The sequence below is a fragment of the Rhipicephalus microplus genome, chromosome 3 (assembly GCF_043290135.1).
Source record: "Rhipicephalus microplus isolate Deutch F79 chromosome 3, USDA_Rmic, whole genome shotgun sequence".
Classification (NCBI taxonomy): Eukaryota; Metazoa; Arthropoda; class Arachnida; order Ixodida; family Ixodidae; genus Rhipicephalus; species Rhipicephalus microplus.
Genome location: NC_134702.1, coordinates 95,214,199 through 95,286,287, shown reverse-complemented (window position 1 = coordinate 95,286,287; position 72,089 = coordinate 95,214,199). Strand labels below are relative to the sequence as shown.

The 72,089-nt window shown below is 45.3% G+C and overlaps 1 protein-coding gene and 1 long non-coding RNA gene across 2 annotated transcripts; both read right to left on the bottom strand.

Annotated features, from left to right (window-relative positions):
* Positions 1 to 17,944: 17,944 nt before the first annotated feature.
* On the bottom strand, positions 17,945 to 37,406 carry LOC142802876 (uncharacterized). The gene is made up of 7 exons (XM_075887950.1): positions 37,397 to 37,406; positions 34,337 to 34,482; positions 32,866 to 33,167; positions 25,811 to 25,999; positions 24,075 to 24,141; positions 20,501 to 20,590; positions 17,945 to 18,452 (listed from the first exon to the last, which is right to left on the bottom strand). Exons 1-7 carry the CDS (start codon positions 37,404 to 37,406, stop codon positions 18,258 to 18,260), a joined length of 999 nt encoding a protein of 332 aa, XP_075744065.1. The 3' UTR covers positions 17,945 to 18,257.
* Positions 37,407 to 37,480: 74 nt separating this feature from the next.
* Positions 37,481 to 57,534, bottom strand: LOC142803266 (uncharacterized). Its single transcript, XR_012894033.1, has 3 exons — positions 57,276 to 57,534; positions 38,979 to 39,159; positions 37,481 to 37,554 (listed from the first exon to the last, which is right to left on the bottom strand). It is a non-coding gene; the product is annotated as an uncharacterized LOC142803266 (long non-coding RNA).
* Between the last annotated feature and the right edge of the window lie 14,555 nt (positions 57,535 to 72,089).

Below are 72,089 nucleotides of genomic sequence, written 5' to 3'. Positions count from 1 at the left end.
TTGCAATATGTCATGCGAACGAATCTACCGCCAGAGCTTCACGACTATGAAATGTAAAGCATGACATTTATGACATACATATCGTGATTTTCATGTTATGACTAATCATGTTCTTCTTAGAGTCATGTTATGCCATAGCAAGTTTGGTATCGATACCATTATCGAAACGGCTAAGATAGCTTAAAGTCGTAGGCGGCTAGATAGATAGACAGATAGATAGACAGATAGATAGATAGATAGATAGATAGATAGATAGATAGATAGATAGATAGATAGATAGGCTGAATGTCGCCGAAGTTCGCAAAGAACTGCTTCGCATTTAAAAGCGTCCTTTTGGTCTATAGACCTTTTTGCTGTTTACAAACAGATGTGCGGTTAGAGAAAAAATGGCAGCATATCCACGGAGTCAATGATGGAGAGTGGGGCGAAGCATTCGTCCCTCCATGCGTCCGTCTGTGTGACCGTCCATGCGTCTGTTCGTGCGCCCGTCCGTGCGTTCGTTCATGCATCCCCCCCGCGTCCGTTCATGCGTCCATCCATGCATCTGTCTGTATGTCCGTTCGTCCATCTATTCAACACTCCAAGTCCCACCATCTCGCATCTTTTTATCATATATTCACCATATAGAAGCACCGCCATTCAGTGGGCATTCCAAGGACTAAACGAGAGGTGACACACGCACACTTTCTTACGGCTTGCGCTTCGGGTCTACTTCCCACCTTCAACCACCTTGAGTTCATGGTACATGCTAGTTCGCTGTATTCATGGCACTGTGGCCCAATGCTCGCTAAACCTTTCTAAAACCAAGTAGGTTACACCCAGTGAGTGTAACGTAGCAACCTTTTACTGTCAGATAGTGCTCAACGTACATGCCAGTGGCTGCTAATGTGAAATGAGAGACAGGAGGATTCAGCTTTTAATTTCTTACGGCTTGCGCTTCATATCTGCTTCCCCTCTTTAACCACCTCGAATTCATTCATGGTATATACTAGTTCATTGTATTCATGGCCCTGAGGCTCAACGCTCGCTAAACCTTTCTAAAACTAAGGAGGTTACACCCAGCGAGTATAATGTAGCAACCCTTTCTTGTCAGATAGTGCTCAATGTACATGCCAATGGCTGCTAAGAAGATCGCAGCGTGCACGTTGACTAAAAGCCGAATGCTCCTGTCTCTCATTCCCTATTAGCAGCCATTGGCATGTACATTGAGCACTATTTTTTGTATTGTTAAACAACGCACAGAAGAAATCTCCCACCGGCACCACCTTGGAGGTCAAATGTTATACCTATTTCGGGTATGTGCCACTGGTGGTTACGTGCTACGAGGGACGCACAAGCCACGCCATAAGGAGCTTCGCCCCTAAAAAGTAGGTAACGATTTAGAGTAAAGGGTACTCTACTATGGGAGAGCTTAAAGCCGTCCCACGGGCCTCAATGTTGGAAATCCCAAGAAGCTTTTAAAATGTTGAACGCTTGAGACGGATTGCTGGACGGCCTGTGGTTTCGGGCACTAGCATAGCCTGCCTAGGAGCGTTGACGGAGAACGAATGCTTTACAGAGGAGCCCACTAATTTCCAATACTTTTCCTTCCATTTGTCTGGCCGAATAATTCAAATACAATTTCTTCTAAACTACACACAACATTACAGGAAATAGTAATGAGCTTTGTGTGCCTGACCTTTTATCAGAACGTGGAAAAAAGTTTTTCCTTGCTCTGGCACAAATAAAAAAAAATATTGTTTTGTGTTTCAGTGTTGAAGAGTGATAGTTAAAGTAACCGGAAGTTTCTTGGAAAGCAAAGCGTTCTATGTTTAAAATGACTGAAAAGGTGAATAGTGTCTCTTTGTTGTATTACACGATAAAATTGCAAAAACAAAAAGTCTTCAGTCTTCGTTATCGCACTTTAAGGTTTTTAATAGTGCTTATTCTTCACATGATACATCGAAACTGGTGGATGTTGACTAAATATGCGTCAATTTACACCCTGGAACTGACAACTTGAAGGACATTTGCCTGTACGAGAGGATCCTGAGTGAGCAATTAGGCCTCGCTCGCAATGCCTTCTCTGTGCACATAGCATTGGCTGTTTCAAACTTTTCTAGAATGAGTGTACAGTTGCGAGGGGCCCATAACCATGATAGATTCTTTTATTGGTGACGTCGTAACGTAGCCTTGCGGGGCTATTCTTTCACTGGTAGTTGCGAATGTACGTGTCGCGACGGCTTTATGATGATGATGAAAAACGTTTATTATAAAAGAGAGAGGTACGGGGCCAAAGCATGACCCCGCTACATGGTCGGCGTCCTTAGTCCGTGACACCGCATGACGAGGCCCCTACTCGCGCCCGTCTCACCAGAGCCCGTTGAGACTCTAGTGATGAGCAGTTGAGGAGGGCAGTCTCCCATGCCTCTCGGGAAGGGGTAGGGGAAGGGGGTAGGTGGGGATTTTTCGGACAAGCCCATACCATGTGGGAGATATCACACGTCTCCCCACAGTGTGGGCACCACCCATTATGCTCTCCTATAGTAGAGTACCATGTACTACAAATCGTTAAACACTTTTTCTGAACACATACGCCATCTCATATGTATGTTCATGTGAATGAGGTCTGTTTTTTCGTCATCGCTATTGCATTGTTCAGAAGAAAACGTTAGGTTGAAATGTTATTGACGTCTGTGACAAATTTTTCTAAACAGCTCCTCACGCCATAGGCCGTATGTCCCTTGTCGTTGTCGTAAACCTCTCGTTTAGTTCTTGAATGTCCGCTGGATGGTGGTAGTTGTATATAATGAGTCTATGATAAAAAGATGCGAGATTTCGGTACTTCGAACCTTGACTAAATGGACGGATCTACGGATGGATGGACAGACAGACAGATAAACGCATGGACGCTTCGCCCCACTCATCATTGTTGACTCTGTGTATAAGCTGTAATGTTCGTGAGCTACCGAAGTACATGTTAAGCGTCCGTTATACGACACGAGCTTCTGCTTGTGTTGCTGAACGGACGCTAAAAAATGTCTCAATGTTCGCGCAGCTGCATAGAGGGCAGATGCTGTTGCCGATTATGATTATAGTATGCCCGCGCGCTTTGCGATTGGTGCGCCTTTCAACCAGCCACTCGCTACGCAAGTCACATGTTTTGATGCCTGGTGCTTTTCTACGCTTCGGCCACGCAATTTTCCACCCCGTTAAATACTCATCGCACTAGATGCCATTCGTATAGTATTTTTCTATTTTAAACGCGAAGCATTTCTTAGAGAACTTCAACGACTTTCAGCGTATCTATCTATCTAGCCGACTACGACTTTCAACTCTCCTCGCTGTTTCGATAATAGTATCTATACCAAAATGAGTATGGCATACAATGAGTGTACGACGATCATAAGAAACTAGTGATAAAGTGTTATATTTATGACATGAATAGATTCATGTTATGAATATTATTAGTACATGTTATATTTGTGTCAGTTATATTTACGTCATGAATATTATTATTTACATTTCATTTGAACGAAACCACCGCTACTCTTGCGGTGGTTTCGTTCATATTATATATTGCAAAAATGGCATCATATGACATGACTGCATGGCGAAAATAAGTAACAGACCCTAACGTGGAAATCATGACAAGCATGTCATGTAATTCATGACTACCCGCCATGCTATGGTGTGCTCGCGGTCGTCTCGCTAGCTTCACACATATTAAATTTGGTATTACGGCGCGTGCATGAACGACGAAGGTAAATATCATGACATGAGTGTCATTTAAAACTTGACTACATGCTGCGCGCATAAAGCGCTTGCGACCATTTCGATAGCTCCACATAACCCAAATTTGGTATCATGTGACGTGAATAGACGACGAAGCAAAATGACACGTTCAAACATGATAATCACGACATGCGTGTCATGTAAAACATGACGTGCTACGCTTACAGCGCACTCGCGGCCGCATCGCTTGTTCCATATATACCAAATTAGGTATCACGTGATGGTAATAGACGACGAAGCAAAATGACACGCCCATACATCATAATCATGACAGGCGTGTCATGTAAAACGTGTCTATGCTCATAGCGTGCTCGCGGCCGTTTCGCTACCTTCCCGTATACCAAATATGGTATTATGTGACATGAATGGACCACGACCACAAATGCTAGATGCAAACATTAAATCATGATCATTGTCCCTCATTAATTGTCCCTCAAATATTTGTTCCTCATTCCTGCTTTGCATATCATAGTTTCCACTGTACGTGAGATCTGTCAAATTTTTCAAAGAAGTTTCAAGCGCTGACATGGACCTGCAGTACAACGCCTGCTTGCCGCGGAGAAGTTTTACATTCTACTCCCACTCGAACGGAGCATATTTGTTATTTTCCTGCATCTATTTCAAACTTTCATTCTTGGGCAACGCTGGCAAGTTTTCCCCTCAGAACCTATGACTCCGACACCAAACTTTTACAGAAACTAGCTATTAAAGGTTATCGCTTTCAAACAGCAAATGTCTACTTACTTGTCATCAGTACCTGCAATGCGAGCCAGAAGGTACAGGCAGCCGTAGGTTGTTAGAAAAACCATGTGGAGGAGTTCCTTGTACCTGCGTTACAGCGACGTTGTTCATGAGATATTGCACTGCTGCATCAATGGTATACAATTTACCGCCTATTTTAGAAAATAAATAGTAGTACAAGTAACACTTGCAGTTCCCATTGCCCCTAGGGTTATTTTTTCCTTGAAGGTATTTTTCAAATAGCAGTTTTGCCTTTGTAGGGGGCTTGAGAGTAATTACAATCTTTTTCCAGCAGAAAAAGATGCCATTTGAAAATACAGGAGTAATATCTGTTAGTTGATTACAGAGGCTCTGAGCTCTTCTCTACAAAGTAGCTTCGTCGATTAGTTTTTACGTAATACTTGTTGGCAGGCTAAATTGGCGACTTATAGTTGTGTAACTGCGCAAATACGTCAAAATATAAAATAACTGTGATGTATGACGCAGAGTGGTCTTTTCAGATTCAAAGCTGCTCCGTAATGTAGTTAAATTATACTAGTGTTCATTTTCTATAGCTTTTTCAACTTATTTAAAATATATAACGAATTGCAGTTGCCAGAAAGTAATGGCACACGCAAGTACCACTTTGAAAAGCAATCAAAAACTTTAAAATTACAGTAAAAAAAATTTCGTCACTGTGTACAGCTCATGCAAAGCTACGTACACCAATGCAGTGCATTTGCACTGAAATCTCAGATATCCTTGCCCCAATCCTCATGCTTAAGGTTTGACACTCGAGTTACCTTGCGCCCCGCCGCGGTGGTCTAGTGGCTAAGGTACTCGGCTGCTGACCCGCAGGTCGCGGGTTCAAATCCCGGCTGCAGTGGCTGCATTTCCGATGGAGGCGGATATGTTGTAGGCCCGTGTGCTCAGATTTGGGTGCACGTTAAAAAAACCCCAGGTGGTAGAAATTTCCGGAGCCCTCCACTACGGCGTCTCTCATAATCATATGGTGGTTTTGGGACGTTAAACCCCACATATCAATCAATCAATCAATCAATCAATCAATCAATCAAGTTACCTTGTATTTTTTTTACTTTCTAGTCGCTTTTGGGTAAATTTATTTCATAGATGAAGGCAATATCCTTATGAAAAGTAATTGAAAATGAATCGAAATTAGAGAAATTACTTGCATGAAGTAATTTATTCATTTTACTATATTTATTATTTCAAAAATAGCATGGTAATAACATTTCTATCAAGTTTCTTGTTTGGCCGGAGAGTAAATTCACAGCAATCAGGCCGGTGTCTTTTTGGATCTTCACTTATTACGTCTTTACGGTTTTGTACCTACAATTTATGGCTTCATAGTTGCACTTACCCTTATTGTTTCAGGGCACAAAGGTATGTCTTGGGTATAATAATGAAAATGCTGCTTCTTTTATATGTCAGCCCAACAACGCCATTACAAGATCTCATAAAGGTGTCAGAAACAATGCATTCAGTTGCACAGTGCAGACCACGCGAAATTGCTTCCTACATTTAGATACTTGTACGCCTACTGCAGGTATTTCTAGCAGCCGCTCATTCTTAATTGAGTTACAAATGAGCAGCGAGCTCTTATCACCTACTTGCTTTAGGTAGTGCCACTGCCAATGGCACAAAAGAACACACAAGTTGCTTAATAAAGGGGATGAGAAAAGATTTGACAGCGTGTCTGTTTTTTTTGTTGAAGCCCTTATACATAAGAAACATCACAATTGAAGGCATACATTTACGTTGTTTTTTCTTTTTTTACAAGCATTCAAGGATCAATGCAGCTAGTGGCACAGCCATGCATTTCTTCAGGCAGGTTCAACCCATTTTATTTAAGTAGACTCGTGTGTTTACTTGTCTGCAAGATTTACACAAACGAGAGGTTTAATTCTTGCGACGTTTTCCTGGTCCCTTTACCCCGGCTACGTCATTGAATACGGATAATTTCTCATCTCACGAATTTGTATACCTTTAGTGTGTTTCTGGTTACGCGACAACCGTTAGTACATACGACGCAAGTGTCAGGTCATACCTGATGTTTGGTGTTTTCTTGAGGTGCTTCGCCGTCAACCGGAGCATTCGGGGCTGCAGCGAGGGATCCAGCACGTATTCACTGCGGGGACGATTAGTCAAAATATTATCCCATAGGAAAACTCCAGTTTCGTGTCTGCATTTCGTTCAATATTGTCTGCTATTCTGGCGATCATGCATGTGGCCCCGTCCGTCCGGGTCGTTCTTCGCTAAATATAACGTGTTTCGATGGCCGCTTGATGTTTTCTCAAAAATAAAAACAGACCTGTTTACGAACACATAATTTGCTGCTAGCAGCATACGATTCTTAGGTATAGTAATTCAATAAGTGCGCCTTGTGAATTGAGCACTAATTGCAGAAAAATAGAAAAACTCATTGTCCTCGACATCGTTGTCACGTTATCCAAGACTGTTTTCAAAGAACTGCTACACATAAAAATAGGTGTCAGCTCTTTCATAGCCATACACTCAGTCGAAGTGAACAATCTGAAAAGAAGCCATGCACCTTTACAATAAAAAAGTAAGCATTTATTACTGTCATTAAAAAAGCAAGGTAACTCTCTTTTAGGTGTCGCGATCACCTCTGTATTTGCTACGAGGTGGTGAAATGTTCTAGTTTCAGATTGAACCGTTCACGTTGTTATTACAGCTTCGCGGGGCACACTTACTACTGCTTGAACATGAAGACGTAGACGTATAGCAGGCCTAGCACTGACGACAGCACGCAACTTGGGAACGTGATCAGGGTCCAGTGCCACATCATCGTCGGCGTACTGCGATCGTGAACGAGTGTGACAAAACCACAATCTGCCACGTGCGAGGCAAGTATGCAGCTAACCTGTGCCATAAAAAAACAACGCACTATACCAAACGCGGCTTCTGAAAACGTCACATTTATTATGCAATATGTGTGGTGTATTGCGTATTGAAAGCCCTCGATGCGCAAAGCCCGTGTAAGACAGCGCAGTGGTTCATTGAAACGGCGTTTTGCAAACTGTGTAGTGAGCGTCGTAGCTAGGTCATACATTTTTCTACGCTATCTAATGCAGGAAAGTGTAGCACTGCGATCGTTCAACCACCAGCGGAATGTTTTTGTAGCATATGAATTTACCTGATTTTCGGGCTTCGAAAACACTTGCGACTTTGTTTTTTCTTACATTTTGGTTTTTTCTTCGGGATAAAATAATGGCTCGTAATGAACTTTCAGCGTTCGATAAAGGTGAAAATGCTGTAGATTTTGGGGGCATGGTAAAGAACCCCTGGCGGTCAAAATTTCCAGGGCCCTTCACTGCGGCGTCTTTCATAATCATATGGTGGTTCTTTAGACGTTAAACCCCACGTATCAATCAATGAACTTTCTGTGCTTATTCGAATCGATAAGCCTAAATGAAATGCTATCATCGCATTCGGTAAACATTCTCGAATCACGAATAAGAACCTGCCACTAAACCTCAATTTACTTACGGGGCTGCAACCTGCAGGCTTACAAAGAGGGTTCAGCTTAAATTGAGGACGGTGCAGTGAGCTATGGAAAGAAAAGTGGTAGGTGTAATTATAAAAGACAATAAGAGGGCAGAGAGGGTCAGGGAACAAACCGGGGTTAAGGATATCATAGTTCCTATCAAGAAGAAGAAATGAACATGAGCCGGGCGCGTAGCGCGTAGGAAGGATAACCTCTACTCATTAACGGTAACTGACTGAATTCCTAGAAAAGAAATCGCACGAAGCGGAGAGAGAAAGTTAGGTGGGCCGATGAGATTATGAGATTAAGATGTTTGTAGCTATAACGTAGCAGCGGAAAGCACAAGACAGGATCGTTAATTGGATCAAGGAAGAGGCCTCTGCCCTGCAGTGGGCGTAGTCGGGCTGAGGAAGAAGAAGAAGAAGAAGAAGAAGAAGAAGAAGAAGAAGAAGAAGAAGAAGAAGAAGAAGAAGAAGAAGAAGAAGAAGAAGAAGAAGAAGAAGAAAAAGAAAGAAAAAGAAGAAGAAAAAGAAAAGAAAAAGAAGAAGAAAAAGAAGAAGAAGCAGAAGAAGATGATGATGATGATGGAGATGATGATGGAGATGAAGATGATGATGGAGAAGATGGCGAAGATGGAGATGGTGACGAAGATGATGACGAAGATGATGAAGAAGAAGATGATGATGAAGGAGATGATGAAGATGATGATGAAGAAGATGATGAAGAAGATGATGAAGTTGATGAGGAAGATGGTGATGAAGAACATGAAGACGAAGACTTTTACTCCAGGATGATTGGCTCGCGTGCTGTGATCGTTCCCATACCAAGTACTCGAAATCGTTCAACAGACATTACGGCATGACTATGAAAGTTGATATACAGGAAATAGTTTTACATGCATGCATTTCATTGTGATACGTTTTATAAGGGCTTATTTACCTGATCATTTTAATGGCCTGCGCGTAATCATCCCTCAAATTCCCATATGCTGCACGCTTCCTCTTTCCAGAACATTACCATACACACTGGTGATGCTCAGATTGCATAATATACATCATAGCCACGCCGCGGTGGTCTAGTGGCTAAGGTACTCGGCTGCTGACCCGCAGGTCATGGGATCAAATCCCGGCTGCGGCGTCTGCATTGCCGATGGAGGCGGAAATGTTGTAGGCCTATGTACTGAGATTTGGACGCACGTTAAAAAATCCCAGGATGTGCAAATTTCCGGAGCCCTTTACTACGGCATCTCTCATAATCATATGGTGGTTTTGGGGCGTTTATCCCCACAAATCAATCATTCATATACCTATAATTCATGACACTGTTAGTTCCTCCAAGTTCATGCAGTATTTTTCGTTTCGGATTGAGGGTCCTAGGCGGCAAGCAACTCGAGCATGTTTGATGAGGATGTACTGTATAAATCCTAGCCTTCACATATCTGCACAAAGATACTTGCATGCTGAGGTGACTCTTAAGAACCGTTCACGCCGGATTCTAGAAACAGCTGGTCGAGGTGGGTGAGATAATCACCAGCATGGGACCCATAAGAAACGTTCGCTGAAGACATTCGTAGACCCTGGACATATAGCCACATGTTAACATGCCATCTATATACACTGATTCATGGTGTTCGAGCTAATTTGTGTATGAAGAGATTCATTGCTGCGTAACCGTTTCAGCAACTGAAAAACTATCTATAAGTTTTAGCCGCCTCCAAATAGACTAATATGGCTAATTATGGACGTGCTTTCAGTGTAACTGCGTGCGTATTCTTTTTCCCGTTGAGTTAAGTCAGCCAGAACATGCGCACTGATGAAGAACAGATGTTTAGATGTGCTTGACGTATTTTTGATAAGCGCAAACCTCATCGCGGACTGCCTTCGTATTTCACTAAACTTGCTGTGATTTAATTTTTGACACCGCTTGCTCATCGGTGAGCCTCGAGAGAGATTTCGACCTTCAATCCAGTTATATTACCCCTTACACCGAGCAGAACAGATCACGGAGTGTGCACAGAAGAGACCAAAAGATTGAATTTTTTAAAAGAGTGTTTGAGAAATAGTTAAAAAAAGATTGTAATGCGTACAGATATGTGAGATTCTCAAAAGTGACGCCGAAATCTCCAAATTGAGTGTTTATTCCACTTTACTTCACTTTATTACCTTAAAGACCCCCTAGAGGGGGTATTACATAAGGGGTGGGAAACATACAACAAATGTAATACATATGCAGGATGGGTACAAGTATTAACAGGGGTAACCAATACAGAAATAAAATAATACATGTGCAGGATCAGTATACATATTAACAGGCGTAACACCTTGCCAAAAAAAAAAGAAGACAAAGTGAGAACCAGTGGCACAAAAAGGAACAATGTAATGTATGCAAATTGAAAAGAGACGAGTGACATTTTGTGTAAATGTTGAAAGGCACATTATGGTGGCTAGATCAGTGGAAAGGCCATTCTAGTCGGAAGCTCCACGAAAAAATAAGGAGGCGGGAAATGTCGTGGTATGGGCGCAGGGCCGGCTGACATGAAAGGAATGAGTGGTGCGGTGAGATGTGCGGGCAGGAGGCAAGATATAGGGTGGGTGGCCGAGTTGACTGTGATAGAGCTTGTAGAACAAAATGAGGCTCGAAACTCGGCGACGAATGTCAAGGTTTGAAAGATTGGATTCTTGTTTAAGAGATGAAACACTCACGCTATATGAATACGAGAAATGAATGAATCTAGCTGCTCTATTCTGGAGTGATTCTAGTGCGTCGGTTAAGTATGCTTGATGAAGGCTCCAGATAGGCGTTTCGTATTCAAGTTGGGTGCAAATTAAAGATATATAAGCTTGTTACATTTCTCAAAATTTTCGTCGAATAATTTTGGAATTCCATATTTTGGAGCCTTTCCACATACCTCTAAAATCGATGTAAGCGATACTTCGCATCGGTGCGCCTCAAGGGCTTTTTTTACTTCTTTTTATGGCATAGGCTCATTGCTCCGTTCAAACTTTTCCCTTCCTCCACGACAAGCATTAGACTTTTATTCATTTCCTTAGAAGCGTAACGCTTCGATTCTTGAAGGCATCAACGACAGTAATGTGTGCCCCGCCGCGGTGGTCTAGTGGATAAGGTACTCGGCTGCTGACCCGCAGGTCACGGGTTCGAATCCCGGCTGTGGCAGCTGTATTTATGGCGGTGGAAATGTTGTAGGCCCGTGTGCTCAGATTTGGGTGCACGTTAAAGAACCCCAGGTTGTCGAAATTTCCGGAGCCTTCCACTACGGCGTCTCTCATAATCATATGGTGGTTTCGGGACGTTAAACCCCACATATTATTATATTAATCGACAGTAATGTGTTGGTATCCGGGCAACGTGTAAATTGTGGCACCATGAGATGACAAGTGACTTCTATAAAAGCTCAGGCAGCAATGTCAGTAGTGCTGATCACCCACAAGGCCGCGATCAAGAGGGCAAAACTTATTGCAAAACGGTGCATATAGAAGTGCGCATTTGACCGGCGCGCGCGCCTTTGAGCTAACCCGCATGCTAGTTCCCTCGTCATGGCCGGGACTTTCACGTACAACGCCACCACCAAAGTCTGTCACACATAGAAGTTTTGCTTGAAATAATTCACAGCTTTTAAAACACTACAGTAACTAAGAAACCGCAGCGTGAGCTAATAGCCAATAACTGGTAAGCTCAGAGTGCTTCCACCCTGAGCTTACCAGTTGTGCGCGTGCTTTATTACGATTTATCACGCAACACAAAAAAAACAGTATCTGATCGTTTTTTGAAAAAAAAAAGCAATTGACGAAGGGGATGAGCTAAATCCTCTCTCATTGCGTAAAATGTTATTAAAGTAATATTCTGTATTCTGTGGTTTTTCGAAGTGCTTCTTCACCGAATGTGGTCCACACCAAAAGATTAAAAGTAACTATTTGAAAAATTGGGGAATCCCTAAGCTTCGCCTTTAAGAGTTGAACGCGATAGCGATATCCGGCCCCGGGTGCACCGTTCAGCCGCTAAGCGCATACTTATCAATATATTTTGTTACACACACACACACACACACACACACACACACACACACACACACACACACACACACACACACACACGCACGCACGCACGCACGCACGCACGCATGCGCGCAAAGTGCGACATATCTATAGTAATGGTACAGGTTTTCGGTATATTTAACAGCACTTTTATAACTTTATGAAAATATTGTACAGTGATATATTCACATGGTTCTGTATTGTGAACTGCACCTAGGTGGGACACTTGCCTTCGTAAATGGTCACATTCTGTCGTCCGTTTAGCGTTAGTTATCTGGCAATTGTTCGAGTTGTTCTTCTGGAGACCTCTTCCGGCCAACCGAAACAAGCATCACCTTATGGTCGGTGAAATGGCAACTGCAGTACTTCACTTCTTTAATGGTGTCGTGAGAATAAAAGCTAGCATAAATCTATGCAAGTGTTGTGGTTTGTTGAAATGGCAGTTCCTTGAAGGGGCATAAAGAGTCTCACAATCCCTCCCAGATGGTAGCACATTATCTAGCGTTTGCTGTTTGCTTGATCAACGCCTCTGGAAAGGCATGATACGTTTTCCGCCAGATGGACATACTTGTCCGTTTTTAGAGCTGTTTGAAAATATTTGTGTGTTTTTAGTGGCGATGGCCGCACTATCCCGGCCTTTTTCGACGTAGTTTGATAGCCTCCCAAATGCGCCTGCAAATCGCCAAATGGGCTCGCTTTCGTCGTGACACCCGTCGAACAAAATGCGTTAAAGAGACTCCTTCTACTACATAACATTTATGCAGTGTCTTTTTTTTTTTCAAAGCAGCTGCAAGTAACATCGTGGCTTTGTGGTAGGACACCCGCTTGACACGCTAACGGCCCAGGTTCAATCCTGAATGGGACCTAAAATTTCATTATTTTATTTGCTTCTTTCTTCGTTTTTCACTTACAGACAATTTTTCGCTCACAACCCATGGTACCGACGCAGACGCCGGAATTTCTGCGACGCGAGCTTTCTAATGCGATCACGTTAATATGCTTCTCAGTAGCGTAAGCATACCGCCGCGGTTGTATATTGGCTCAGGTACTCGGTTGCCGACTCGCAGTTCACGGGATAAAATGCCAGCTGTGACGGCTGCGTTTCCGATGGAGTCGGTAATGCTGTAGGCCTGTCTCCTCTTATTGGGGTGCAGGTTAAAGAACCCGAGGGGCTCATAATTTCTGGAGCACTCCACTACAGCGTCTTTAATATTCGGATGGTGGTTTCGGAAAGTTAAAACCCCAAATATTAATCAATCAGTACAGTCTAAGTATAATCGTTATTTTATAAAAGCTTCAAAGCATGTTACTATCACACATTTACAATAACGTGAGTATTGGTGTATGGTCGTAAATATCACGTACTGCTCTTGGACCTCTTTGTCCAGGACCATGCTACATGACTCTTCATGTGCGTGGGAAAGACTCAAGGTTATTTTTATTGTGGCTCAAATATCTCGCCGTCATTCTAGGAAGAAAGAACAGCGTTGTTTCAACAGTGCAGAGAGGGTAAGGTACTTATATATCTCAAAAAATGCGGTATGGCTACAAAATGCTGCTTGTCTTACGAGCTCATCTTACAAGTTTATTAGCTCGCATGTTCTTGCATTCCTGCGAAAATCGTGTTGTTGTATAGGTATTCAAACCTCTAGCTTAAGGTAAACCATAGTAATCTCAAAGAAATATTCAAGTATACATTTGTCAGTAAAAGAAAAATTATCTGCATGTGGTGTGGGTGGCTTCATTTTACAGTGATTAATGTGAGGTGGTTCCACTCCGCATTCATTTTTAGACGTACTTATTGAAAAAACTTATTGAGGCGCATATTTCGTGTCATCAGAAGCCTGTTTGAGCCAAAGAAGACGCTAATGCAAGTGTGTATCGGTCGGGCTATGTCAGGCATGCAGCGCTGTCTGCGACATCCGCACGCCCGCAGGAATTCTCTTTGCTCTCACTCCCTCTCCCATAGTAACAGCTGCCGGCACGCGTTCTTATCCTTGCCCCCAGAAACCACAGCATGTGGTCTGGTGGTGGTAGTGGTTAGAAGATGAGAAAAGGCACCTAATTTCTGCAACCCGGTCGGGACCACGGCGCAGTGCCTGATGTGGTGTGAAAGAGTGTAGGAGAGTGTAGGGGCAGTGCATCGGAGCTCCCTCTCTCAACGTTCACTCTCTCTCTTCCCTGCGCACCACTCTACCGTCCGATTGCGCCTCACTCTATTAAGCCTGATTCACATGCGAGCAACCGAGCGGCGGGAGGACGCGCGTACGCGCTTTCGTTTCACTTGCGCCGCGGCTACCGCTGTTCTTGCATGACGGTGCTGCTCTGGCAGGCAGTGTTGCCCGCAGAACACGCCGGCTAACCGCTGTTTTCAGTCGTCCCTAAAAGCCACGCTTTGCTCCAAGTATCCTTCCTGTGGCACTCTTGTACTGTGAGGTTCTTCATCAATAATTGCTCGACTTTGACGCGTCTATACACTGATTGAACTCTATGTAACGCGATGTTTATAATAAAAGAGCGTTTGCAGTCGGTTTGCATTTTGTTCTGGCTTTTTAACGTATAGTTCTTGTTGCGCCCTCATATAAGTGGCCACAAAAGAGCAAAAGCAAGAGTTTGTTGGTGTGGTTTTATTAGACAGCTTTTCCAGCTAGGTGATGGCTTAAGAGCTGCGAGCGTGTTTTACGCAGCACTTTCTCTGGTTCTCCGATTCATATTGCTCATGCTTTCAGCGATTGATTTTTAGGACGTGGAGTATAAACACCTCGCTAAATTGGTACCTAATTTTGTGTGCCTGTTCGCTTGAGTCAAAATAAAAGTTTGTTTAAAAAGCCTCAGTGGTAAGCTTCGGTCATGTTTTTGGTCACCCTGTGGCATGTGCGAGCACACTCTTCACCGGAATCTTCAGAATGGTCTACATCTCTTCTAGCACTCGTATTTGTGTGTTTTTACACTGAATAGCAAGCCTCTAAGGTTTTTCAATGATTCAGTTAACCACCTCAGACAGAGTTTCACCAATGGGAGGTAACATGGTATACGAGATACCCTCATTGTCCCTTTTCTTTGGATGCTGTATAATAAACTTGTGCGAGGCCCATATCGGGTACTACACAGCAATTCTTGTTTTAACGAGAATTTGCGTCTATAAATGCTGTGGGGGTGAGCAGGAAATCCTAAGTATCACATCAATTCACACAACACATTTTTGCCGTCAGAACACAGTAGAATTCAATTTGTAGCCTCCGGCCATGCATTTTATTTGCATGCATCTATCGGCACGTGTTGCCGCACTGGTGCTTGAAATCAACAGCTGGTCATTGTTATTCGCAACTTTCAGCTACGCTAGCGCCACCACACGGTAACCGGCGCAAGCTGTGATGTGGTGATAAAACGAAAACTTGCTTGCTAACAACGTGTCAACCGTGCCTCGTGGTCGTGGTGTTCCACAACTTCTTGCGCGTGCGGGAGCTGAAGCGCAATAAATTTATTGGTGCAAGGTTGCAGAACCTTTTCGCTTCAATATCGCGCGAGTAATACAAGATAAATCGCTTGTGCGGTGGGCTGCAAGGCTCAAACTGTCCCGCGAAAGACGTCCTCTGCAGCGTGCGTAGTTTTCTTTTCGGCTGACGACGGAAAAAACAATGGGTTATCTCCACCACATTGATATGAAGGTTGAAGTGTAGTGTGAAGTAAGCTGGTTGGCGAGATGGCCTGCAGTGTCGCATGTTTACCTGCGAAATGCCCAAGCACCGTGGTTCCCGATCTCTCTCGCAGCTCGTCAGCCGCTGCTGTTTTGAATAAGTGACATACTGGAGCACAAGCTTATTGGGTTAGGCATTAGTTTGCGTGATGAAACAATTGTAACCCATCTTCGCTGGCATGAAACTGGCGCCCTTGGTAAAAAGAATAGGAGTGGTAAAAAAACCGCCTGTAGTGCAAGCGGCCCTACGTCACCTGTCTCCCGTGTTGTTTACCGTTGTCGATATACGGCCGGGCGAATGCCGGACCGAGTGGATGACAAACTTCTGGCGTGTTTGACGCACGCTGGATGCCCGATCCGGCAGTGCGCTGTGACGGAACGTCACCGAAGCGGCTGCTACACGAGCGCGTTCGACATCAAATTTTTTGAAAGATCATACCGTGTGTCCCATACTTTATGCACTCTAGCATGAGCTGCTTCCTTCGTGGGAATTTCAATGCCGCGGAAAATCATCATAGGCGAATGCGGGGATAACCACGCAGAGAGAAATCTTGTCGCGAAGGCTCCGCGCAGGCAGGGAAGCACCGCATCGACAGCCATTTTGGTTACTTTGTGGCGCCCCCTATAGTCACCTAAAGTTGTGAATCTGTGCAGTGTATGTTGTGCTCGTGATCGGACACCTATATTTGCTCAGCCAGCCACGCATTCCGGCACTGAGTTTCACGAAGAGCAGATGGCTTGCAGTTCATGTGCCAAGACTCGCCGACAGCCTGAAAATTTGAACGCTGTACAGCGCTACAGGGGAGAGGAGAAGTGAGCCTGGGTTTAATGGCGAATTCCATTAGGAAAGCAGGAGCACTCAAAAGCATGCTGAAAGTGCTCTCTTCGGAACCGGCGTGTTGCAGTGGTCGAACAGGTGCATGAGCACTGTCATTTATTGGTAGAGCGAGAGTGCTTTTGCTGCGCCGAGAGCAGCCAGGAGCAGTTTGCAGTGCTCGTGCCTGATTTATATGTGGGGTTTAACGTCCCAAAACCACCTTATGATTATGAGAGACGCCGTAGTAGAGGGCTCCGGAAATTTCGACCACCTGGGGTTCTTTAACGTGCACCCAAATCTGAGCACAGCGTGCCTGAAAAGCGCAGTAGGCGCAGTGCAACGAGTCACGTGGTCCTAGAACGTCACATTCTCCGAAATTTTCTTCAGCGGCAAGTGTGGCGGCAATGGTAGCCACCGTGTGTAGTTTGACACCGCTGTTTTGTACGGGTAATGCGTCATTAGCGTCATTGCACCAACACACTGGGTATAAGAATAATGAAGAGCGCGTGGTTGACTGTTCTCACGAGCATTTTGCTGCTTCCAGACAGAGAATATGCCGGGGCTTGTAATGTTTCGAACACATGGTCTCCCCACTCATCACCCCCTTCACCTGCCCTCCGGCAGCGCGCCGAATTTCAGTGGCAGGTTGAGTGGCCCTGCTCCCAGTGCTCCGCTTGCCACTCCTCAAGGCCCTGCCCCTCTACCCCTGTTCCTTCAATTAATTTCGCCATTATAGTCAGAAATAGAGGTGTTGTTGAAGGGGAGAACAAAAATAAGGACCCCTGGGAATCCTTTATTTTCCCAAACCGTGGCAGCATGCTTCGCACCCCCTTGTTGTTAAGTCACGCCACAAAATTCCTTTTCAGAGTCCTGCATGCATGGAAAGCCACTTCTCAAGTCGACTGCCGTAGAGCCCGGCTTTGCTCTCTCGTACACGTGTTAACCCTATCAGCTGTGCACCGTGTCACCAAGTTTAATCTTTTGTCAAACCGCCATCATTTGCTGCGACAAAGAAGTACGTCGTGCCATGCTGCTCCTTCACGAGGGTGTTAACATGCGATGAAAATACAAATAAAAAAGAATAATATATAACAAAAAAGTCATGTGCACACATGTTACCCTGGCGGAAACTACCATGTTTACAGAACTTAGCCATCTAATCGAGAGTGATAGTTTTTGTTCTTCGAGTAATAACCTGGTATCCGGAAAGGCAAAAACAAAACAAAAATGGACTGCAAATATTGTAACTGTTAGCATATTCATCCTCTAAATCCTTGCATGGGACGCAAGCTGTGGTTAGAGAAGTAATGGTGTTACCGAACAATTTGACAGATAATAACACTCGTACTAACCACTAACACAGTAAATTTAATTTTATTTTGAACCTCAAAGTACAATGTTCACGTCACTGGACAAAAATACTCAAACGGGGGCTTGAAAGCATACGCTGGCCATCAAATTTGGCAGAGAGCAGTGACGCAGTCATAATGATTACACAAAACTGGCATAATAATGCAGAAGAGCGTGAATAATTTAACACATAGCTAACATAATAACGCAGAACGCGGAAAAGATTTACGTTAGCATTGCACACGAAAATTCATGAGTGCTCAAAGAAATAAGCACGTTCTAGTTAGCGTGACTTACTGCTACAACACTTTGGGATCATTAAAGCCAGAGGTCATTGTCCTCCTCATCAGCCAGAGAGTCAAACGACAGGGCGCTTGAACGACGAAGAAGGTTGATGTCACCCAACGGTTCAGAGGGCGTTGCAGTAGTTCGCGTCCACAGGTGAGGCATGCGCGAGGCAGCGGGATTCGATTCTCCGGCAACCTTGGCAAGCGCTGCACGGTCGATGTCAGCCTGTCAGCGGAGGCAAGCGTACGACGCCAATTAACTCTTGTAGCTACCTAGTATAGGTTCGGGTCATTGGTAAAGTTCGCAAACAATAATAATAATAATAATAATAATAATAATAATAATAATAATAATAATAATAATAATAATAATAATAATAATAATAATAATAATAATAATAATAATAATAATAATAATAATAATAATAATAATCTATCAGTAATTAGTGATTCTATTATGTATTGAGAATATTCGTGCTGCTAATATTTCTGTCGCTAACTTTAATTTATTCAGAATTCATTTATGAACCATGCTTAAATTGCAACCTTCGGCTAATATTCCATACTTTCTGTCGCTAAGCAACTTGCGGGATTTTTCTGTTTCCCACAACCTTCTAAATTGACATTGGCCCTAAGGCTATTACTGATGATTATACATGTAAATAAATAAATAAATAAATAAACAAATAAATAAATAAATAAATAAATAAGCAGATACATAAATAAAGCATAAATCGTCTTAGCTCATGGCATTGGGCTTTGGAGATCTACAGTACAATACCTGCCTGTCCTGCATAGAAGCGATTGCATACATTGCATGCATTGTGTCCGGTCACTCAAACTACAATACAGGAGTAAAGAGAGCCCAGCTAGTTGATACGAGTGCATTGTCGAATAGCTCAAATAACATACACAAACACCCACCCACACAAAAACACCCACTCACACACACGCAGGCGAGTGAGATATGTGACACAAGCGCATGATTTCAACTGCTGTATATGCTGTCGAAAAGACAACATATATACATAAAAACAACTGATCATTCGCAGTGACTCTCTTCAACAGCTAAAGCACTGGGCAGTTCACCTCCCCGCTTACAGCCCTGAAAACATACCCTGACTTAGCAAGCGCACACAGTATGTATATATGTTCTCTTAATAATAATAATGGTTGGAGCTCACCGTCCCAAAACCCTGTAGTTATTACGATGAACACCACAGCGGAGGGCTGCGGAAATTTCGACCACCTGGGGTTCTTTAACGTGCACCCAAATTTGAGCACACGGGCCTACAACATTTCCGCCTTCATCGGAGATGCAGCCGCTGCAGCCGGGATTCGATCCCGCAACCTGTGGGTCAGTAGCCGAGTACCTTAGCCACTAGACGACTGTGGCGGGGCCTCCCAGTAAAGTATATAGAGTAGAAGCCATGGATGAAAATTTGGCCTAGTTTCGAGAACGCCTCTCTGTTATTTGCCATGCGCACTAGCAGTAAAATTTCCGCAAGGAAAAAAAGAAAACATGGCTATCTTTCATCTGCTCACGTTCATAAATTGATTTTATTGTAAAAGTTTGAACAGTCAACATTGTTAACCACAGCCTATGTAAAGCACGGAGGTTATGAAAAGAAGTAAATCTTTTAATTATTCGGGGAGGGGTAGAAAAAGGAGCAAGCTAATAAGGCGCAACAGCAACAACGCCGGCGTGATTTCATTCGTCGTCTTCACCATCTTTCTGGGGCGTTCTTGTACCTGCCGTTAAGCCGCAGACGTACTGTCCAGTGCATACTCATAACGTCTCTCTCATAACAATGTTCGTAGAAGAAAGCCGTCTGCATGAGACGCAAACAATGGGCTTAACTTTTCGGGATGCCTCAAAAATATAGCGGAGATATTTAGTTCACTCGCGCTAGTGTCCAGACTACCAGTACGGACACGGTGGTCAACGGTTAAAAAGAACACCAGAGCGCGTGGCCACCACTCGGCGCCACCGTTTCGTAGCGGCTGAAACTAGTTTTGAGCAGGAGCAGTGATTCTCTTTAGTCGTCTAATGTCGCACTTCAAATCATGGCGCAGCGAACCACTTTCGCGCCGAAGGAGCACCTCGCATGGTGCTCACTCCACCTGTGAGAAACCAGTTGTTGCTGGTGGTAGCACCCAACTGCCCCCACGCGTTACTATGCTAACGTTAACACTGGCTGCCATGAAAATGTAAATGTGGTGGGTTCGCTTAAAGCTAAAGTCGAGAGTGCCCACAACAGGACGCTTCCGTACCTCAGAAAACCGGGACGAGTCCTTGAGAATGGAAGGCCTCCGCAATTTTGACTCCCGCGGTAGTGGATCCGAAATAGGAGGAGCACTTGGCTGCAAATAAAAGTCGTTGTAGTAGCGTTTATGTTAGCAGTTGTGACAGCAATATACTATGAATATTTGTTCTAGTGTGTCTGAGGGGCCATTTTGGGTTACAACCAAGGATGTTGAAAACAAAAGTGAGTGGAAGGAAGCTTTCATATACGTCTTGGCAGTGTGTGTGAAGCCAGCATTTTCCTGGAGTCTACTTGAAAAAGCATGGCTTCCCCACGTGATACTGAACCTAAGATTAAGTGCTTTGTTCTGCTAAGGTGAATGCTAGCCTAAAAATAGAAAGAGAAGCGGCAGCTTCTGGCGCAAAAAAATAATGCTGGATTTGTACAGGTAGCTTGGTCTTCAGTGATATTTGACAAGAATTCCCGTAATATACTTGGACACAATTTGAACAGTATCTATCTGAAGAAACTACCAGCAATAAATTTGTACGGCTTGTGAGCCGAACGCTGTTGTTCTTGTGCTTTTTGCTAACTTCTCATTGTGCCTAGAGTAACATGGCGGTGTTTTGTATTCACTTTTCGAACATAATTTTCACTTCAGCAGTTTTTAGATGTGAAGCTTCTTGTGGTCAAGCTCAATCTAGTGCGCGGCATAGATACGCTCACTGCGCATGCGCATCCTCTGCCCCTCTTTCTCCTCGCAACGCCGATGCAGGCAACGTCTGCTAGCGAGCTTCTTTGAAAGCACTGACTGGACCTTGAACTCCAAGGTAGTGCTGGTGGAATATTTCTTCTCTGCGTTGTTGAACAATAAACATTCGCAGCGTGCGCTTTCAATAAAACGGACTGCTGGTTTCTGTGCTCTTTCGGAGTCTTCTGTCTCTCATTGCCTATCAGCAGCAATAGGCATGTTCCAGTATGACACACCGGTCCAATAATGCAAGCTTTGCGCCTTCCAAAGTTTCTCTCCTGTGCAACGTCGTGACCAGAGCCAGCGTCATCGCCGCCGCCGGTGTAAGCGTTAGCGCCCGCTACTTCACACCCACACATGGTTCTTTTCAGCGAAAGGTGGTGCAAATGTTTTTTGTAGTAGTGTCTCAATCTTAAAACCTGAATGTTTGCACCATTAAAGGTACTTGCCTTGCCTATAACTAGCAATCTTATCGCGGGCTTTCAATTATATATCCATGGCAAAACACCCTTAAGTGTGCAGACTGGTTTGCAGCGCAGGTACTTATTGCCGCCGACCGAGGGATCGGGCGTTGAATGGAATGGACAGGTCGTCTTCGTCAACGAAACCTTCTTGTTCTAGGTTTTTTTGTCATCTGGCAAATAAAATTATACCAAAGTCCTTTTTATAGAGGAAATGACGTCAGTGGATTTTCGCTACACAACGGTATAAAACATTTTTGTATTTGCAAAACCTATTCCATATTAGACCTTATTCTGGGGCTACACTACCATCTTATTGGACACAACTTCAATTATCAATCGGCGGAAGATCCAGAAGTTTTGACCGGAACTTCATACTAGGGACAGCATAGATTTGCCAGTATATACATTTGCCGGCAGGTATTGCGGATCACTTGAACTTGCCTGTGACACCAGAGCGGTAATAAATACCACTGAGGCACGTCACTTCCTCGTCGGCTTGTCGTCTTTCGTCGATGGGTCGGAGCCGTGCCGCTGAATCTGGGCGTGAAACGGGAACTTCATGCAGAGCCTTATACTTTATTATCACGGAGGTAGTTGTAATGTATTGCAAAAAGCCTTCGTAACTATTCCTAACAATTACCTGCTTTTTCTAAGTTTAGGAAACTGTGGCGCCAGCTATTACACGTTCGTTCGGGTGTGTAAAATAATCGAAGACGTTCAATTGTTTTTATATCGTATCTTGAAATCAAAACCACCGTTACCACTTAAGGGTAGTGCTCTCTTAGAGCCATAGACAAACGTCCAAAAGACACTGACGAAACTGACAGAAGCTTATTTTATGTTCATCCATAATTGAACATTAAAGGCTTCATTGACATGATAATGCGCAATTAACTAGCGAGTCTTTGCTTCCTATTCCACATAAAAAACCTCTTGGATATAACACAACAACGTCAGTGGAAGAAAACAGCATAAAAAGTAAAATCACATTGCGCCTAACTCGAAGATTTTGTTACGGCGAAAACCTTCAGTGGCTTTGTTGGCAATCCAAACCACAATACTTGCCCAATTTTTTTTTCAGAATCCTACGGGCTAGCAGATGTATTGTACGTTTCCGTCTAAAAGCCCCTGTGTCTTCGGAATGGTAATTCCCCGTCATGACTTCACCATGCGACGTCACGAGAACTTTACATACTGCTAGAGCTTGTGACGTCGTATGATGACTTCATCACGTGACAAGTTTGCTTTGTTAAAGGTTTGTGGGTCCGTGGAGACACACGAAACACGCGCAAAGCTGTATTGACCCGATGGATTAAACTGGGATTCGAGCCTGCGGATTATGTACCACGTCACCATACGTCAGCCCTTCCCGTGTTCTCGCTTCGCGGTCCGTGTGAACCGATTTGTGAAACGACGGAAACCCAAATCGTAGTAGGGATCATCGGAGACCAATGCCCAAAACCTCGCTTGTATACAGTAAATTCTCCCCCGTGGAAAGAATGATAGTTGCGGAGAATAGAAATTACGTCACAAGTCACGTTAACGATCTGTCCACGATAACGTCCATCGTGAGACAGCTTTGGGCGCAGAGAAAAGCGGTGGCATGGGGGGAGGGGTGGGGGGCTCGGGAAAGAATCAATTGATATAAAACTGACTTTTTTGTTTAAGTTCACGCATTGTGTGGTAAACATCACCCGTTTTGCAACAGTTCACTGGTACTATGAAGGCGTTAAAAATTTAGTGTACCGACACAGCCACTACACGGCAATACCACAACAACCATAACAACCAACCCATGCGCTGACTACTTTTAATACGACACTAGTGATGGTTGGATTAGCGTATCTTTGTTTGACTGCAAAATAGGATGGTCCAAGCTTAGAGTTTTTTCAAATTAACTAGAGGGTACTCTGGCAATGCGATCGTTGAGCGACCATGGGAATGATGGGCAGCACACGGATTTGCCTAGTCTTCGTACTTGCGGACTGCAAATCGCACTCTGTGGCTTCGTTTAGTGTTCTGTTTCTGTTGTATTTTCAAAGAGAGAATGAGCCCTTCTGAACTTCGTGACCCAGTTTGAAATGGTAGGCCCAAAAGAATAAGGTGGTGAAGCACAACCGCTGAAAATTTGCCGATCTTTTTCATGAGAAAACAGCGTCAAGCCACGCGAGCACAAATAAAGCCAGAAGGATAGGAAGATAAGACAAATCAGTGCACTACCCATCATTCCCATGCTCACTGCATGAAGCGCCGTGCGTTGCAGCTCCCATAGACACTAGTGCCTGAGTTCCCTCTAATGTGTATTTATGAAACTCTATGAGTCCAGGAACTTAAAAATAAGTTTTGCTTCTTTGTTTTAAGAACGGTAGTCGGCAAATTCCACGTACCTCGCTGTCATTTTGCAATGAGACGATAGAATCCCGTTTTTGTTCCACACTGAGGCTGATGCTGACCCTGTAGAGAAAGAGAAAAAAAACATGCCGCAGAAATTCGTTCCACTGACGCTGTCCTAATGACCTCCGAAAACGAGTTGAAGAATTTTGCGGAGAAAATTACTTTTGTTTTTGCAATTTTTCGTAAGACCCGGAAGGCTGCAGTGGATACATAAGGAACCGCGATGACCTACATATAAAGGTTACAAGACTGCTGCATATTCTTTTTCGAAGCAGCCTACACTGAGACGCAGTACAGTGGCTTTGTGAGGCTTCAATTTCATAGGGCGTATAGGATACCTCAATTTTGTATTCCAGTAGTGAATTCCAAAATTTAGTAACGTTTGCTTTTGGGCTAGTTGCTGCATAGCTGAACTTGCATTTGTGGCACAAATGTTTGGACAGGTGCGAAGAAGACACGCAAGACAGAGACAAGCGCACACTCGCAACTATATTTTAATCTTCCGATGGCCTAGCTTAAGAACCCTCCAGCATGCGTGCAACCGCGTCTTACGTGTCTTTCTCATCCCTGTATAAACATTTGTGCCATCAAGTGAAGTTCAGCGAATGTGAAATCATTCGAAGACAGATGTCTTCGGTAATGCAAAATTCAACGGAATGAGCAAGTAGGCTTGCCAAGGTGGCGGAAGACACATAATGGCGGCTGTGGGTTGCCATTATGTTCAGCCGACAGAGAGAAATGCTTTTGCAGGCATTTACGACGAGGTATTTGAAAGGAATTGCACACATACCCCTGCATCATTGTCAAATGACGGAAGTACAGTTCATTTGCCCTGCTTCAAGCCGTTCTGCGAAAGCCATTTTGTGCTGTTTTGCAGGATGCATGTGGCGCTGTGCTGCTGGGCTTCAGGCCACGTGTTCAACTGCAGCCGCTGCATGCCGCTCTATTTCCATCGGACCGAAACGCCGGGCGTGGGCGGACTTTAACTAGAACCTAAAAATCCTACCGATAACAGTTATTCTGTTAATAGTTAGATTTAACCTCATTGACTGTCGCGCTGTTTTACTAAGCAAGAGTTAGTGGGTTTACTTATTTATTACATTTTTTAGGCGGTTCCCTTTGTAGATCTTGTTTTTTTTTGCTTTAGCTAGTATCAATAAAGAAGCCAGAAGTTCTATCGCGGGGGGTGGGGGGAGGAGGTTCAACCACACGTTATGTGTGCCCGTGAGTTCGCTTGTATGTCTGCGTATAAATAAAAAAGCGAAGTTTTAAGATTTCGAGGGGGCCGGGAGGAGGATTTCTACCACCCAACACACCCCCTGGCTAACATCGATTTTCGCTTCGGTACTTTATCGCAGTCCAGAGAATTCTCAAAACTGTTCTTCTGCCCGTGTCATGCTGAAAAAAAAAGTAAGTTCTTTTTTCGTTCATACTGTCGCGGGGCTGACGGTTCGTAGCCGTGCATAAAAAAACTTGACGTTGTTTACGCCTAATAAAATGCTTCGACTTACGTCTTCCTTCATATTTCTAAACTTTTTGGAGTGCTCATATCAGTCTCTTAGCTCAATTTTTTTTCGAGGATTTTCTCTTGTTTCTAGCTCCAATCTGTCTTTCTTCAATTATCCCTGTAAGCATTATGTTTACAAACTCCATGGCATTATTGTTTGGTGAATCATTGTTGGTCTTACTTTAACAGCCCTGCATATTTCTATCACACCGCAAAACTTGCCTGCACGTTGGTCCGGCTGCGGTCGAATCTGATGGCCCTTCAGTGGTTGCTGTGGCGGCCCCCTTGTGGACTGCAAGGGCGACTGTTTCCATTGGTTTTGGCCGTGCTTCAGAGCCAGTATGGTACCTGGAGCTTTCGCTTGTGGTCTGTTGGTCGGCCGGTGGTGGCTCGCTTCTGCTCAAGGAAACACTGCATCAAGGAAAAGCATCGGCCAGATTTTGTAGAAGTCATGCTGCTGATGAACAAACGAGTTGTTAAAACTCGTGCGGCATCCGAGTGATATGGCGATTCAATGCATTTTAGGTTTGAATGGTCTACCTGCCCGCGTAGCTTGGGCAAACGTAACGTACCGTTCGACCACCCCACGAGTTTATGTAGTAACCACTCATCCTTCGTCCGTTTTCGTGCGTGCATGAATGCGTCCGTAAGCAATTACGTATACGTGCTTGCTTGCAATGCAAAGCAATCCGCAGCTCGTCTTTGGCAGATCAACTCTGGGCTGTCCACCGAGTCCGCGAGGCGGCTGAGGAGCTTGGCATCTCAGTCCCCACGTGGGAGCTGCCCGCAACACAGTGATCTGTGTTTTGGAGGACCAAATAAAAATTTATCCAATCCAATCCAATCCAGCACTTTAATCAGCACTCCGTGGCTAACAGCACGTTTTGCCTGGTGGCTGCTTGGTGAAGAATTCGCGGAAGAACTTTTTACACCACTATTCAAGGCAGTTTTGTTAGTTACAGCCGTGTGGTTAAAAGGCGAAAGACATCATTTACGATGTTTTCTATTCTGCGAGTCCAGCGTTAAGATGCTCAGACACACAGTGGAACTCTGAAATCTGACCAGATCTACACCGGGGGCTTTCAAAAAAGATTTCACTTAAGTGCCCCATCGCATCGTCGACTCGATTCTATTGGCACTATCTAACTTTTATTCATTGAGGAGGATTTCCGCCCTACATGAGCTGTTGCAGGAGAGTACTAAAGCCGACGTCACAACCTCAGCAGTGCATCTTTTACGGGGTTACGCGCACTAGCAACAGCCCCGAGAGGACTTTAGGGGCGCCAGGGGAGCCTTGAGTGAAAAGGTTTATAGGCGCACGAAATGCCATGGATATCATGCGTGAAAGAACTTACCGCTCTTTATAGTAAACTATACAGGGTGCCCCACGTAACTTTAGCCAAAGTTTAAAAATATGCCGGAACAGGTAATTACGACGCCACCAAAGGTATGTTGCTCACCGTTGCCTGGAGTTAGTCTATTTTTTGTGTTCTCAATTATAGTTAAACTAGATCTGTTTAATTGACTACCTTTTCAAAGAACGATGATGGATAAAAAATTTCAATAAGTAAGTTGTAAATTGGTTCGCAAAACGTCCAAATAGATTGTTTTGAACTTTATATCTCTTAAATATCAGTCTTTTTCCGCTAATTACAATCATCCACGATATACAAAAAATTACCACTTGACAAACCCGCTCACGCGTCAGTGCGCACGATGATTCTAGTGCTCCCTGACGTTTCGCGTACGAACGACACGCTTCTCTCGCACCGGTTAATGACAGCAATAAGCCGTCACAGAGGTTATCGTTTTTGTGGCCGATAGCAAAACGAGTTCATCGTAAAGCCACCACCTTCGTTGCGGCCCTGTCGAGACAGCAAAGTGGGGCAAATGCTATGGTCGTTCGTACGCGGAACGTTAGGGAGCACTAGAATCACGGTGCGGACTGGCGCCCAAGCGGGTTTGTCACGTGGTATTTTTTTGCATGTCGCGGGCATTTGTAATTAGAAGAAAAACACTAATACCTAACCGGCATAAGGTTTAAAACTGTCTAATCCGACGTTTTGCAAACCGATCTACAACTTTCTCAATGAAACATTTTATGTACATTCGTTAATTGAAGAGTCAGTTAATTAAACATATCTAATTAAACAATAGTTCAGAACACGAAAAATAGTATAATTCCAGGCAACGGTGATCAACAGGCATTAGGTCGCGTTGTCATCGCGTGTGCCGGCATAGTTTTAAATTCTGGCTGAAGTTACCTGGAAAGCCCTGTATATTATAGGACTCTAAACCATAAAAGATTTTGTTACAAAACACAAGGCAAACAGACAAGCCTTTCCAGTTGGCTCGTCGTTTTTGCATGTGACTCAGGGCGTCCCTGGGATGGCAGACACCCGCTATGGCAAGCCAGCCCCCGAAGAAGGCGCTAGCCTTCGACGTTGTCGTCCTCGAGGAGACTAGTCCCGAAGACGTCATGGACACGAGGTCTTTCATAGTACGGATCAAAGAGGTCTACTGTGTACAGCACTTTGGAGGCCGGAACTACAAAGTCACTGTTAACAGAGAAGCCGTCCTGGCTCAAATACCAACACGTCACAACTCATCATCAGAAGAGAGCACGTTGCTGTCATGCCTGGGGGGCCCCAAGTCACTCAAGTGACTGTTCTGTTCCTGCCAAGCCATTCCCCAGTGAGGTCCTCGTGCAAGCATGGTCTCCCTACGGCAAGATGCTGCACATCAGCAGAGGACTTATGGGGTCACGCCCAACCGTGACCACTGGGACGTGATACCTTCGGATAGAAATGAAGAGATCGTCGCCTGTGCCCAACTACCTCATGGTCGCGGGCCATCGAGTAACCTGTGACTATGAAGCAATTCAGCGGGTGTGACGTTCATGCGAAGACAATGGGCTCTTTTGTATGAATTGCACATCTCCGTTTTGAGGAAGGTACGGCGTTTATGGCCATGAGGAGAAAGGCTGTTTGCTGTCAAGTCACAGTTGTGGTGCCCTGCATGCCATCATCGCCTGCACCATCAGGTTGTCGTATTCAGAGACGGCGTCCAAGAATTACGCGGCACATAAACCAGCAATGCAGTCCAAGAACAAGAACGGCGCCTCATCGACGCCAATCCTGGATGCCAGGACGAAGTTTGCCTGATTGCGACGCCACACCAGACGCCACACCAAACGCCCGCAGTGTCTTTAGCCAGCCCGGACCAGGCAGACCCTCAAATTGCGGAGGATTCATTCAACAGCCCACGACTAGTGGTCATTCACACAGAACCACAGCTCGAGCCTTTGCCAGAGAAGGCGCCTCTCTTCGAACACGTCACAGATAGCGATGCGGTATTTGACGCTCACCTCTTGGCTCCCACCTTCTGTTAGTCGTCCTGTAATTGAAGCGACTTTTTCCCAAGGGGAGGATGTTTCCATCTACGAGCACTTGAACAGCACAACGAGTGAGATGGCTTTGCAGATTGACGATGACAGCAATCAAGGCGATATCAGCCGGGAGAGTTTAGACGCGTTAGTACCGTCTTCTCTCAAGAGCCTCGGCATCAAGCGCAATCGAATATCCAGCAGCGACTCGGAGGCCCCCAGCAGGGGCATAAGTCCCCTGTGACCTTTGATGCGACCCCGGAAGCCTCGTGCTTCTGGTTGGTCACCTGGTCGTAAGGAGTGACTGAGCCAGTTGCGGGGCGTCCGCCTCCCGCGTTTGTTAGAACTGAGTATCGTCTAGTATCAAGGTTAGTGTCCACAATGGCTACCTCACTGAATATCATTTCATCGAACGTGAAAAGTTTTCGCTGTCCGACAAGGCAAGCCAAGGTGATTAGTGTAGCCCGTGCTGCAAATTGTAATGTTTTCTTGCCTGCGGGGAAATGAATATGTTCTCGCTATCCGACGAAAAGAATTTTTTTCCTGTTTTAATTATTAACTTGGATTGCTATTTCTCTTTCGCTACAACTCGTTTTACGGGATTAGGCAACATTATATAATGGGTTTTATTGGGGGTCACAGTGTCGGTAGAATGCTGGCTCTAGATTTTACCTACTTTTTCTTTTCGATTGAAGATACTCTGTGTGTTGGCCCCTGCAGAAGCCAGACACTCTAATAGTTTTTTTCGATATTAGGATGTTTTTTTTTTCTCCCGACGGTCGACACGTAATTCACATTGAAACGTCAACTGTGTGCTAAATACACGAAGCAATGTACAGTGTCAATTTTTATGAAAAAGAACACGGTAGCACGTGGCCTGCACGCTCCGGCGGCTGCTGGCAGCGCAATCATGTGGGATCGAGAGCAACCACACTCTTCTTTCGTGTCATCTCGCGGCGAGCATAACATCCACTCGTTGCTGATGTGGAACCAGCGGCAAGATTGCGACCTCCTCCCCCTTCAAGGCGATTACGCGAGAGCTGGTAATCGCCTTAAAGGAGTAGGGGTCGCAATCTCGCCGCTGGTTTTATATCAGCAACGAATGTTTTTTTTTTTTTTTGCTCTCGTTTACAAAATGACAACGGCACGACCCTCTTACGAAGGGAGATTGTGTTTGTACGCCAACAAGCATACCCTCACGATGTTTAAACCATAGAATTTCCCAAAATTAACCACAGAAAACTATGATGCTGAGATCGTTCAGCCACCCTGGGAATGAAAGGTAGTACGTGAATTGGCTTTAACTTCATACTCATGGTGTGGTACACACCCGTAGCTCCACTTATTGTTGTGTTTTGACACTTCTCGGAAAAAATAATACCTCATTGTTAGCTTCGTGAACTAATTTGAATTGGTAAGCTTAAAATGTTCAGGTGGTAAAATGCAAGTGCTGAATATTCGCTGATTTTCGTCTTGCGTCAAAGGATTTCCAGGCCACGTGAAGTCAAATGGAGCTGAAATAACGAATAATGGGCAAATCCATGCTCTACCCATGATTCCCATGCTGGCTGAAGGGCCGTGCGCGACAGCTCCCGTGGACACTGAGCGCCTGAGTTCACTCTAGTGAATTTGGGGAAAACTTACTGGTTTAAACAAGTGCGAGAAGCATAGAAAGTGGTAGGAAATCTCGCAGAGTCCCTTGCGCTGCGCCCAAGACGACTCGGTGGACTTCAGTCATTGTAATAATCTTCCCCTGCCCACCATCAAAAGCTTTCTACACCTAATAGGGTTTTGTACCTTCAATAAAAGAGTGCTTTATTTATCCAGTTCCAGGATCCAGGGCACTGCAAGCTTTGTGCCAATCGCCATGGTTTTGCACTGCCTCCGTGATTGGTGGTGCGATCACGAAAGAAGTAGTACAAAGGCACAATGTCGCGTGATGACATAAGAATGACGTAATGAATGCGTAATGGCGTCAAAGATTTCGTGATCTTTGATGTCGTTATGGCGACATCATCACGTGATGGTGATTTTTGGCTTCACTCGTGTAGCCGCCGACGCCGATGATCAACGAGGCCTACTTTTCGGCCAAAATAAATGAATGATGTTGAAATATCAAGGCATCAAACATAGACACAACAGAATAAATTACACCATTAATGCCCACTAACAATGAAAAACGACCGGAATGCATCATAAATTATGTAGGGCTAAGCATGGGTAAACGGCGAAAAAGAGGAGACACAAAAGCTATATTGGTGTGCCCAGAAAAGAAGTAATACCTAACAGTCCGGTACGTGTGGTGGCCTGCGAGGGAGGCAACTGCTCGTGCACTGATTTATAGCAATTTAAACGACAGTTGGCTCACGCATATGCTGCTAACATTACCAATATGCCATGCCTCAATCATCAGACGCGTTTCTTCATTTGTGTGTCTCTACAAAACTGTATATTGGCCGACTGTTGGCGTGCACTTTTACTTTCTAATTGTTAAAGATAGACTACATGGTGAGCTCCCAGTTGAAATCGATAAAGGCGGCCGCAGCGTTTCATCTCCGCTTGAGCCGTGACAGGTGGCGGCGGTGGCGCGCTTTCACTCGAACGGGGGACATAGTACGAAGGGTGGGACATTGCTATCTTAGTATACTTTACGCACAACATGTAGCGTGAGGGACGAGAGAAGAGGTGAAGGCGGCCGATTCAGCCGGGCCGATCTCGTCACTTCGAACTGCCGAAGCGGACAGGCGGCGACGCCCCTGCCATCGTAGCGTGCTCGTTCTCCGGCTCACACCTCGAATTATGCATGAGACGCGCGAGAGAGGAGGTGTGTTGACTGTCGAAAATGATGATGATTATGATGATGTTGATGATTGTTGTGGTGGTGGTGGTGGTGATGGCGGTGATGATGATGATGATGATTATGACTCTACGACAGCACGGGGTAGCTATAGAAAAAAATTGGCCCCGTATCTGCATGGTTCACTGCAAATGTCGTCAAGAGACGATAGTCTTGCGTACGGAGAGATTGAAAAAAAAAAACGTGTATTTGATGTTCTGTGCGAGAAAATCGATTGTATTCTGGAAACGCTGCTTTAGAGAGTCTCTATCCGTGCAGCGAAGACGAACGAGCGCATCGAGGCACGTTTGACACGATGGCACTCCAACAGTTAGCTCCGAATACGAATAGCTCCGAATAGCTCCGAATACGAAGTTAGCTCCGAATACGCCACGTGCGTGCCCACGGAGAAAGATGCGTGCCGGTCTCGGAGGCGATAAGGTGTAGAACGCAAAGCGACGGGCAAGTGCCACAACCGTGTCGTCTTAGCTAAGGTCCCTAGAAGAAACAAGTTACTTGTTTCATCTAGGGACCTTTGTCTTAGCAAAGCATTGGAAGCACATGCTTTTTTGAGCATAGCGTTGCACTGTCAGCGCAGCATGATAAACGCTACAGTCCTTAGAATTATTTATGTGTGCCTTCTCTAGTATAAAGACACACATACAAAATATTGTTGTGTTCTAATGGTGCCTCAGATATGCTCATTGATTGCTTTTTAATTTATAATCGCATAGGTATGAACACTGAAAGTTGACAAATATTGGTGGGTGCTGTGAGGGTTGGCCGTTTGGGGTATCGCTTGGTGCCGTTTGGGGCATCGGTATGGCAGACAAACAGACGAATGTACAGAGAGACAGACAGACAGACCAAAACTTTTGTGTCTAAATAGCCCAAGAAAAACTGTAGCCTTTAAAATTGCGCATCAATTGTCCTCATAGTCACCATCTCAACAAAGTTGTGTATGGTGCTGTTTCAGCATATGTTAGCCAGTGCGGTTCCACCCTCGAACCTTGAGTCAGCATCGCCTTGGCTTAGATGTGTCTGGGGTATACTCACTGTGTTTCGCTGATTTGCCGAATGCCGAAGGCACCGCTTTGAAGACTGAACATGCGGATGGTGTCGTCGTACCAAATGCGAATCATGGTGTCCACGAGGCACGCGAACAGCACGGATGCGGGGCCCTCGGAGAGCACCAGACCAACCAGGAAGGCGAGCAGTGAGACGCTGAAGAAGAGCCACCGCACGTGCAGGCCGAACGAGACGCCCACGTTGAGTGACATCCGCTTCAGCAGGTCGCTCAGCTGGCTCTTGGTGCGAACAGCGAGCGAAAAGAGCGCCGCCGCCGTAAGCACGTCGTGCTGCGAATAACGCCAATAGGGAACTCTGCAAAACTCTGAGGTAAAGGATTACGGCCACTTTATCGAGGGAAGATACCTGATGAACGTCCCAAAAGCACCATATGAACATGAGCGACGCCACAGTGAAGGGCTCCCGAAATTTTGACAACCTGATGAGGGAAGCTACCTCCGTACTGTCTATCACTTCTACGAAAAGTAAACTAAAACAATAGCGCGTGCAAACTTATGAACCTTCTGCTCATTTCTTACGAGATGACACGCGCATGACCACGTTCGTTTTTTTTCCTGATCACAGCTCGTCATGGTATTGCGATTTTTGTTGATGTCAGCCATATAGTTGTCAGTGAGTACATTAAAGCAAGGTTAATTGATTGATTGATTCATTCATTCATTTATTCATTCATTCATTCATTCATTTATTCATTCGTTAATTTATTCATTCATTGCAGTGAGTGAACAAACAAGCAAGCGAGCTTTACTGTCAATGGAGTATGCTAGGTTGACGTTTAAGCTTCCAAACAAGGGGAGCTCTGTTCCATTGATCTCGAGGTGATGTGTTGGTCATGATACCTCGTTTCACAGGCTGTGTGCGCAACATAGTTGAAGCAACTGACATTAGGCCCCCTTTTCATCCCCCGCCACGAACACTTTTAATGACACCACCAATCCCTCCTCCACTACATCATTTCACGCTTCATCAGGATGGGTGCAATGTTTTCACTCGGTTTTGACAGCATTTGATGGTGTACGTATAAACGCGGTATGATGTCATCGCAAGCTTTCTCCGAACTACAGGGACATGGGCCGGCTCGTTTGATGTCTGCTTCAGCCGCTTTCGTCGCCGCCGATCGTGTGCTTCTACCCACGTGTAAAACCTACGATGCGTGGGGTATCTTATCAATTTGGCCTTTATGCGGAACGTGATGGTGACGGGAAAAACGTGTCGAATGTGCCAATATAATTGCTATCACAATATAATATGCGCATTGCTAAGCCTGAAATCGCTGCACATTCAAGGCTCCTCAACGAAAATGTGAACTGTGCATGCAGGGTTGGCCTGAGCAAACATTGAGCTCACGCTAATGTCTCTAGAAAAACTTAGAAAAATTATTTGACGACATGGCGCAGCTATGGAGTTTACAGCGTTCGGCATGCATCGATCAACACACAGAGTAGTAGCGTGCGACGAAATTGTCGTCCGCTTCCAAACGGAGCAGCGGCAGCAGCACCATGGGCACGAACCCCGCAAGAGCCTTGGGCAGTGTGCCCCCACCCACCAGCTTAACGGGAGAAAGGCCGCATAAAGGTGGGCGCCCTGCAATGGTGGCCCGGCAAATGAAGATACAAAAAGAACAAATTGAAGCAGAAATTGTTTCTTCTGGGACGTCAACAAATCATTCGTCATGGTTATTCCAAATTCTATCAAAAAAACTCTTGGTTCATGACTTGAAAAAGCTTGTAAAAGGCGACGTCACCGCATAAAGAACACGGGAGAAGGTGCCGCCAGAAACTGGCGCATTTTATTCGAGAAAGCGCTAAAGCATAGGAGGGTTAATACCGGTATAACCCGAAGGTAGCGACAAAAAGGTAAAAGAACATATGAGCTGCTTCTTCAAAAGAAAAACGCGATAGCACGATTTGGTCCCGTTTGCATCGCCTTTTTCGTGGCCAGCCATATCCACGGTGGGCACCTCGACATCGTAGCGGAGCTTTAAAATCTCTTGGGTATCTACAAAAAACTATTGTCGCCATAGCTTATCAGCCGCGCCATCTGGTAAAGACAGTCTGCTCAAACGCTGGGTCGAGTTTCCTGGCGTGACGCAAGCCGAGTACGAGCTACGAAACGCCCGCGCTTTCTACTGGTGGTGCCACAGCCAGTTTGCACGCTAGTTCTGTCGCTGTAGATTGGACGTTTTAGATGCGGAGCATCTTATACTCGCACCTTGTAGTGCGCCGTCCGCGCCGTCCTCGCCGTCCGCACCGCTTCTCGAACATTCGACAGCTGACGCGCGCGCATGCGCCGTCGCGCCGTCGCCCACTCTTCCACCATCTGTGCATCCCTTCCTCCTCTACACACCGCGCGCGCTTCACTCCTCCACCATCTGTGCACCCTTCCTCCTCTACACACCGCGTTCGACATCTACAATTCTCCTGATTCTCCAGTGGACGCGCATGTGGCGTCGCGCTTCGAGAACATTCAACAGCTGACAGTGCATGCGCCGTCGTGCTGTATATATACTCAAGGTCGGCGCTCGCTCGCTCAGTTGCCGCTCGTCGGTTGGTTTGTACGGCGCGTCGACGTCCAAGGTCGCGGTGAAATGAATTCCAACGAATCCACAAACACAATGATCGACGTCCCTTCGACCAGCGCCGCCCTTTCGCATACGTGTGTACGTGTTCACTCATTTAACACCCCCTCCTACAACCACGTTAACCAATTTAGCCATCAACCCAAGTAAGTCGCAATTTAACACCCCATTTCACAACCACGTTAACCAATTTAGCCATCAACCCAAGTAAGTCGCACTTTAACACCCCGTTAACCAATTATATGGTCCGCATGCTCCTCAGTGTTCTCCCGAGGGAAGCTGCGGGCAATTTTTGCATGGTCTGTGACAGGCTGTGGTTCCACTTGTGAGGGATAAGGTTCGGGCAATCACGGCAACTTAAATAATCGTTGTCGAGACTGACGAAGACATTTGCAACTTGAGTTATAAGGCTTTAATGCCACGAAAAAAAAGAAAAAAAAAACGATAAAGAAGCTTGGCGTGTTACATGGCAACAGCGACGAACTGCCTTAAGTACGAGCACGACACACGTTCTCGAAAGACAAGGTCTGACGCTTAGCGTAGTCCCCCACTGCACTACACAAGGTTTGAAACACTTCACCGTGTGACGTCGAAGGCAGATGAGTCGATGCGTTGCGTTGCGTCTTACGCCGACATCAGCGATGCCTCAGGCATGGTCGGAGCGGAGCGTGAGGCAGAGTCGATGTGTGGCAAGCACGTCCCGGACAGCCAGTAGGCCCAGGTCTGGAAAACGCCCGGATCCGAGTACAACGGACCGGCGCCGGCTGCTGGATCACACGGTAGAAGGGAGCCAGGCTCGTGCGGACCACAGGCACAGGTAGGCTTCGGGACCACGACCCGACGAGCGCTTCAGCCTGCCACTGTTTCGTTCCGATCCTTCTTCTCGAACGCCCCGTCGTCGTCTTCCTCTTCTCTCTCCCCATGGCTTGGCTTGACTTTGACGACACGATTCCGCCTTTTCCTTGTCTCATCGTCATCTTCGTCGGCGTACGGCACAGCACAAACTCACAAACATCGCGCACCAGATGAACCTACCGCGCATATCACGACACACTCTATTTTGTCCACACCAAGGAAAGACCTAACATCAACCAAAAAAGTCGTGGTAAGCCCCTAAGGTTAACCAGCTTCACTGTTACTTTTTTTTACTTTTGCACGGATATGATGAACTTTTCTTTTTTTTATCTAAACAGTTTTGAGCGCTGGCGTAGTTTCACTTGAGTTACATTGCAGCTCATACAAAATGAATTTTATTTTTTCTATTCATCACGCTTTCTCGCTTCCGCGCCACGCCGATTTTTTGCTTACAATTAACGACGCCGACACCCAAATTTCACCAGAACGAGCTCTTCAACGCCTTAAACATAATTTTGCCGTAAGCAGGGTGACCCGGACAGAAGACAAAAAGAAATGGACACAGACAAGCACTGACTGACAAGAGGCCTCGGCTTCTCTACATAATGAAGTGCGATTTTCGAATGATATAATTAAATGAAATCTTTTCGCAACATGTAAGCGCAGCTCGATCATCTTTTTGTACTTATAAACTTCATGCTTGTGAAAGGAAAAAGACTTGTCAGTCAGAGCTTATCTGCGTTTGTTAGTTTTTACTCATCCTTCTGAGTCACACTACGCTGAGCAAAATTATGTTTCATTGCCAACTTGTCCAGCTTGCCTTTATGATTTTTAGACGTCATCGCGTTCAATATTGTTAATCTGAACTGCAAACTACTTTATCGCTTCCTTCACGAAACCTCGTGGTTAAGCTACTTCAGTGTCCTGCTGAATAAGTGAAGAATCTCTTACGCAAATGAAGCGATTTCAAACGTTGTCATGTTACTTTGATACTTCAGATCCACATTTGTTTAGATTGCACATCACCTTCACTTTTTCCACTAAAAGAAAAAAAAAGACGTTCACCTGCGAGCATGTTTTCCTTCAAAGTGTTGGCACCGCGTAAAGCGTGTGGCGAGATGTAATTAAAATTCCTACAAAATGATTTACCTTTCCGCCAAAGTAGAGGAACGGGGATAGGTACAGTGGCACGAAATAGCCGAGAAGGTCCCACGATCTTGTATCTGCGTAAAGCAAACACGAAGTTATCGTCAGGTTTCCCGACAGATGTCGCAGTGATTCAGAATAACGTGAAGTCGTTTTAGGGCTGAAAGTTGGCCGAGTTATATCATCTAACAAACTTCAGAGCATTCGCGCTGCAACTTGCGACCTTCAGGTCGGCAGGTTAGACTTTCCGAGTTGGTGCATTCCCGATATTAGAATATGCGGATCTGCTCTGCAGCCCACACCAAAAGTACTTGATCCAGAAATCAGAGCGCAAAACTTGGCTTCGAGGCTTATATATACACTACATAATCACGTTTTTTCACTGTGTCCTTTCTTCGCGATAGGGCAAATTGAGAAAAAAACTAGCTCATCGCAGAACTGCATCAAGCTTGAAATTTTTATATCAGGTGTACCATGGTCACTACAAGATACCACGTGCCCCGCCACTGTATACTCTAGTGGCTAATGTACTCGGCTGCTGACCCGCAGGTCTTAGGATCGGATCCCGGCTGTGGCGGCTGCATTTCCGATTGAGGCGGGAATGCTGTAGGCCTGTGTGCTCAGATTGGTGTGCACGTTAAAGAACCCCTGGTGGTCGAAATTTTCGAAGCCCTCCACTACGGCGTCTCATAATCATATGGTGGTTTTGGTACGTTAAACCCCGCAAATCAATCAATCAATCAATCAATCAAATAATCAATCTATCAATCAAAATATTGAAAACTACATAACTGAGCCCCCCATGCAGTTTTGTCGTACAAACCATAACAAAACAATCAAGCAGCCGTTTAGTAATCTTGATATACATCAGTATTTCCTTTTTCCCCATGCTATATTGCCATGGAATAAATTACCCGAAGAAGAAGTAAACACTAACGCAGCTAAATAATTTGTTGTGTCTTTAAATAGCCTTTCCTTTGATATTTAACGTTGTGTATGCTTAACAGCTCTGTTGCAGTTGATTCTGGCGTTCACTTTTTATGTATAGCGTCCACCTCATGTTTGAAATATTCTATGTGCATATTTTTAAAATTTGTGTTTGTTACTGTTTGTTATTGCGAAGCATATTTATTTGTTCAATTTATTTTGCTTGTTACTTCTGGTTTACTACTTAAGTTGTCGATAGTTCTAAGCTTTATTGTCGGTATTTCTTTTTTTATTGATATTCGCAATCCTGCCTGTTTGGGCCCGAGTAGGGCCTGCATTATTATTAAATAAAAATAATATTATTATTAGCGCTGAGCTTCTAATTGTTATCTAACAAGAAATTGTTGGAACTTCATCGCTCTGTGTGCTCTCCTCGGCCTTCTCCTTTCCGTTGCGCTGATTTGCCCTCTCGACCGTGTACCGACACGCCCAATCCTTCAGTTCCTTTACTAAATTTTCAATGTTATAACCGCTTGCTCTAATGACTCGAGCGAAAAGAGAAATCATTACTTACGATGAAATTGGTGCCTCGGCGTTAGCTTTCGACGCAACTTCTCACTTTCGACGTCCTTCGGTGAGGCCTTGCTGGAGTCCGACATGACGCCCGGGATGCTGATGACCTCTGATGGATGGCGCTTACCCACAAAGGGGGATGGGCCAAGAACCGGGCGGCAGGATACCTAAATGAAACTAAACTGAAAATGAAGCCAATCTGAAAAAGTAGCTTAAAATAATACTACCAAAAAACAAAAATGTGTGCTGAGCAAGCGGTCAAACCATATTTTGCTTTTGAAAGACATAACTACAAACTATAAACTAAGGATCTGAAAAGGTAGTTGTTCACTAGCATGGTAATCTTTTAGTTGCGTTGATGTAATCAAACACAGCGGAGCATACATCCCTGTGGCAGTAATCAAATGAAGTTCGGCCAATTGATAATATTACTGGTAAATTTACTTGTATTCCTAGCTTTTGTAATGGGGCTACTAAAAATCTTTTTCTCTGATAAGAATAACGATGACAGAATAAAAAGAAATGTTCAATTGTTTCAATTTCGTTGCACCGAATGCATAGCGGTGACGCCTTGAGCTGAGCTTTATTAAGGTAATAATTTAGTTGTGGAACTGCACAGCGCAATCTGGTATAAGTGACCTCTGACTGGCGAGATACACACCACTGTTTATTCCAGCAATAGCTGAAATGCTCGAAATCTTTGAATTTATCCAAATTACCTTTTCCCCATTGCAGGCAAGCATTTCGGAACCTTAGCGCGGTTACGTAAGCCGTATCTGGCAAAACTGGGATAGTGGGCCCACCCAGGGATACTGCTGCTAAAGAGTCCGCAATTTCGTTCAAATATAATCCGCGGTGGCCTGGTACCCATAGCAAATGCACTTTTTTTTACGTTTTTCGGTACTAAATGCCGAAACGTATTCATCAGCTCTGAATTTACTGCCGCAGAAAGTGCATTACAAACTGATAACGAATCTGTAATGATAACTGCTAATGATTCGCTTGAGGGTAATTTGCGTAGGGCAAGAACAATGGCCAATAATTCTGCCATGAATACCGGGGTATAATCTGGCAGTCGAATAGAAAAGGACCAGTCCAAAGAAGGAAAGAAGATGCCAACCCCAGCCTTTTCTTTTGACACAGATGCATCAGTCGCTATGATATTGCTTATCTCTAGGTGGGCTAGATAATCTGCTAACTGGTCATTTAAATACCTATATGCCAATTGTTTCGCGTTATGAGGAAATATATCATCGAATTGTATGCTAAGCATTGACTTTAGGTTGTGTAATGGACCAATATGTCTAAATTTTACATTCAGATGCTTTAGTAGCGCTTGTGCAAATACTATTTGCGGGGTGTGTTGTCGCGACCAATGGGTTTCGAAAAATAAAGTCGGTTCTTGAATGAAAGCGTAAAATGAGAGTCTTTGGTGTGAACTGTATATCTTTAAGAATGCTTGCACAGTAAGATTTTTAAACCTATTTAGCAGAGAAGGTAGGCGAGCTTCCATATACAACACGTTATTTGCAACAAACTTTGGTAGACCCAGACTCAAACGCAACGCTTCTCTTTCCAGCAGTATTAGGGGTCTCATTTTATAGGCTGCGCTGCCAGAAAATAATACACATCCGAATTCCATGATGGGCCGCACATAAAGTTTATATATCATTATTAGCACATCTCTTCTTAAACCCGCTTTACGGTTTCCAAGCTTCCGTAGTCACCCCATGGCCCGTGTTGCCTTGGAGTACACATCATCAATGTGACTTCTCCAATTTAATGTGTCATTATAAATGATGCCCAAATATTTAACGGAATTCGCCTACGGAATGAGCTCATTACTGTACATTAACAAGATGTTGATAGGCTGAAGAAAAGAGAATGCAAGGAGCACACTTTTCTTTACGTTCAGGGTCATATGAATATTTTTAAGCCATCTTTCTATCATATTGAGATAATTTTGTACACTCTGGTATAATGATTGAAGGTCGGTATTACTTGCAAAGAAAGCAATATCGTCCACCTACACATATAACTGAATATCCTTAGTTGATGGAATGGAGCTTAAGAAAATGTTAAACAAAACTGGCGACAGGACAGCCCCCTGTGGTACGCCACGTGTCTGCTTATATCTATTTGATGAGTACCCATCTTTAAAGCAGTAATATTCTCTCCCTCTTAAAAACTCCGACACCCACGCAGTGATGTAGTTGGGAAAGTGGTGATATTCCATCTGTTTTAATAAAAATGAATGCTAAACCCTATTGTACGCTTTAGCCAATTCTAAAGTAACTAAAGCACAGTATTGGCGCCGACGCCGAGCCAGTTGTGTTCGGCGCTCTAAATCAACATGCGCACACCATATTGAGCAACCGGATCTAAAACCAATTTGACTGGGGTGTAATATTGCGTTATTATTAATATATTTCATTACCCGGGCATTCAAAACTCTTTCAATTAGCTTAACCAGATTTGACGTGATTGATATCGGCCTTACATTGTTCAAGGCGAATCCTTTTTCCTGCTTTTTAAGAAGTGAAATCACTTTAGACAGCTTCCATTCCGCAGGTATCCAAGCTTTTGTCAAAGAAAAATTCACCAGATTAAGTACTTCAGCTGGACAAATCTCGAATATTACTTTTATCATTGAATTTGTTACCCCGTCTGGTCCAGGTGCCGAAGGAGATAAGTGCCTTTTTATCTCTGCCAGCTCATCTAAAGTAACCTCCTCGAAATCCTCGTCTGCCATTGGGTTCACAATGTGCAGTGGTAGAGTTGACATAAATCTATCTTGGAGCCCTTTCACAATATTTTCTAATAAATCAGAGAGCTCACGGGGGGAAAGAACAGAAGAGTCAATATTTTCAGCTGGTGGAAACTTTTTTCGAGATCTTAAAAATCTGAAAAGCGCTTTTTTGTTTTTAGCCCTAGAAAGATACTCATGTCGTTTCATATTATAACCATCTTTTGCTGTACTTACTGTGCGTTTGAGGTCTGCTGCTGCGAATTTATAATCACACCAATTTTTTGAACATTGATTGACCAGCAGTTGTTTCCATGCAGCTTTCCGTTTACTATAGCTCCTCGTGCACTCTTCAGTCCACCAAGGACTAAAAGAACCTCTTGTGGCCGAGTCTAATTTAAACGTTGCGTCTTTTACTGATCTTTTTAACACTGCACACAGACTCATAGCCCTAATGTCACCTTGTATGTCCTTGCGGTGATCAAAAGTAGCCCTCAAGTCTTTTTCTAATTTTCTATAGTTGAGGAATGAGCAGGCCTTTTCGGCGACATGTATTCTTGGAAAGTTCAGTACAAAACTAATAGGCAAGGGGTCACTGTTAGTAGCACAGCCTAAAGTTTGCCACGAACATATATTTAGAGATGAGCTTGAAAATGTCAAGTCAATTACAGATTTAGAGAGACCTCGGACAAAAGTAGCAGATTGCGAATTTAAACAAGATAAATTCTTGTCAATAGCCCATTCCCACAATTGTTTTCCGCTTAAATCTGTTTTAAAACCCCAGGCCATATGATGTGAATTGAAGTCTCCAGTGATTAATATATCCTTTCTGCAGGCAGAGAACATATCGTCTAGACTTCGTGTGTCTTGCTCCCCGGCTGGGAAATACGCATTAACAAACGACAAGGGAGAATCGTCTGGTAATATTATGTCTACTATCAAAATTTCAGAATCTGGAGTCACACGACGATAAGAGATCGTAGCTTTGTGACTAAACTTAGTTGCTATCAAGACAGCAAGCCTACCACCTCTGCTAGGTCGGTCCAATCGAAATAGCCGATAATTTTTTAGGTGAAACTTCTGGCTGGTTGAAAGCCAGGATTCTTGCAGTGATATAATATCCGTTGAAAGTTGTGAAGAAAGGTATGATAGGTCTGTGGCTGCGGAAAATATAGATCTGCAATTCCACTGTAATATGGTTAGTGAACCTATTTTAACGACAGAACCGTAGCAGAAACTGCTTGGTCCAAAATGTCCTTTCGCAAAAAGTCTTTCTTAGACATGTTCTCAAAGAATTCTTTTTTGGACAGATACTTTTTAGACTTCGAATTATGCGAAGAGTTTTTTGATTGGGGAGATCGGGTTCGCTTCAGAGCCTTATGAGAGTCCATATCCATATCTGCACATGCTTCCGAATCATCCGTAAGATCACCGTCTTCCGTTGTTTTGGAAGTCCCTGCCTCAGGAGAAACCGCTCGCTGACTTCTTGTCGCACTTTCTATTTCTGTACGCTGCGATACCAATGATGTCTGAGGAGCCCAATCGTTCGTAGATGCTACACCGAGAATTTGAGATAGTTGATTGGAAACCAAATGTGCCAAGCTTTCAAAAAGGGTGTTTGCGAGGCGTTCCGGTGCCTTTTCCATAGCCTTCTCTACGGCCTCTGCGATAGATGTTGCGAGAGATGCATCCATGGCGGTGGGTTTACGTGCTGCAACACTGGCATATCCTTTGGATCTCTCCTGCATTTCTGCAACGGCTTCTCTCCGAGAGCACTTCTTGCGTTCCAAAATATCCAATATGGCAAGCTCCCTTTCTTTTGCTGCACAGTCTGCGGAGTCTGCAGGGTGCGCCCCATTACATAAGCAGCACCTCTCTTTCTCAGAGCTGCACTCGCGGCTGTCATGATTTTCGCCACACAGACGGCATCTAAGAACTGATCGGCACCCTCTGACGCTATGTCCATATCGCCAATATTTCAAACACTGCAGGGGTTTGGGGGAAAGTGGCTCTACCTTATAGATCAGTGGCCATGCCTTAATTTCGGAAGGTCGGACTGTTCCTAAAAGGTCACTATCACCGATTCCGTTGGTGATTTTATGTTGTCAATTGTACGGGTGCACCTGTAAACTGAAATTACACCTGCCACAGAAAACAAATCGAGCACATCTGCAGATGTCAGGCTTGTGTCTACACCGCGGACTAATCCTTTCGAGCATGCGAGGTGTGCCGGAATAAATGGGCTTACCGGATGCGCTGTGAATTCGGAACATTGCAGGAGCTCACGAATGCATTCCTGATCTGCGGAACAGCACAGGATGCCTCCGCGACCAAACTGTCGGACGTCAGTAATCTCCTGGGGATGCGAAGTGGCATTTTGATGCTCCACTTGAATCGCCTTTGCGTTCTTCATCGGAATACTGCCTCCATCTGTAGGTACCAGCGCCACAGGGACACTTCTCGCTCCACTACGTAACAAATAGTCTATCGGCAGATCCTTGGCGGGAGTGGAAGCTAACCAAGGGGAGTGCCCTTGGCCGGGGGAAGAAAATGACATCAAAATGAAATCACTCGCTTCAGCTGAGAAAGACCAATACAGTTACCGGAAAATGAAGAACTCTCAAAGAACAATAAGGATACTGCCGCCCGATCCTGAGCCCGGGCAGCTTCTTCACAGTCGAATTCACTTCTTCTTCTATACCAGGCCACGAAACAAGCTGCTCACGTGCAGATTTTTTTCCTCTTCACGGAAGAGTGCAAGAAAGCACGTGAGGTTTGGTGGTTACTGGTTGGCCTTTCACTCACTACTCCAGTGTTATTGGTTATGGTGGAAGCTGTAGTAGTGAAGGAGCGACGAAAATCACCCACATTTTCTCGCAAGCCTAATGTTTTGCTTCTTTCCCATGGCATAGTCACAGTACGGAAGTGCATCCACTTTTTTAGGTATTTAACTCTTTAATATGATGACACCGCAACCACACTATATTGCTTTGTTTCATGACCTGGCGTAGGGGTTGAAAACCTGCGGCACTGCACGCTGTCTGGACTCCCCCTCCCCCTTTTACTCTCGACACTGAAGACGCACGTGGGCAGTTTTATCTGAAAAGAGGTGAGTTAGGAACAGAGAATTATCACTTCCAGTTGACATTCCAACTGGTGTTTTTCTATTGCAACCTAAGTACACTCGTGTTGAAAATAAGCAATTTTTGTTGCAGTTTTGTACATTTGTCAATTGGCCAAATTTTTTGTCATTGCCTGTGAAGCCACCCACCCTTTGTCGGTTGGCCGCCAAATTGGCTTCATGCAATTTGGCCTTTCGCCACAAAGGTTCCCAACCCTAGCCTAGGGGAAAGTATTTCAAAACCCAGGAAGGGTGTTGGCCACACTGTCGATTGCAACGTCAAATGAATGAAAAGTATGAAACACAGAAAGAGAGTGACCATTTATTAGAAAAAGGTATCAGCTAAGGCAATCATCTAGGCTGTGCAAAAGTTTAAAAAAATGGCAGCATATCCACCGAGTGAATGATGGAGAGTGGGGCGAAGCATCCGTCCGTTCATTCGTTCTTGCTTCCGTTCGTCCATGCGTGCGTCTGTGTGGCCACCCGTGCATTCATCCACCCGTCCGAGCGTGCGCCTTTTCATGCGTCCACACGTCCACCTGTGCATCCGTCTCTGCGTTCATTCATGCATCTCCTCCTGCATCCGGCCATGCGTCCATCCGTCCGTGCAGCCATTCGTTCGTCCGTCTATGCACCTGTCTGTGTGTCCGTTCGTCCACCTATTCAACACTCCAAGTACTACCATCTCGCATCTTTTCATCATATATTCCTCATATAGAAGCACCGTCATCCAGCGAACATTCCAAGGACTGAACGAGAGGAGGCACGCGCATGCTTTCTTACGGCTTGCGCTTCGTGTCTACTTCCCACCTTTAACCACCTCGAGTTCATGGTATATACTACTTCACTGTATTCATGGCACTGTGGCCCAACGCTAGCTGAACCTTTCAAAAGCCAAGCAGGTTACACCCAGCGAGTATAACCTAGCAACCATTCCTTGTCAGATAGTGCTCAATGTACATGCCAATGGCTGCTAAGGGATAATGAGAGGCAGGAGAATTCGGCTTTTAGTTAACGCGCACGCTGCAATTTTTTTATTGTTCAACAACGCACAGAAGAATTCTCCCACCGGTACCTCCTTTGAGGTCAAAATCTAAAACTGGTTACACACTACGACTACGACTACTACTACTACTACTACGAGGGACGAACGGGTACCGCTTTAAGGAGCTTCGCCCCTAAAAAGAAAGACAAGGAATAAGTGTGATCTAAATAAAGGGTGACAATGTCAATATTTAGACTGTTGCGGTTGTTGATTCATCAGCATGATCATCATAAAAGGCGGATAAGCAAATGCGTACAAAGTAAGAGGAAAAACTCACTATGTAGATGCAAAAATCATCACAAGTATGTTTGATGTATCTCCTATGAAGTCTGAAAAAAGCAATATCCTAAATTTCTTAGGCGTTAATTATTTCACATGGAATGACTTGTAAATTAAAGCTTTCCTTTCCTATTGCAGCCGATTATTGAAAGATTACTCTACAAAATTTATTTTAAAAGTTTATCCATGATAAACTCCTAATAGCAAAAAAATGTCATCATGAAGGTGACAAGGACACTTCATCCTCGTTCGACGACTATCACAGGGATGTCAGCTTCATCGTCTAAAAATATTCACTTGACTCATACCGGTTATCATTCTATATTGAGAAGTTACTGTTGTCAATTATTCCATAATTTTCATTAGCCATAATTATATGATTTCTCATAAGTTATACAATTGATATATCCATTTTCTAAAATTTGACAATTTCTTGGTCACTTCCACTGCATGAGTGTAAGCCGGTGACGTAGTACATCAGTATCATCATCATTAACGACCACTAAAGCAAAACTAATAAACAGAAGAAATAAATAAAGGTTATTTATACAGTCATAATCAGTTTACCACATTGCACGTATTATGAAAAAAAAGGGGGTTCTTGAAGTAACGGTACAAATGTAGAAAAAGAAAAGTTTAGATGCGCTTACGAGGGCTGGGTTGAATGTGCACAAAGCGCAAAGATGTTTTAAGAGTCGCAACATTTATTGGAACCCCCAAGAAAAAGGTATATACGGCGGTATCTTGCTGGTACTTACCTACAAAGCAGATACCTGGAGGCTTACCAAATTAAGGGTAACGGACTGAATTTCCAAATAAGGCAAACACACGAAGAGAAGACTGAAAGTTAGGTAGACCCATGAGATTCCAACGCCAACTAAGGCGTCGGGAAATGAGATCAGACTTTAGGTCAGACTTGTCAATGGGATAACGTGACAGGAGAAAACACAGGACTGGGTTGATTTGCGGAACATGAGAGATGCATTTGCCCTGCAGTGAGCAGAGTCAGGCTGATAATGATGATGATGATGATGATAGATTGTAGTCACAGTGTACCTTATGCATTCGCCTAAGCAAATTGAAGAAAATATCCACCTGTTTTTCTTTTTCTTTTGACTCCATTGCATTAATTAAATTCCATTGTACCGACAGCTTTCCTTATTTAACGAGGTTTTGAACGCCCCTCCAGGATTGGAGCAACTCTCAAAGCATGACGTGGTTATGCAGCATTGCCTCTTATATCTGCCAATGTTGTACTAATCAACTGTGTCGCGGGATGACAGCTTCTCGCAGTATCCCAATGTGTTACGGTACACCACGATGACGCAGTAGCAGCCTCTCTATGACGTCAAAATGACATTACAAATTGCGCTGACCTGTAACGCAAACGTGACGTCATAAAGGTATGACTTTTTGCATCAGCCGTTGTAGACGCCCACGTTACGCTGAGGAATCGACTATCCCGATGGAAGCCACTCGTAATACTTGTCACAATTTCAGGAGCTTGCTCGGCGAGCTTCTTATACTCGCACCTTGTCCGGCAGTACTGACCGGCGTGTACACCAGTGTTGCCAATGTACTCCAGTCTCTGCTCACGGCATTCCTTGCGGCGATGGCGCACCGCCAACAAAGGCATCGAGGAAATGAGGTCAGACTTTAGGTCACACTGGTCAGTCACGACCCTCCCGAGTGCAGTGCGTGTGAGTCCTTTCCATGCCCCCCTCCCTTTTTTTATGCGAAGCATCCCTTGCTGGGGCCGGTGGGAGATTTCTCGTGTGCGTTCTTGAACAATAAAAAAATCACAGCACATCCATGGAGTGAATGATGATGAGCGGGGAGAAGCGTTCATCCGTCCGTTCGTGCGTTCATGCTTCTGTCCGTCCGCCCATGCGTTCACCTGTCCTTGCGTCTGTGCTTTTGTCTGTTAATTCGTTCTTGCTTCCATCCATCCGTCCATCCATGCGTTCGTCAGTTAATCCGTGCTTCTGTGCGTGCGCTCGTTCATGCGTCCGTTCATGCGCCCGTGCCTCTATCCCTGTGTCCATCTGTTCGTGCGTCCAAATGGACACATAGACGGATGGACGGACTCACTGACGAACGCATGGGCGAACGGAAGCATGGACGGACAGAAGCACGGGTGAACGAAAGGACGGACGGAAGCACGGACGCACGCACGCACAGACGGTTGGACACGCGGATGGACGGGCGGAAGCATGCATGGAAAGACAGATGGATGAACGCCCGGAGGAACGGACAGAAGCACGAACCTACAGACGGATGGAAGCGTTAGCGGATAGATGGTAGCACGGACGGATGGACCGTTGGACACGGATGGACGGTTGAACCCTTCGCCCCACTCATCACCATTCACTCTATAGATATGCTGTGAAAACCACTAACGCCATCCTGCTATGGAATATTAATCCCAAGGACATATACACACAACGCCACTTAAGTATGAGCGACGAAGACAAGGTGGCACAGTGGTGTGCTCGAAAAGCGGTTGCAGCTCGTGCTCGCCGTCAAGATCCGCAGGTGAGGGCCCTTGGAGCTGAAGTTGCACGGAAGCGCCGGCAAGAAAATTCTGAGCGGAGAGCCCGCAAAGCAGCGGTGAAACACGCACAAAGTGTTTTTCATGTATTTACATTACGATTAACCGGGTAAGACTTACGGAGGATTCGCGGTTTACCAATGTACCTCCGCAGCTTTGTCCACTCATCATTCACTCCGTAGGTATGGTGCGATTTTTCCGCAGTAAGACGCTGTGTGCTGATTGAAAAACATAACGTTGCGTGAATGTTTTGAATTGATTCATTGCGAGCCACAAAACCACTATCTTGAAGCGGCGCGAAGCCACTTTGTGAAGTGGTTAGCTCTAAATCCTTTTCACTCGCCCCGCGTAGCCTTCGTGGGTCCAATCGCTTGCTGGCGCTCCACGGCATCCGATTAAGGCCGAGTTCCATACAATAATAGAGGACAGAAAGGAGCAACTGTAAGCGGTCCTTCCCACACCTCATGTACAGGTCAATTTTGAATGAGCACAAGGAATACAACATTGTGTCAATACCGATCACCCAAACTGACTCAAAGGTGTGTACGGATGAGTCTGAATACCGAGGTCCTGATCACCGTTCCCTTGTGTGATGAAATTTGAAACTGACTGAGAGCTTAGGCAATGCGGCCAGAACGATGGCTTGAGAGTCACTTTTGTGGAAAAAAAATGCGCTCATCTCAAAAAAATTAAAATTTTGGTGGCGAGATACGTATTTCAACCACTTTCGTGATTTTTGAACTTTAGGCGCACCGAAGTAAAAAAAACTGTGCGCTTTTTTGTCAAAAACAACAAATAGTATATTATCTTCCGAGTTACTTTTTTTACGCATTAAAATGCTTTATAGGAAAAAAAGCATGGCAGAGCGCACAAAATGTCTGCATTCCGAATAAATATTGCTCCAAACAACTTAGTGAAACTTGGTACGTAATAACTTGATGCTTGCGCTTTTTTAAGCAACTCTCACGGTGTCATGGAGTTTTCGTTTTACACCACAATAATGGCGAAACTTTATCGAAGGTTTATCGAAAATGCCTAAGCTCTCAATATGATACTTTTCTCAAAAAGACTCAGTTTACTTTTTAAAATCTCGTTGGCTCATCTACCCTTCTGTATAAAAACATAACATTATTTTTGTTGCTATCTAGTTTTTGGGCATCACATCTAGTTTCTAGTTTTTGGGCGACCAATTCAGCTTTGCGGTCGTGCCGTTCAAAATGCTTGTACGCAATATAATCAAAAAACAGCCACCACAACAAATGCGTATTTAGTTTCCATAGTACAGCATACTTACCTAGGTAAGAACTCGCTATAGAATCTCACCGTGTCACAAGAAAATGTGGAAAATTGGAATGCGACAAGAGAAAGCTAGTGAAAATTTTTATTTTTCATTTATTGTTTCTCAAGGCCGTTAGGAACCTCATGGACAGCTCCGAATCGCTGCCAGTAAAGGTTTTAGACGTCAGTGATCATACTGAAAGTGCCAAATACACGGTGCCGGCGCGCGAGGGTAGTTCATCAACATGATGGGCTAGGATCCGAGACCGCTAGTAGCTCCTTCCTAACCTATGTACGCTCCTTCGTACGACACAGAAGTACTGCTGGAAAAACAATTCAAGACGCGCTTTCCTTTGCACGCGATAGATGAAGGCCGCAAGACTGTAGAACGACTCTGCTTTTCATTATGGTGGTGTTGGGGCTGTTTTTCGGGAGACAACCGGCTGTGACAACAAAACTGGAACATTTGCTTGAACTTCAGGAGTCTCCCAAGAAAACAGGAGAATCGGCAGGCGTGCATGTCCCCAACAATTGTCCGCGTTGACGCTGTGATGCCTGGCGCCTTCGCCGATAACTTCCGCTTCCTATTTCGGTCGTTGTCCGTCTTTCTTCCGACGTTCGATTGCGAGGAGATGGCTTGCATCAACATGGCAAGCACGTGTGAACACAGATGGCGCTGCCGCGAGCTCTGCAATGCGCTTCGAAGCGTTGACAAAAAGGAAAGAACGTCACAGCAGCGTCATCTGTAATACAAACAGGAATACACAAAAAGGGCACATTTAAGGCCTTTAGGATTTACGTGCACACGACTCTTGGCTTCCCGCAACTGTGTGTCATTGCGTAGTGTAGTGTACGAAAGTGGCGGCAACACCTGTTCGTTCTTGTCCGCTAGCATACGTTCGTGTGAAACGGCATGAGGCTAAAATCAGTTCGGAAGCACCATACTCCTTTAGAAGGCAGGCTTATGGACCTTGTTCGCAACTGCAGAACAATTTTTCTTACTCAAAACTTCGCACAAGCCGTGATCGTATTTTTCCTGTTTTAAGCTACGTATATATATAGACAAACGCCTCACCACTAATGCATAAATTTATTGTGTCATGCATGTCATATAGAGAATATGTTCGGGGCATACAAAAAAAGAATGTTTTCTCTTGCGATGTATTCCGGAAATCCTATCACGTCATAGTGCAGTAGGTCTCGCCTAACTTTATTCAACAGGAATCCGTAAATAAAGAAAACTCCAACATGGTATAAACATGAAAATGAATAACATGTCCCTACCGCATTCGCTTTGAAGTATTTCTCGTCAAGAAGCAAATACATGCTCTGATCGATGGTGTAGATCTAAAATGAGAGAAACTGTTCCCATTCAAAAACCCCATTAAGTATTTGTCAGCGCAACCTGCTAAACAATAACAAGGCTGCCCGAGCCGCACAGGCAAGAGTGGTGGTGCCTTGCAACTGCTACTAGACGAGCAGCATGGTATTGGCCGCTATCACCAAATTCATGCACAAGATTACCTTGAGCAGCAGTCCCAGCAAGTACTGCGAAGTGAAGACGTAAGGCGGTGATCTGAGATGAATTGATTTGAGGAAGATAAATCTCTAATTGCGGCGCTATCGTAACGATTGCAGGGACTTGTAATCAGAAAACCACTATTGAAGGAAGCATTTAAATGTAGAAGTGCTTTTGCACTGTCTCTCAAAGCAGTAATCATGGTAATAAGCCTACATTGAGGGTGGTAGTGGCCACTTACAGATGTCCTATAACAAACACGTGAAAGAAGTTTGCTTAGCGTGAGGCCCATGAGGTTTGACTAAGTGTGGTGAGTTTTCTGAACATGAGACCCACGACTTCTGACTAAGTTTGCTAAGTTTGCTGAACATGAATCCGATAATAATGTCTCACTCAATTGGAGCATTCACTTGACTGTTTCAATGTACTTTCTTAGCTCACGTGTGGCTGCTGATAGTACGCGATTGCTAGAAATGAGACAAAACCTTATCAACCGTGGATGCGTGGAACCATAGTGCTGTCAACAAAGTCCTCCTACTCGATTCCTATTTTTAAAGTAACTTTGCCTGCGAGCTGGAAGCAATCAGTCGTGATGCGGGATCTGTCGATATTAAAGGACGAAGGACGAGCAGTCGTTCCGAAAAACAAAAGCGTTGAGAGTACAGCGCCTACAGCACAGCGAGCTATGCTAACATGCTCACATCTACATAAATAAAATAATTACGCCAGCTACCCTTAAAGGAAATCGCATGTAGATGCGAAGCTGCGTCAGCTAACGCGTATGCTGCGCGGCGCCAGTAACGCTGGCGCTCCTCACGGCGTTGCGCAGGAGAGAAGTCTGGGGAGGCGAAAGGCAAGCAGCGATGGGCCGGTATTTCCTTCTCGAACATGCCAATTGCTGCTAATAGGCAATGAGAGACAGAAGCTTCTGATTGGACACAAAGGCCCACTGTCATCTTTTAGTTAACGTGCATGCTGCGAGTTTTTATTGTTGAACAAAGCACACGAGACGTCTCCCACCGGCACTACTTTGGAGGTCAAGATCCAGTGCCTGTATGTACGAGTGGCTAGTGAATGGTTGTGCAGAGCGAACAGTATAAAACTCGCTAACAGACTTTGCCTGCGTCAGCACTGCGATGCGAGAGAGGGTGGAGCGTAGGAGCATCGGAAGGAACGCGCAACCACAATAGAGCATAACCGCCGCGGAAAGGTTACGCCGAGAAGAGAGAGGGGACGAAGCGTAGGCTAGCAGACGCTGCTTGCGTCGGCGTTGCGAGGAGAGAATGGGAGGGAGTGTAAAAAGCTAAAAGAGGGGGGACGCGCGTGTGCAGTCAGGGTGGTCCCGCCGCTCGCCGGATTCAACTCGACCATAAGATACTTCCCATCTAATATGCTACTAATCGCGAAGCACTGTTGGCAGAAAATTAGGAACACGTATGTTTTTCAACAAGTCATGTCACTCAGCCATTTGTGCAATGATACACATCTATGTGAACTACCCAGCGCTAGGAGCATGACTTGATAAGACAACTTTGACCAACGACTATAGAAGTTGCACCCCTCTGTGATGGAAAATACAAGCATACTTTCTGCTTGATAGGAAAGAACATTTGCACTGTTAGGTTAATATACTGTTAGAGAGTGCCATTTAGACGAAACAGATTTGCCCTTTTCAGGACATGTTTTAGAGATACACGAGTCTGTATTTTTGGAATACCCATTATCAAGATCTCCTTTTGCCAGCCAAGAATTTCCCTGCCAGAAGAACACGTAGAAATCAGATTGTATGCGGTGCTGCGCCCTCTTGATCATCCGTCTTAGCTACTATGTAATGGCGTACAAGAAACACAATTTAAACCAATCAAGTATGATGAATCCTTCGATTTCCATTTCAGCATTTCGATAAGCAGTACCATCATATAACCAGATTTTATTTATACGCGAAAAACAACAACTGTACGTTCCATTTGCTTTTTCTCTTAAAGAAACTCTATCTATTCCTATCATGTGTTCTTCCTATGAATATTTGTTCATGTACTTTCAGCAAAATAACCGAGAGCAACTTACGCTATAGCGGCGCAAGGCTGGACACACAGCAGAGCTGATTCACACCTAAACCTTGTCCTCATCTTTCGAGGTTTTGCTTAGCTTCTGCTAAGTTTTCCGAGGTTATACTAGGTTTTGGTGATTATTGCGTGGTTAGGCTAGGTGTTGTAGGGGATTGCTAATATTTTTCTAAATATTTCAAGGTCATGCTCAATTTCCTCAGTTTTGCGAGGTTACGGAAAGTTATGATAAGTATTGCACGGTTGTACTAAGGATGGCCAATTTATGAATTACTCTCTGCAAATCATCGCTGCCTCAAATGTAGATAGAGGGTTTATCTCAAGCGCAAGCTAGAGATCACATCTACTCACCGGTCCTGCGCTTCGAATTGAGGCGTACAGATGTAGCAACATGAGCGGCGTGCTCGTGTAGGGCACCAGCATGACGCAGCGAGACTGCATCACCACGGGCAAAGCGAAGTATAACGGGGGCAGCTTAAATCGTTCCGACTGTGTTGAGTTGAGTAAAAGACACGAGAGAGCTTTATTATTTCATCCGCCACCCTCCACCCCCTTCTGCGCACGTCCATGCGTACCAGTATCCGTCTGTCCTTCCCCACCTACCCCGCTCCTATCCCGACTCCAGAACAGTCTTAATATACACGGTGTAGGTTTTAATTTCAACAATTCGGGCTTCACGTCCCAACACCACTATATGATTATAAGAGATGCCATGGTGAAGTTCTCCGGAAATTTTCATCACCAGGGGTTAATTAACGTATATCTAATTCTAGGCACACTGGCTTCAAGCCATTTTGCCTCCATTGAGAAAGGATGCAAGTTTCCCAAGAGAAAATTTTACAGGCGACACCCCTCCCCCCCCCGAACCCTCCTTTTTTCTTAGTAAAACTTTTTCGCACAGATCGACAGCAGCGCTGTATATCTTGCTGTTACATTATACATTATAGCCAGCGAAACGGGGGTGGTAATATGTGACTCCTACTGTCCTCCTACTCAGTGTCTCAGTGACTCCTACTCAGGACACGTTATAGAACACCAGATGGTATAAATATCTGGAGCCCTCCACTAAGGCGTTTCTCTTAATCATATATCGGGTTTTCGGACGTTAAAAACCAGGTATTACTCTTTTAGGCAACAGAGTGATACTCCTTCAGATGGCGGGCGTTGCCACTTGTGTTATTTTGATATACTCATATTTCACCCACGAAGACTGTTCGTGGCGCGCAGCTTACCAAGCCGCAAACATCAGCAGCTTTGTGATTGTTTATCATTCTGTTGCGATAGCACAGGAAATGAGCAATCAAGTTTATATGAATCTAACACGGTGATCAACGATAAGGTGTGATTGTTTGAGGACGCATGTAGAAATGCCAATGCGTGTACTGCGGAAGAGATTATCGATTCCCAACAATCTGTCCGCTGCTATCAGTGCACCGCGCGTATTGATTTTGAACACTTCGATTGCTGCATTTGTCAACGTCATGACCACGTGACAATACCATGCATACAAAAACTAAAGGTTCACCTATCCTACCCAGTATATAGCCTAAAGAGTGATGACAGATTATCTGATGAAACTTTCATTCATTCATTCACTGTTTATTCAGAAAAAACAATGATTGCCTAGATTGAAGGGACTAAAGGCAGATTACCTCTGCCTGACTAAGGTCCCTCCACCCATACATTTGCTCAGGTGAAGTGGAACAAAGGATACAAATTTCATTCTGCTTTTGAATGAGGGGACACAAAATTCAAATTCAGCAAGTATAACAGATGTCGACACATACGTTTTAAAATAACACATTACAGTCATCACCAATTTGCAGGACGTTATGCAACTTGTCAGGACGTTATCTCTAAACTTCAAGTTTCGTGCTGCTGGTACACCATTTTTCGCGTCTGATCAAATTTCGTTTCGTGTGATTGGCTTTTAGTTTCCGACTTAAATGTAGCGACGGCAACAAGAGGCTGTGTGAATCTAGCCAAACGTCGTTGACGTCACAAAAATAAGCCGATGTGATTGGTTGGCCAGTCTATGGTGATTCTGTCTAGTAGGGGTAGTGATAGACAAAGCTTTTATTTATTCTTAGTTTGTAACCTACATTTTTCTCTGCCATGAAGTTTCTTATAAGTAAACTAACGGGTACTCTGTCGTTACAATCCATGAGAATAGGCAATGCATGGCGTTTCAGCCAGTATTGGAATGATGGGTGTAGTAAACGTATTTGTCTAAGGTTCATCCTTCTTGCTCTGTTTGGACTAGTATGACCTGCATTTACTTTGTTGTGAGCAAACATTTACATTATGTGTTGAGAGAAACGTTTCATTGAGTGCGTCTGTGCGCGCGCGTGAATGCATCATGTGATCCGTATTTTGCTTACTATCACCGCTCACCTAGTTCCCCTAATTGAGAGACTCCGTTTGAACTATTCCCTAAATTTAGGAAGCGTTCTGCGTTTAGGCATCACTCCACCTGGGATTTGAAGGTTAAAGGCAGTTATAGAAAAAAAAAAGAATGAGTGACACCGGAGTTCAGGAATAACAGACTGCGTACGCAACATTCAGTAGCTCCACTTCACCTCTTAACCTTTCCAGGCTCACCAATTCAAATCTAGCTCCCACGTTTAATGCACATATGCACCCCATAAAGTGGACGGGGGGAAAGCCAACATGGTAGCTATTTTGGTAGAACATCGGATGTGTTATTCAAAGGCCACAGGTTTGGTCCCTGCAGTGGCAAGCTATCTTTCGTCCACTTTGCTTTCTTCACATTAACATAACGGTTACGAACCCCCCTTACATACTCTCCTTGGCATGATTGTCTGTTATATCTCGTTAATATTGGGTCTAACACAAAAAATGAGGCATTAATGGTTTACTTTTTTTCTTCAATTCAAATCTGGTTACTAACCCCCTTGCAAACTCTCCTTGGCATGATTGTCTAATATATCTCGTTAATATTGGGTCTAACACAAAAAATGAGGCATTAAAGGTTTACTTCTTCAACTCAAATCTGGTCACGAAATTCACACCGATCCATCCTCTAATCCGAAATGGACGCCAAAACAAAACAATATACAAAGCCGCAAGTGTGCTTGAAGCAGCCAGCATGATGACCAGGCGAATGAGTGTGGTATACTCATCATTCCCATGACGGCGGTACGTTCGCATCGCCAGAGCTCCCTCTAGGTAACATAGGAACATCTATAGTGTCTGCCGCTTACTAGATGTATCAGCTTGTGGACGAGACGGGGTCTGGCTGCGACACTGTCCACTTCGCAGACCACACACTGTCCACTTCGCAGACCGCACAGGCCCCTACCTTAAACAAGGTAATCGGAGGTTTACAACAAGCCCGCGGTGGGTGCGTGCCGCATTACGTCAAAAGCGTTCCACGCTCTGCTTCTGAAATTGGTTGAGCAGAGCGTTAACGCGTACCTATTTCATTTCCCCGCCGCTTTGTAGCCAAGCAGTCAGTGTCTCGCAAACACGCTCGACAAAATTTCGAGATGTTTTTGATTCATAGCACTGCCTCTCGACACTAACGTTATCGCGGAGCTGAGCGTGTCAATGACGTTCAGCGAAAAGTGCCTCACGTCAAGGTTTACGGCAACGGGTCAAGCAAACACGACCGCACTTTACGCAAAGCACGATATGTGGTATTAGTCCTTTTACAACAAACAAAAAGAATACCTTTGAATGACGGAGAGAACGCATACGTGTCATCTCGATGAACGGCACACTCTCAGTTTTTGGTGCTCCCTGTGGAACGAACCACTCGGACCTTCGATATCGGCGACGGTTGGGCCTGCAGTACTGCCGCATTGCGAGAACTTGTAGGTGTACGCTAGTGCGCGAACTTTTTGTGAACAAAACACATCAAATCACCACGCAGCACGTCACAGAGGCCGAAAAACTGTGTCGTCTTCATGCAGTTGCCAAAAGAAACACTAGCACGCAGCGTCAGGCTTAGCAAGCAGCTCTCTCGAACGGTGTGAGCGTGCATGCGCTCTCGGCAGGACACGAGAGTCGCAAGTTAGTGACGTCAGAAGCCAGGCTCGGTATAGCAGACTTGAATAATTTATCTAGGTGGTGTTACACCTACTGAAAGACGAGGAGGTGCCTTCACGGGGAAAATCTACTTCACGCCACCTATTTATTAAAAGCCGGTGTACAACGTGAGCGCTAGGTGTTCGGCATATCAAGGCTTCGCGCTTTTAGGCTGCATGCTGCTATCTCTTCCTGAGCAGTCAGAAACACACAAAATCAAGTCAAACCCGTTTGGCACGCATGACAGTCACGCAAAACAAGGAAGAACGGATGGGCTGCTGCATAGAAAAAAAGTGCAGGAGACTATTCACATCTTTTTATTTCGTGTATGGAAACCAAACGAAAGCGTTTACGGTCTCAAACTTTTTTAACTATATCTTCTCACCGCCCACCACATGCCTTATATATAAGAGCATCTTACAACGGCTCTAATCTGCGAGAGCAGCAGAGCAAGCACAAGCGCACTAAGTTCCACACTAAGGCGTTGCAAGGCTCTTAGGCACAGCGTTTTAAGGCGCTGATACGGCTTGCGGTTGATGACGGCACGATATGTTTAAAAGATTTAGACACTTTAGTTAATACAAGTAACGGGAATCACTGATCCCGTGATGAATGCTTTCAGATCCTCTAGAGTAAAAGCAATGGGGAGACGGCAGCTGACCACACTGGTATAAAAAAAATTAGGAGGCGGAATGCGGCATCGAAATTTAGTGAACCACACTTCCATTTTGCAAGTGAGGCACCACATATCAACCTGAGCAAAAAAAAAAGTACATGGCCGCATTCTTCATGTGGCAACCTCATTTGCATGAAATTCATAAGTAAAAAATATTTACGGAGTCGGGATTAAGTAAAAAACTGGCCACAGGGACAATGGATTTTAAGGACAATCTAGAGACCAACGCCCGAGATCAACCGAGACCTCAAACCCATAACAACCACACTTTCCCAAGTTTTTAGGAAGAAAAGTAGCGAAAGCATTCTTAACAGAAGACATGAACAGAGAAGCTGCGGTTGTCGATCTACGAAGGGAGGGCGAATCAGTAAGTACATATTACAACTGCCGTATCATTTACTGAAAATTTTCTAAAATATATGCTAAAATTTCTTCCTCAAATATTGGAGTGGAATCCAGCAGACATAGCGAGAATGAACAACAGAAAGACTCTAACATGATGCCTGCGCCCGCTTTCTCTTCACACAACGCTGCATAAGTAGCAATCACATGTGTTTGTTTTCCTCCGGACATAACACAAACCCAACGTAAGTGATTGAGCGAGTAGAAGGTGAATCGTTCTAATGCTTTCCGCTTTGTTCCATTCCAAGGTCGCCTAGTGAATTAATTATTGTTTTGAATAACATTTATGTGTTTGTTTGTGTGTTTTGTAGCATTATTATATGGCAAAGGCATGAGCGCCAGTAAAAGAGGAGAAGGAAGAGTGTTGTTGCTGCTCGCACTCGCTCCACATGAGAGCTGGTCGGCATTACCTCTGCGTTTCCCCCAATAAATGTGTCTTCGGCTCAATGCTAAAGGCGTACTAACAAGTGGTGGAGAGTGCTGGATCCATTTCCCATCCTGGAACTCCGCAACCAAGCTTTACCTTCGCCGTCAACGATGTCCACCAACGTTGCATGGCAGACCATTCTTACATCCCCACCTGCCCGTAGTGCCGAGAGAGCAAGACCCAGTCATCTTCAGCGACACCGATGAGCAGGACGTCTAGGACTGGCTGTCTTCGTACGAGAGAGTAAGCGTCAATAATAGGTGGGACGAAAACGACAAACTTGGCCGCATCCACTTTAACCTGAGAGGAGTAGCGGAGCTCTGGTTCAACAACCATGAAGCTCAGCTTACCGACTGGGCCACTTTCAAGATCACCTTCACGGACGTGTTCGGCCGACCAACAGTGCGCCAGCTTCACGCAGAACAGCGCTTGCGAGAACGCGCCCAACTGTGTGGAGAGGGTCTCACGTCCTATATAGAGGACGTTGTGGGCCTCTGCCATTGCTACGATTCCGACATGCCCAAAACAGCCAAGGTCAAACATATTATGAAGGGCATCGGAGATGATGCCTTCCGCATGCTGGTGGCGAAAAACCACGAACAGTTGCGGATGTTATTCAGCACTGCCAAAACTATGATGAGTTGCGAAAAGAGCGCATTTCAACGCGACGCCCTACTTTCGACATGACCACCAAGTCACCATTGACCGTTGGTGCAATTTAACCGGAACAGACGGTATTGACGCCGCAAATGCAACAGTTCATCCGAGAGGAAGTGGCTGACCAGTAGTCTCTTGCGCTCTTCCTTCCCAGCAATACTCACGGGCTGACCTCGTCGCTGCGCCAAACCATCGAAGAGCAAGTCTGCGAGGCACTCCCTCCCACGTACCAGCCACCGCCTGTTCCTTTCCCCTGATTTACGCTGACCTCACACGAAGGCTGGCACATGCGCCGTCAAAGGTTGTCGACTCTGCCCACCAAACGAACGCCTACGCAACACGCATCCGGCAGGTTCGCATGTTCCCCTTTCCCGCCGTCCTTCAACGTTTGCCAACAACCTTTGGCGCACACCGGATAACAGACCCATCTGCAACTACTGTCGTCTGCCTGGCCATGTTGAGCGGTTCGGTCACCGGTGCGTTCCTTATCCAGGTACCATCAATGAAACCTACGGCTACGCCCACAAAGAGCCACCACAGACGCTGCCTCTCGATGCTACTTCGGACACCTCTCCATTGAGCCGCCACGCATTCAACCAGCACCGATCGTCCTCGCCACGCAATCGGCTGCACCGATGCTTCGGCGTGCACCACCTGCCCAAACAGAAAGCTGACCATCACAGTTCCGGAGGCAAGAACTGCGCCACCATCGAACTCTACAAGGCCCCGTCCTCTACCCACTAACGAAATAACTGTTTTTTTATTGAAGGTGTTGCCGTAAGCATTGATAGATACGGTAGCTGCCGTGTCTGTATTGAGTGAAGCAATGTTTCGCAAGTTAAAGAAACTTAAGATTCCGCTTTCTGACTTCTTCCTGCGTACGACAACCGCGCACCAAGTAAACCCTTCTATGACGTGCACGGCTCGGCTACTCATTCCAGGTCGTTCTGTACGTAGTCGAATTCCTCGTTTGTCCATACCGCTCGCACGACGTGATATTAGGCTGAAACGTCCTTTCCGCACATCATGCCGTTGTTGATTGTGCCCGGGCCAAACTGGAATTATTATCACTCGCCGACGACGATTCTAGCAAGCCTCCCATTTCTCGTGTTGTCGTCACCGCAGACACGGATATACCACTAATGTCTTTGGTTATAGGCCCAATCTCCTGCGACAATGCTACTTTTTTGAACGTCCTGTTCACGCCGTCTGAAGACTTCACTTTTCGAAAAAAAAAACGTTCTTATACCTTTTGCTATTCTGATGGTCGAAAACACTTCCATGATCATTTACGCCACAAATCTGCTTTCAGCGCCAGCCAGATTATTCAGTGGCAAATGCATCGGCCGTTCTGAGGACATTGAGCGTGTTTGCGTCAGTCAACTGCTCGATCACGCAACAAGCCTTCAAATCGCCAGTATTACTCCCGCTCCCAAGTCCACCACATCTTCCATAGACGCCTTCCTTCCATCGATTTATTCGGACATTCCTGTAGTCCAAAAGACCCTACTTTTGACACTTCTCGACCACTTCCGGACGTCCTCCAACTTCAAGCAAACCGATTTGAGCTGAACATCTGCAATTGTTCATCGTATAGACACCGGCGCCGACGCACCATTGCGACAGCATCCATACCGGGTCTCTCACTCTGAACGCTAAGTTATTGACGATGCAATGTCTGATATGCTCAGTCGTAACGGCGTACAGCCATCCAACAGTCCGTGGGCCTCCCCAGTGGTACTGGTCAAAAAGAAGGACGAGAGCATCCGATTCTGTGTTGATTACAGGCGCCTTAACAAGATCGCGCGCAAAGATGTTGACGATGCTCTCGACTGTTCGCAAGAAGCAGAGTTTTTTTCCTCGCTGGATCTTCGATCGGGATACTGGCAAGTACCCATGGATGAATCTGCCCGCTCGAAGACTGCGTTTGTAACTCCGGATGGCTTGTACAAGTTTAACGTGATGCCATTCGGTCTTTGCGATGCCCCTGCCCCCTTCGAGCGTCTGATGGACCACCTACTTCGAGGCCTCAAATGGCAGACGTGTCTTTGCTTTCTAGACGACGTCGTCATTTTTTCAAAAGACTTTGATACCCATCTTCTGCACCTCGCAAGTATCCTGGAATGCCTCACACATGCTGGGCTCCAACTAAATTTGAAAATTGCCATTTTGCCGCCCGGAAGCTCACCATCTTAGGGCATGTCAGCAAGGATGGTGTTCTACCTGACACTGCGAAACCTCGTGCCGTCGTCCAGTTTCCTAAGCCATCGACACTAAAGGAACTCCGGAGCTTTATCGGCTTATGATCATACTTTCGTTGATTCGTCCGTAATTTCGCATCCGTAGTAGCTCTTGAACACGGTTAATTTCTGAGAGTGAAGAAATTTTGGCGTGGTCTTCCGCTTGCGATGACGCACTTGCGCAACTACGTCATTTGCTGACATCTCCACCGATTCTCCGTCACTTTGACCCAGATTCCCTACCGAAATCCACACCGATGGTAGTGGAGTCGGCCTTGGCGCTATTTTGCTCAACGCAAGTCTGGCTACGATGAGTACGTAGTTTTTTATGCCAGTCATACTCTTACTGGGCTGAAAAGAATTATTCGGTCACAGAAAAGGAATGTAGGGCCATCGTTTGGGCAATCTCTAAATTTCGACCATACGTCTATGGCCGTCCATTTGACGTCGTGACTGATGCCCTCTGCTGGTTATCGTCACTAAAAGACCTGTCTGGCCATCTGGCTCGTTGGGCTTTGCGTCTTCAAGACTATGATATCTGTGTCGTCTACAGGTCGGGTCGCAGACATTCAGATGCCGATGCTCTTTCCCGCTCTCCACTTCCGCATGAACATGGAAGTGCGTCTGTTTCCAGTCTCGATGCTGCGGCACCTTCGTTCACTGGCATGCACTACGAGCACCGCCAAGACGCTTGGATAGTCTCTATGATAGAGGTACTGTGTCAGCCTCACCAAGGTACCGCCAATCGTTTACTAAGACGTACAGCTCGACATTTCACAATCCGCGATAGACTCATGTACCGTCGCAACCACCTTTCCGACGGCCGCAAGTGTTTGCTTGTGATTCCTCGCCACCTACGTGCTGCTATTTGCGACTCCTTTCACGCGGATACTGAATGTGCTGTTATGACCGTCGTCAGTAGGCGCCATGCCGTCACTCAGAAACGTAGCTGGGCAGCGCTCCCACGCCTGGAACTCCCAGTTCTCTCGGAACCAGCGTACAGCGGCAGGGAGCGGCAAAGGGATTAGAAGACAGTCCGTGAGCCTAAATCCCTACAAACAATTCCTCCGAGTCGGCGAAGCAGAACAACCGCAGAGGTCGTGTCTCCGCGATTCAAGTGTTTACTCCTTGGCTGCCCTTCCTGGGAAAGAAGGAAGAAGCAACCGAACCGCCAAATTGTTCCGGGAAGGAACCCGGCTTCCCATATCCTCAGAGCATTGCGTCAAGAGGGGCAATAACTATTCGGCGGACCATGTGCTACTGAACTATGCCCTGTGGGCGGTGTCTTGTGTGTGTGTGATTGACGTTCCAATCAAGGTGGAGGAGCCCGACAGGGTTCAAAACGACGCTGCAGAATGCAGGACATCGCTCTGAACCATGTAATGGTTCAACCACCACGTTCGTGGTTTGTGAACTCCTAACCTTTCTATGCTGTAAATAGGTGTAAATAGTGCCTTAAACCTGTTTGTTTTTCGTATCCCCATCTTCTCATCGTTTGTTTCCTCAATCCGAAGCTACACCACGCTACCACAAAAGACCGGGTATACCCCGGTCCGCAACAACTGCTGATCAGCGCTTGGATTCAGAGCGACTACGGGTAAACAGTGCTGAGATCAGCAACTGAGGTGAACAGCGCCGAGAGCCGCAACAACTGGTGGCAGTGGTGGGATCCACAACAAATGGTTGGCAGCGGTCGGATACGAAGCTACAAGGGACAACAACAGTCGGCCCAAGAAAAGCAGCTGTCTCGAGACATGGATCACGTATGGGTGAGTGCTTGGCTTTTCCTTTGAGTGAACCAGGTTCTAAAAGAGGGTTAAATTTTAGAACTGGTAGTTAACTTTGCCGAAAGACTCAGTTTTGCCGTTTCGGGAAGTTATTTTGGAAGTAGCGAACACTCAGTACAATGATGGACTTAAGAAGCTGCAGAAGCCGGACTTGTTGATGTTGTGGGAGGAATTGGGGATCCATACAACGGGTTCGGCACGAAAACCCATAACCATTCAAGTGATTGATGATTTGGGGGCTGTTAATGAGAAGGTCATTGAAGCATGGGACCTCATCAGTCAAATAAAGGAACGCGAAAAAGAGAAACATCGCCTAGAACGAGAGCGTGAAACAAAAAGACAGGAATCTGAAAGAGAGGAACGTCGCATGGAACGTGAGCGTGAGGCAAAAAGACGGGCGCATGATATCGAGATGCGTAAACGAGAACTCGAGTTGGGAAGAAGGTCGGGTAGCAGTTCCCAGGAAATGATAGCTCTTCCCAACGGGGAGGCAGAGTTCAAGATGTCTAAGTACATCCAGCCATACGTGGTATCAGGGGATATTCGTCTGTACCTGGCAAATTTTGAACGGATGTGCGAGAAAGTGTTGTATGAGCAGGACAGATGGTCCCAAAGGCTTCTCACAGTTCTGCCCTGCGAGGCAGCAGAGGTTGTTGCGCGACTCAGCAAGGAGGACGCAGACAACTATAAGAAAGTCAAGGCTAGCCTTTTAACAAAGTGTAGACTTTACGCAGAGGCTTTTAGACAAAGATTTAGGGGCGCTAAAAAGTCTAAGAGCGAGAGCTATCCCGACTTTCTGCACAAAATGAGAGCGAATTGGACAGAATGGTTTAAGAGCCCAGATTCATACAGTGATAGGAACGCTGTAGTGGAGAGGATTATATTAGAACAGTTTTTGCATTGTCTCCCAGAGCAGGAAAAAAACTGGTTACAGGACCGAGGTGTTATAAGTTCTGTGACGAAAGCTGCCGAACTCGTGGAGGAGTATTCATCGCGACGACATTATAGCAATAACCTGTGTGCAGATGTAGCCCACAATTCCAAGGCAAATTCAAGTAAAGGTTACGGAAAATACTTTTCGAGCTTTCGACATAAAAAAGGGGAAAGAAGTGTTTCTTCTGACAAATTTTCAAAGAAAGACGATAGGGAACCTAATGAGAAGGGGCAAACGGGGGAAAGGCTAAAAATGCTTTTGAGGTTAAGAAACCATTTGCTTGCTTCAAATTCAATGAGACTGGTCACATAGCCGCAAACTGCCGAAAAAAAAAAGATGACGTTTTCACTTGCCAGTGAGTGCGAAGAAAACATGAGGTTACTGAAGCCTTACATGCATGACCTGGTAGTGAATGGAAAGCCATGCAAAGTGCTGCGTGACTCGGCAGCAACAATGTATGTTGTCCACCCGTTGTATGTGTCACCATCCGACTACAAAGGACAGTGCTCGTGGATCCGCCAGGTGGTGGAAGAGCAGAGCGTATGCTTGCCTGTCGCAACCGTTATAATTGAGGGCCACTTTTGTAAACTAACAACCGAGGCAGCAGTTTCAGAAGAACTCCCTAAATTTTATCCGTACTTGTTCTCAAACAAGTCTTATATGTTCTTGCGAGAGAAGGGCATTCTCTTCAGTGACAGGGTAGTTCAAGCCTTAACTCGTTCAAAGGCACGAAAATTGGTAACTCAGCTATCCTTGGAGTGAAAGATTACCGAGGAAGCACATGACGTAACAATGGTGCAAACAGAGGAAGACATTTCAGGCAACCGTGGCAGCGAGGCACCAGAAATCGGTCAGCCGGAGGAGCAATCTCGCGATAATGCGAGCATGCTCATCTTCCAGAAATTGTTGAACACGATTACTCATTCATGTGATTTAGAGATATCACAATTGAAGGCACAGTTAAAATTATTGAAAATCTGAAGATGTCATCATCTCCTGGTATTGACGATATAAATTCAAAAATATTAAAGAACACTGTTTATGTGTCTGGCATATCTTGTTTCACATTTTTCGGCAGTCGCTCGCTACAGGAATGTTGCCTTCTGACTGGAAGATAGCGAAGGTAGTGCCAGTTCATAAAGTTGGCAGTAAAAGTTCACCTGGAAATTATCGCCCCATTTTTTTGACGTGCATATGTTGCAAGATGCTTGAGCATATCATAGCTTCTAACATTTATGCGCATCTAGAATCTCAGAATTTCTTTTTCTCGAACCAGCACGGGCGCCGAAAGAGTCGTTTTTGCGAAACTCAACTCTTTGAGTTCACCAACGACCTACATTCTAACATGCACAGTAATCTACAGACAGATTATTTATTTCTTGATTTTGCAAAGGCATTCGATCGTGTTGCTTATTGTCGCTTGATATTCAAACGGTCATCAGTAAAACTTGATTCACTCACGCTAACATGGCTCAGAAACTTCCTAACTAACCGCCAACAATTCACTATCGCCAACAATCACTCTTCATCAATCTGTTACGTTTCCTCTGGTGTACCACAGGGCAGTATTATTGGTCCCTTACTTTTCCTCATCTACATTAACGACCTGCCGGACAACTTATCTTCATGTATGCGTATATTTGCCGATGACAGCATTATCTATCGTTGGTTCCCTTTCTCGTCTATCCATGACGAGAAAGGGAACCGACGCCCCGGAACACGGGAGTGGAGGAGCCCGAGTATCCAACGCCTAGCCAGAGTACAATGTCCTCAAGATCTAGGGCCTGGGACTATAGGATTATTAGCCATAGTATTTAGATAGGGAATACCCGCGCCCTGCGCGGCCGGTGGCTTCCCGCACGCCGGATGCGCGAGAAAATGTAGTTTCTCTCTCTTTCTCTCTCTCTATCGTCCCATCCGAAACCATAGCGATCATCTAACTCTTCAAAAAACCTCGAGCATATAATTGAGTGGCGCAAAACATGGCAGATGACACTTAATGTTTCCAAATTCAAACTTATCTCCTTTAGTCGCAAACGTGATAACTTTAATGGCCAATACAAAATTGATAATAGCATTGTAGAACGTGCTGATCATTACAAATACCTAGGCATAAACTTAACTTCTACACTTTCGTGGTCCACACATATCACTTCTATCTGTGCCAACTCATCAAGATCATTAGGTTTTCTGTGCCGAAATCTATACAGTGTTCCCTCTCATGTGCGCAAACTGGCTTACCTTGCTCTAATCCGTCCTCAACTGGAGTTTGCATCCTCCATTTGGTCACCATATCAACAATACCTCATAGATAAGCTAGAATGTATACAGAACAGAGCTAGTCGACTCATAGCGCGTAATCACAGCTACCCGTCCAGTGTAACACAGATTAAACATAGGCTTGCACTCGAGCCACTGAAAATTCGCCGCGACGTCTCACTTTTATCACTATTTCACAAACTAATCCACACCAGCATGATGCCATCTGTTCACCTTAATCTAACACATAGAACTTCGAGCAGACTACATAACACCTTTAGCTTATCACGCATGTACGGCAATACTAACGCTTTCGACCAGTCGGCTCTTCCACGAGCTATTCGTTTGTGGAATGATTTGCCAGATGATCTTGCGTCAGAACAAGACCACACAAAGTTCTATCATACTCTTAATAAATACTTTTGCACCAAAAACTGCTCTATTGCATCTTCGCAATCATCAGTGTTTATAGGACTGTTGCCGATGTTTTTGCACTATCGCTAGGTTGTAGTTACTGTCATAATAGTTTTTTTGTATTTCACCTTCACATACTGTAACTCACTTTTCTAGTTTGTATTTTGCTTACATGTTCATTAGTAGAACTGCATTTTCTATTATATTTATTATTTGCCTATGTATGTGTAGATGTTACGTATATGTATTTTTCTAACATATTATCTGTACCGCCCCTGTTACACAATGCCCCTCGAGGGCTCTGTAAGGTACTGTAAATAAAAAAATAAATAAATAATGAATTTGAGTGTGCGTTACTGCCACCAGCCTCCAACAGCTTTACTTTACTACTGAGTGCGAACAGGGATAACTTGGCCACTGAGCAGTTAGAGGATGCCACGATTCAGAAGATCAGAGAGCGCCAAAGGGCGAGTAAACAGCCCAGGAAAAATATTTCCTTCTGAGAAATGGCATGTTGTATCGCTTATATAAGGATAAGCGCGGAGTGGAACGAGACGAACTAGTCGTTCCCCAGAAATATCGCGCAAACCTGCTGAGACTTTCACATGGCAGTTCGTGGTCGTGTCACCTTAGAAACAGGAAAACTGAGCTGAGGCTATTACAAGAGTATTCCTGGCCTGGCTGTTTCAAGGACGTGGAAAGTTTTGTGTGGTCGTGCGATACATGCCAGCGAGTTTGAAAGGCACAGGATAAGTATAAAGCACCTATGGTGTTAATGCCAATCATTACCGAGTCGTTTCAACGGTTAGTGATTGATATAGTTGGGCCACTCTCTGTGACAAAGACGGGATGTCGTTACATTCTAACTATGTTATGCCCAACCACTAAATTTCCTGAGGCGGTGGCACTGCGTGAGGTAACGTCACAGAGTGTTGTGGATTCTTTGTTGTCCGTCTTTTCGCGAGTAAGATTTCCTTCAGAGATATAGAGTGACCAGGGCAGCGTATTCACTAGTGTCCTCACGACCTCCTTTTTTGAACGAGGTGGCATTAAAATAGTGCACAGCTCTATTCATCACCCTCAGAGCAACAGTGTAGAAAGATGGCATTACGTCCTGAAGCGCGTCCTTCGAGGATTGTGTTACGAGAACAAACGAGACTGGGATGCATGCCTCCCAGCGGCACTTTTTGCTTTGCGGACGGTACACCAAGAATCCACTGGTTTTAGCCCTGCCGAGTTGGTGTATGGTAGGTCATTGTGCTCACCTTTGAGAATCGTGCGCGAAGCGTGGGAAGGACATGGAGAAGATCCCACCATGGTAGAGTTCATTCTGAATCTACTGGAGCGGCTATATAACACTAAAGAACTTGTGGAGGTCAGCATGAAATCTGCTCAGGCCCGATCAAAAGTTTACTATGATAGAACAGTTAGTCAGCGAACTTTCAATATAAGCGACCGAGTCATGTTGTTAAAAGCGTCAAGGCAGAACAGGCTCGAAGTACAGTGGGAAGGACCTGCGCAAGTAGTTGCAAAGCTATCTATGACCAACTACGCAGTGAAAATTCCAGGTAGACCTAAAGAGGTGCGCACTTATTATTGCAAGCTAATGATGCCTTATGTGCAAAGAGAGACTGTGGTGAATATGACCCTGAATCTTCTTGAAGAGATGTTACACAACTTTGTTTGTCTAAGTGGAGGGAAAGGCAGCGCTAAAAACTCCTTAGTAGGACTAAGCAAAAAGAGGAATTAAAGGAATCCCAGCTCTCTGATATTTGCAAGCTGATAGGGGTGTTTGATGACTGCTTTGTTCACAAGCTGGGTCGGACTGATTTGACTGAGCACGTCATTGAGTGGACTTCCTAAGAACCCGTGAAGTCGAATTGTTATCGTTTATCTCCACTACAGGAAGATATCCTCGATAAAGAAGTAAAGCGCATGCTGAAATTAGAAGTAAATAAACTCTCGGAAAGCGAATACGCTTCGCCAATGATCTTTCTAGAAGCTCCAGGCAAAAACCCGCGACCTGTAGTTGACTATCGAAAGTTAAGTGCTCTCACAAAGGATCAGGTGTATCCGATTCCGAACATTGAAGAGAGAGTGAAACAGGTTAGTCGAGCAGCTTACGTGACTACGTTAGACCTCACTCGAGGTCTAGGAGCCGTTCTATGTCAGAAGGATGACGATTATGAAGAACATCCTATGCTCTATTTGAGCCGGAAATTGAGCTCTCGTGATATGGCGAACTGTGCTTCATAAAAGGAGTGCGCTTGCATTGTGTGGGTCATTCATAGGCTGCAGTGTTACCTCGGAGGTGCTAAATTTAGAGTAAAAACAGACCATTGTACCCTTACCTGGCTGAAAACTGCGACATCGAAGAACTGTCGCCTTTTGAGGCGGAGCCTGATTCTTCAGCAATATTATTTTGACATTAAGTATAAGAAAGGCAAATTGAATAGAAACGCGGATGCGCTCAGCCGCTCTCTCTAAGTTATTCAAGAGCGCCCTTGACAATGTTTCAAAATTGATAGTTGTTTTTTGTGCAAGGTATTATGTAAATGTGTAAGGTAGCACGTTTGGTTTCTCAGCAGAAGTGAGTACTGAGAGTTTTGAGTGTGAGCCTTTTCGTAAAGCTAGTAATGAAAATTGGTTTGCCATCCCTCTTTGGGCTTGGTTTGATCGAAGGGGGCCAAGTGCTTGCTTGTGCATGGGGTCCAGTTTCAGAGACGCTGTCGAAGTTTTCGGCAATTACTAAGACAGTGTGACCGGCGAAGGTGAGTTCCTGGCATTCACCAACGGACCCTTTCGTCGTCCCTGCGAGCAGCAGCGGTGACTACTGCCCTCCGTAACTCATCTGGCCAGGGGGAAGCAGTTATGACCGTCGTCAGTAGGCGCCATGCCGTCGCTGAGAAACGTATCTGGGCAGCACTCCCACGCCTGGAACCCCAGTTCTCTCAGAGCCAGCGTCCAGTGGCAAGGAGCGACAAAGAGATTAGAAGCCAGTCCGTGAGCCTAAATCCCTACAAACGATTCCTCCGGGCCGGCGAAGCAGACCAACCGCACAGGTCGTGTCTCCGCGATTCAAGTGTTAACTTCTTGACTGCCCTTCCTGGGAAAGAAGGAAGAAGCAACCGAACCGCCAAATTGTTCCGGGAAGGAACCCGACTTCCCATATCCTCAGAGCATTGCGTCAAGAGGGGCAATAACTATTCGGCGGACCATGTGCTACTGAATTATGACCTGTGGGCGGTGTCTTGTGTGTGTGTGATTGACGTTCCAATCAAGGTGGAGGAGCCCGACAGGGTTCAAAACGACGCTGCAGAATGCAGGACATCGCTCTGAATCATGTAATGGTTCAATCACCACATTCGTGGTTTGTGAACTCCTAACCTTTCTATGCTGTAAATAAGTGTAAATAGTGCCATAAACCTGTTTGTTTTTCGTATCCCCATCTTCTCAGCATTCGTTTCCTCAATCCGAAGCTACACCACGCTACCACAAAAGACCGGGTATACCCCGGTCTGCAACAATTGGTGATCAGCGCTGGTATTCAGAGGGACTACGCGTGTAAACAGTGCTGAGACCAGCAACAACTGAGGTGTACAGCGCCGAGAGCCACATCAGCGCCCACGCCGGGGTGATGAAAACGTATGCACGCCTCCGACTGCGGTACTTTTGGCGCGGAATGTACCGATTCATCCGACAGTACGTACGTTCGTGTTCCAATTGTAAACACTGAAAAAGCCCACCAAACATAGCCAATAGACAACTGCAGCCGTTGCCTTGCCCACCCCGACCTGTTAACCGCATTGGAATTGACTTGTACGGTCCGCTTTTCTACACTCCTGATGAGAACCGCTGGGTGGTTGTCGCTAACGATCACTTTACACGCTATGCTAAAACTGCTGCGCTGCCAGAGGCCACATCACGTGAAGTTGACTTGTTTATCCTTCGCAATCTTGTTCTTCACCATGGCGCGCCTCGTGAGCTACTCAGCGACCGCGGACGTACGTTTCTTTCCAAAGCCGTACAAGCCATTCTTCATGAATGCAACGTTGTGCATCGGACAACCAGTGCGTATCATCCGCAAACAAATGGAATGGACAAACGGTTTAACCGCACACTGGGCGACATGCTGTCAATGTACGTGTCCGCTGACCACACCAACTGAGACCGCATACTCCGCTTTGTTACTTACGCTTACAATAGCGCCACTCAGTCTACGACAGGATTCTCTCAATTCTTCCTCCTCTACGGGCGCGAACCTTCCTCACTCATGGACACGATTCTCTTGTACCGTCCGGACGCTTCAGAATCAACAACTCTATTCGAAGTCACCACATATGCGGAAGATTGTAGGCAACTAGCACGTTCCTTCACCACGCAAGATCAAGTGTACCAAAAGGACCATCACGTTTAAAACCTGCCTCCCCAGTCATATTCGCCTGGCACGTTGGTATGGCTTCGCATTCCCTCATCTGCTCCTGGTCTTTCCACCAAGCTACTGCCGAAGTACAAAGTACGAGTCCCACGTCAGTCCTCACCGGTCAACGCAATTATTCAGCCGGTTCAACCATCGACAGACCGACGCTGTCGCAGTCGCGAGATTGCTCATGTCGATCGATTGAAACCGCACTAAACCCACCCATCCTATCCGGTCCCTA

Coding starts and splice junctions, on each gene's coding strand:
- LOC142802876 (XM_075887950.1), bottom strand. Junction 33,168..34,336: donor TCGTCGCACGCTACTACTCT/GTGTGTTGATCG, acceptor CGTTATTCGCAG/CACGACGTGCTTACGGCGGC. Junction 24,142..25,810: donor GCAGCCGGACCAACGTGCAG/GCAAGTTTTGCG, acceptor CTTTCTCTACAG/GGTCAGCATCAGCCTCAGTG.